The sequence below is a fragment of the Heteronotia binoei genome, chromosome 1, assembly GCF_032191835.1.
Source record: "Heteronotia binoei isolate CCM8104 ecotype False Entrance Well chromosome 1, APGP_CSIRO_Hbin_v1, whole genome shotgun sequence".
NCBI lineage: Eukaryota > Metazoa > Chordata > Lepidosauria > Squamata > Gekkonidae > Heteronotia > Heteronotia binoei.
The window spans coordinates 80371064-80443152 of record NC_083223.1 but is presented as its reverse complement, the minus strand read 5'-3'; positions in this window follow the sequence as shown (position 1 = coordinate 80443152).

The window sequence follows — 72089 nt, the reverse complement described above, 5'->3', positions numbered from 1 at the left end:
TCCTTACCACCATAATTTCATGAAAACATGTCAGCATTTAACAAAATGGGACGATACAGCAGATTACAAAGCACTACAAATAAAAGAATCCCTAAATCCCAAAGTAGTAAGATTTTGCTGTCATTTTTTAAAGCGATGTGACAAATATAGAACATGCTAGATCTGAGTTGGAAGCCCTAAGTAGATCCCTCAATCCAAGTATAAAAGATTACATTAAAAAAAATTAAAGCATCAAGATCTACGCAGATGCATCTAGCATTGCACCAAGATTTTAAAAAGATGGATCATCTTGAGTCAGTTCCTGAAAAGATCCTTGCAAGCACAGCAGAATTTTAGCTGGATTATATTACAGTCTCAGAGACAAAAATATCTAAAAACAAAATACTGATTAACTGTGTTATGATTAACAAAATGAGAGCAGGGATCTGACCAGCTGAGAGTTATTGAAAGGCTGCATTCCATAACCTATTCACCAACCAAATGATTCACACAGAAGATTTACGTTAAACAAAGTCTGAAGCCTCTTCTACTGAAGTCAGTTCACAAGGGAACAGCATTGGGGTTACAGCTATACAGCAGCTATTGAAAATGTTTTTGCAAGCAGATTTCAGCTTCCAACAATAACTACCACAATCACCACTGTCACCACCACCACTCCTATTACAGTGACAGACATTTGATTAAGGAAATCTTAGCCAATTAAAGTTATCAGTTTTAATCCTGAAGTCTTTATATTGGGTTGAAGAGTCTTGGTTAAGGCTGCTGCATTTTCAGAAGTGGAGAGTTGTACATTGCCTTTCTTTTCCAAGCATTGCCAGTTGGAAGGATGCCTGTTTGGATACATCCATATGAAGGTGTTAATTGCAATGGATTGAAGCCCACATAGAACATAGGAGTTGTGCCCAGTGGGGGGGGGGAGAAATTGCTTTCAGAAACAGAACTTTGTGTCCCATGTGAAAATGTATCTTTCTATTGTGCAACCTTTCCTCAATAGTGCAAATTCTGCATAGGTTAGGGAACAAATGACCCAGATCACAGTGCCCCCAAAATACTGTTCCTGTAAGACTCACAGTCATCTGGGAGCTGTGGTGGGGTGGTTAAAACAGAGCCACCTGAAGCTGAACACAGTGAAGACAGAGGTCCTGTGGCAGGGCAGTGGGTGGCAGGGCCAGAATTTCAGCTTCCCACTCTTGATAGGTTACAGCTGACACCAGCTCCCTCCATCAAGAGTTTGGGGATGATCCTCTTACTTTGGAGGTACAGTTGCTAATATGGCCCAAACAGCATTTTTCCATCTTTGCCAAGTCAAGCAACTGGTCCCCTATCAGTCCTGCTCTGATCTAGCCACAGTTATCTACCAGTCACTTCTAAACTGGATTACTGCTACTCGGTCTGCTCAGGGCTGCCCTTGAACTAGCTCTGGAACACATCTGCACAGGTCCATAGGAGTATACACTTGAGTGCACTTATACAACCTGTACTTTGTCAGTTGCACTGGCTCCAGATTAATACCAAATCAAGTTCAAGGTTTTGGTACTTACTTTCAAAGCCCTAAATGGGCTGGGATCATCATATCTGCAGGATCACCTCTCCCATACTTCCGGTTTGAGCGATGTGCGTTTAGAAGCGGCTCGGAACAGCGCGTCCAGAGCCGCTTCTAAATTGGATCATTAGAGGTGTCACCCACATAGGACGACTCGACTCCGGGGCCCAGGAAAGGTCCCAAAAGGCAGGGTGCTTGAGCGGTAGAACAAAAGTGTCAGCGAGGGTGGCTCCCCCCGATCCTGCTTGTTCCTAGCCTCATCACTCCAATTGCCATTTTTAAATGGCAAGAGGGTCAGTCACTGGCTTCTTTTTTCTTCTTGCACTCTACATTTTGGACCTTAAACCTCTGCAATACTAAGACAAATGGCATCGATCTTCCTACTACTGTAAGTGTTCTTTCTTCATACTATTGATGTGACAACCAGGGAAATGGAGAACTAGGACTAAAGCAAATTTCAAGTGAGGCAAAAGACTGAGAAGGGGGGGGGACTCTCCCTCCTTCTTTTTCAAGGCTTGTAAATGTTTCTGCCTATCCTGGTAATATTTATAACACCTGCATGAGGAGATCACACCAATTTTTAGTTATACAAGAGACTTGATGGCTGAATTTAACTGATTTGCTTTAAACCCCCTTTAGGGGAGAAAAAGTTTTGGATTTTGGGAAAGTTGCTTGCTTGCAAGTTTATACGGATGTGAAGGACAGTTGACTTAAAAATACTCTGAAGCTTAAATTGAAGTGCTCTGAATGAATTTATAAGAGTCCAAACTGACTTTTAAAGGTTGGTAGGTATTTTATACTGACTTATAAGACATAACAGGATCTCTGGTTGCAAGAAGAACACTTTTGCAAATTTCCAAAGTGGATTTTTACCTATTCTTGTTGGATGATATGGATATGACCCTTTAACCTTGTTTTTATGTTTTTATTTTTCTTCCTTTTATCTGTGGCTGGAATATTTTTGGCTTTGGATTCTTTTTTTTATTCACCCTTCCTTTTTTTGTATTACCAAATATGGGAACTTTTTCCTACTTTCTATTATTTTTTGCTTTTCTTTTTGGGAGTGCCTGGTTTCCTTTTCTTTTTTTGGGGGGGGGGATTATTGGCTTAATTTTTAATTCTTGATTTCATTCTTGGATTACAAATAGGGCATTCAGCCCTGGATTACAAATTTATACTTTGAAGTTCCTGAAATTTGAAGTTATTGAAAGACGTTGTAGTGACTTGGATTTCAACTGAATCAGCATTGCTAGAGGACTTGTCATAGTGAATCGTTGTTGTTGCTGTGAACTGAGTGTGGTTGGCTAAAACGTTTTGTTTACTATTATTCTTACCATTGTTTTGGCTACCACAAATTGTTGAAAGAAGCTAGAAGGCTGTTTTCTTTTAAAAACTATATCATAATAAGGGCATTGCTTGGTGGAGATTAGCTTATCTGTTATAAACAGGAACATAGTGTTTTAAAACAAACTCTGAAGAGGCATTATTGGACTTGTTGCTGTGAGTGTGCTTATTCTAATAAGAATGGAAAATAAAGCTGGGACTGGTTTCAAAGAAACAGTAAAAAAAAAAGGAAAACAGAAGGAAAGCCACCAATGCCTTCATCTTTTTTTAAAAGATTTTATTTGACAAACAATACAATCAATGCATACCTTATCTAAGGCTTACTCGTATACAACACAAACAATACATACCTCACCAACATCCAAAGGAGTATTCAGATAAAAATCTAATACATATATCTTCTTCTATCTAATCAGTTTTCCAATGTTTCACCCATTCATACATAGGCTTCCATGTATTCTTACATTCTACAATATTCCCATCTCTTAATCTAGTAGTTAATAAATCCATTTCTGCTGTCACCATAAATTTTACAATAAATTCCTTTCTATTCGGTATTTCACAGGTTTTCCAATATTTGGCATACAGAATTCTGGCCACAGTTAACATATGGATTAAAAGTTTTTCTCTACTTTAGTTGTCTCGATTTTACAAACATTTAATAGGAATAACTCTGGAATATGAGGAATTCGCCTTTTTAGGATCTTCTGAATCCATATAGATACCAAAATTCAATACTTCTTGACCCTATCACGTTGCCACACATATGGAACAATGAACCTTTTGTTTTTTTTACACTTCCAACATTTATTTGATACCTCAGGATAGGCTCTGGATAATTTTTCTGGAGTGAAGTACCAGCGATAAATTAATTTGTATAAGTTTAAAGAGTGCAGATTTCGTCAATTTCATGTTTTCCTTCCAAATTTTTTCCCACTCTACTACTTCAATATTATATCCAAAATCTTGCATCCATCTCACCCAGGCTTCTTTTACCATTTTATCTTGCATTTAATATTCTAATAACCAATTATAAATTCTGGAAACTAGCTTGTGATCTGAGTAAAAAATTATAGAATCAAAATCATTTAACTTATTTGAGAAACCCCAATTCCTTCATCTAATGCTCCACCTGGGCCAGGGTAATTTTCAACTATGCAAGGAGATATGAAAAAGATGCAAAACACTTTAATGACCGCTATAACACAGCTGACTAGTAAAGTAGACAATATTGGTGAACAGATGGCAGAGATTAAACAAGAGCTTTTGGAGAACAGCAGACAGAGAGCTGAGACTAACAAAGCCATTAGATGGTCAGGTGACAGAGAATATCCAAAATGTGGAACATCTGGAAAAAGAACAGAATATACATTATTCTAGACTTTTGCAGTTGCAAGTAGACAAGCTGCCTATATGTTGAGGTTTCAAAATATACCAGAAGAGAAAACTGAAGATTTACAGAAAATTTTAAGTGAAGCCTTGGCTGAAATTTTACAGGTGGCTCCTCAGAGGATGGAAGAAGAGTTTGATCAAGTCACGTGTGCCATCAAGTTATACAAGACAAAACAAATTACCTAGTGAAGTTCATTTGAAGCTCACAAGAAAGAGGATTAAAGATGACATTTTGAAGCAAGTAAGAGACAGACCCATGATGATAGCCGAAAACATGGTGAAAATTCTAAGAGAGGTACCTTGCCAGTGAGACAAAAGAGGAGAGAATATCAAGCGCTAACAGACTTTTTGAGAGGAAGAGAAAGACCCTATATGTGGCTAATGCCAGAAGGCCTTCTTTTTACCTACCAGGAGAACAGATACAGGATAAATTCCATTTTCAAAGCTCAGAATTTTCTGGATAGAGTGAAGGAAAAAGAAGGCAAGGAAAAGGAGGAGGAGGAGGAAGAAAGTTCTGGTGAAGCAAATCCAAATCAACCACAGAGATACCACACAAGACAGCATTCCAAAAAAGATAAGAAAGATAATGATAAGCAAAACCCATAATGGCCTCAATAGTTTCAATTAATGTGAATGGACTCTCCTGTCAAAAGGAGGAAGACTTTTAGATATTGATAAAAATGGAAATGGACATAATTTGCTTGCAAGAAACTCATATTTTAAATAAAGATCAACATCTTTTGAGAAATAAAAAACTTCGTAATTTATTCACAGCAACAGACATGAATAAAAAGAAAAGGGAAGTGGCAATATATATTAAAGACAAATTTAATCCACAATTGCAATATGCTTCTGAAGATGGAAGAATTCTATTAGTGGAAATTACAGTGGATAATAAAAAAAAAATTACTTGCAAATATCTATGCCCAAATGATCAACAAGAGACATTTTTTCAAGATTTGCATCTTAAATTATCAAATTTGGAGTATGTAGAATATTGTCTAATAGGAGATTTCAATGCAGTCTCTGATAGACAACGGCATAAAAAAAACGCACACACAGACTAAAAGTAAAAGTCTTCAACTGCCAATAAGTTTTTGGAAATTAGCAGAAGAACTGGATTTGGCTGATGTATGGAGAACAAGATATCCTAACTCTAAAGACTTTACTACTGTTCTTCTAGCCACCAGACTTGGTCAAGAATCGATATGTGTTGACTTTCTGCAAGCATGATCAAAGATCTAGATGAGACAGGAATTCAAACAAGAGTTATTTCAGACCATAGCCCTGTAATGATAAAGCTCAAAGGTTCACGAATGAGAAGATCATGGAGGCTAAATATTTCAATTTTGAAAGATAAAAATTTTCTTAAAGAATCTAAGGTGGAAATGGAATCTTTTTTCAAACAGAACATAACACAAGAGGTAAAGATGCAAGTAGTTTGGGACACTGCTAAAGCTTTTTATAGGGGCCTTGCAATTAGATATAGTATCAAGAAAAAGAAAGAAAGAACTGAAAATTTTCAGAACAAGCTGGAGAAGCTGAAAAGAATCTTTAAAAACAACCAACAAAAGGTGAAAGAAATGCAACATCAATTGAACTTGATTCTTATGGAGGAGACAGAGATTAAATTGAGGTATGCTAGACAAAAATTTTTTGAACATGCCAACAAGCCTGGAAGGTGGTTGGCTTATAGGATGAGAAAAGAAAAGGTCAAAAGAATAACTACAACACTGAAAGATGAGAATAATAAAGAGAAAAAGCAAAAGCAAAAGCAAAAAATATGTCAAATCATGGAACAATTCTATAAAAAAGTATACAAAGATAAGCAAGCTCATAAAATAGATTTAGAAGAATATATCAAACAAAATAATCTCAATAAATTTACAGAACAACAAAAAAATTTAAATGAACCAATAACAATAAGGGAACTTGGAGACACAATGGCATCTCAAAAGAATGGCAAAACTCTGGGTCCAGATGGATTACCTGCAGAATTCTTCAAAGCTTATGAAGAGTCTTTACTATTACCAAATAATAATAATAATAATAATAATAATAATTTTTAATTTATATCCTGCCCTCCCCGCCGAAGCAGGCTCAGGGCAGCTTACATGACATAAATACATCATTACAGTAATACAACAATAAAATTCATAGCATTTAAAAGTACAATTACATTTAAAACAGCATTTAAACTAATAATTTAAAACTACAGTATGATATGGTGCTACAGTCGTGGTATATGCATATAAACATAGTTTTCATGGCGATGATACAATGGTTCCACCTTAAAAGGCCAGCATTTAAGCGTCTTATTGAAAAGGTTCAAGAGGAAGGCCAAATACCAGTTTCATGGCAAAAAGCTACAATATCTTTGATTCCAAAAGAAAATAATGATTTGAAAGATATTAAAAACTATTGTCCAATCTGTCAAGAACTAGATCTCAAAATAACCAGTCGTTGATTTTGAAACAAAGTATTAGTTTATTGATAATCCATTGTGCTCGGATAGATACCAAATTGGAAGTGATACAGTGCAACTCAAGAATACTAACTTTAAGGGGACACATCAAAGGTATCTTAGGAATTCTAACACAGGTGTGTGAAACTAACACTCTCACTACTTTATCTATTCCTGCGGTTTAGCAACATCTGGGGTCCAGGTTTATCCCTGGGAAAGTATACCAGGAGACCTTATCTTCAAAGCGGACATTCCTGCATTTGCTACTAGTGAGAACTACAGAACAGGTTACATGGCTTTGATGTGCAATACAATAGAATGACAGTGGAAAAATACAATTCTAGTAAGAAAGAGATCCCATGCTTGACATACTGCCCCCCCTAAGCCTTCACTCGGGGTTTGTCTGTGTGCAGTAGGTAAAACTTCTTCACTAATCTCGAGGCTCGGACATTGGATGCTTCCACCCACTCATCACAACTCGGAGGAAAGTACTTCCACCATATCAGAAAATAGAGTACTCCCCTTTTCACTTTAGCATCCAATATCTCCTGCACCTCATGGTGACTCTGACCGTCCACTTGAATCGGAGTGGGCGCCGGCGGGCAGGGATGCCAGCTTGTAGCCCCTGGATCTTGCCGGAGAAGGCTGCAATGGAAAACAGGGTGTATTTTACTAAACCGTTTGGGTAGTTCCAGTTCTACAGTCACTTTGTTTATTACTCTCTTTATTTTAAATGGTCCCAAATATTTGTACGCCAGTTTCCTCGAAGTTTGTGGTAACGGTAAATTCTTGGTTGACAAGAATACAGTCTCTCCAACTTTAAAATCCCATTCCGCGCATGCTTTTTATCATATTGTTTCTTATACATGTCTTTGGCAGCTTCTAAATTCTCTTGGATTGTTTTTCAACTCTTGCCCAAAGCACCCCACCATTGCTCAAATGAAGAAGGGATTGTGTTGTTAACGCCACCCGGTAGGAGAGGGAAGGGCTTCCCCTCATACCCATTCACTACTTTGAAGGAAGAAGTCTTAGTTGAGCTATGAATGCTATTATTGTATCCATATTCGGCAAAGGGCAGCAGTTCTACCTAGTTCGACTGCTGGTGATTTATGTAGCACTGTAAATACTGTTCTAGGAGCGCATTAATTATCTCCGTCTGGCCGTCAGTTTGGGGATGGTATGCGGAGCTCAGACCCTGCTCCATTCCAGTTAGTTAACAGAACTCCTTCCAGAAGTTGGCAACGAATTGTGGGCCCCTGTCAGTAATGACCTTATCAGGGAATGAGTGTACTTTGACCACGTGTTGGAAAAACAAGTAATTTTGTGCAAGGGATAAAATGAGCCTGTTTTGAAAAGGTGTCTACAATCACCAGGATCACTGTTTTCCCTTGGAATGGTGGCAACTCTACAATAAAGTCCATAGAGACAATAGACCAAGGTCTCCCCGCGGTCTCAGTAGGTTGTAGTAGCCCGGGAGGCTTCACCCCCCCCCCCCCTGCTTCTTGGCCATGATGCATCCCGGGCACGTAGAAACATACTCAGAAATGTCCTTTTTCATGTTGGAAATGCTCTAAACAGGTTGGTTCTTTTTACCATATGTGATGGATATGTGAGACGGTGAAGGGTTATTGGAAAATGGTACATGAAATACTAAAGAAGATTATGAAGACACAGATCCAATTCAAACCAGAACTATTTTTATTGAATATATTTCCTGAGGAATATTCCAAAGAAATGAGACATTTGTTGGCACATTTCAACACAGCAGCCAGGATTCTCTTGGCGCAGAGATGGAAATCTCAGGAAATTCCTATGAAAATGAATTTGGTGAGAAAAATTCTGGAAACAGCAGAGCTGGACTTTCTATCCCAGCTGTTGGCTGGGAGATCTAAGGAAGAAGCAAGAAAATACTGGATGAAATTTTATGCCTGGTTAGACACGCAATACTCTTAAGATTCTCTGGTGTGAACTTACTTCTCCCTTTTTTCCTGTATTTTATATTACAAAATTGCCTTTACTGGAATTGTCAAAACTAATAGATAACTTAGCCAAAAGATTTATAGTATAAAATTTTAAAATGTTGATGATGTTTAGTATAGAGATAATAATATGGGACAATTTATGTAAAGAAAGTATTGTAGATGTAAGCTTGTATTTTTTGAAAGTATCTTTATGTAGAATAAAGTTAAACTTTATTGTGCTCTCTATTCCCCCTATCCCCTACCCTTACTCTTATAAACTCATAAAACTTTTAAAAATAGGATCACCTCTCCCTATATACCTGTCAGAGAGCTTTATGCTCAACTGGTACCAACCTGTTGGTAGTCACTTGGTCCCAAAATAGTCTGTTCTCAGCCAGGACCACAACCTTTCAGCCTGGCCCCAGCCTGATGGAACTCTCTTCCTAGTGAGATACCAGCCCCTCAAGGGGGCCCCCAATGATGTCACCAGAATTGGGAATTGGGCAGGATAGAAATTAAATTCTTCACGACCACCACCACCACGGCTTTTTTGTAGCAGGAACGCCTTTGCATATTAGGCCACACACCCCTAATGTAGCCAGTCCTCCAAGAGCTTATAGTAGGCTCTGTACTAAGAGCCGTGTAAACTCCAGGAGGATTGGCTACATCAGGGATGTGTGGCCTAATATGCAAAGGAGTTCCAGCTACAAAAAGAGCCCATCATCATCTTGAGTGGCAACTCCAAAGAGTGGATTGCTCTTTGGTAGACTATACCCTGATTTATATCGCAGTCTAACGCAATGGTGATTTTGCCTGTGCTTTTAGGAACAAATGACAGGTTACATGCACATTTATGTCATGAAATAGATTTTAATTTTTTTTTAAATACAGATCTTTTAAAAATTAAAAGCAATCTTGGAAATCTCTGATCTCTGAAAGAGAGGCAAGAAAGTGCTTTACTGTTTCCCCACTGGCCAGTTTTTTGTTCAAAGTAATTTCCCCAGCTGATTTCGCTCCCTGCTGCTAAGGTCCAGATACATATTTAGTTTTGTTTGATACACCTCCTACTGTGAGCTAAAAAGGGGGTTAGGAAGAAACCAAGAGAGTGGCTTTAAGCAGAAAACCAGGGAAAGGATTTCAGATTTCTTCTCTACACAGCTCCTTCATACTTCTATGCATACATTTGTATATAATGCATAGATTCTCTTTTACAGTCAACAGTGTCCTTACAATCACCTTAGGGTTACCTATCCCCAGGTGGGGGCAGGGGATCCCCCAGTTTGGAGGCCCTCCCCCCACTTCAGGGTCAACAGAAAGTGGGAGGGGGAGAAAAATGTCTGCTGGGTGCTCCATTATTCCCAATGGAGAATGATTCCCATAGGTATCTGGGACTCTGGGGGGTTGTTTTTTTAGATAGAGGCCCCAATTTTTCAGCATAGCATCCAGTGCCTCTCCCTAAAATACTCTCCAAGTTTCAAATAGATTGGACCAGGGGGTCCAATTCTATGAGCCCCAAAAGAAGGTGCCCTTATCCATTATTGCCAATGGAGGGAAGGTATTTAAAAGGTGTGTGGACTCTTTAAATGTAATGGCCAGAACTCCCTTTGGAGTTCTGTTATGTTTGTCACACCCTTGCTCCTGGCTCCACCCCAAAGTCCCCAGATATTTCTTGAATTGAACTAGGCAACCCTAAATCACCTTCCCTTCCTCTCTCCACAACAGACACCCTGTGAGGCTGGTGGAGCTGAGAGAGCTCTGAGAGAACTGCTCTTGAGACACCAGCTCTGAGAGACCTGTGACTGGCCCAAGGTCACCCAGCTGGCTGCATATGGAAGAGTGGGGAATCAAACCTAGTTCTCCAGATCAGAGTCCACTACTCTTAACCATCACACCACGCTGGCTGAGCAGACAGGTTAAAACGGATAAAAGGAAGTACTTCTTCACCCAAAGGGTGATTAACATGTGGAATTCACTGCCACAGGAGGTGGTGGCGTCCGCAAGCATAGCCACCTTCAAGAAGGGGTTAGATAAAAATATGGAGCAGAGGTCCATCAGTGGCTATTAGCCACAGTGTGTGTGTGTGTGTGTGTATGTATATATATATATATATATATATTTGGCCGCTGTGTGACACAGAGTGTTGGACTGGATGGGCCATTGGCCTGATCTAACATGGCTTCTCTTATGTTCTTATGGCTGCTGCTTAGATGCTGCTGCCTCGGGCTGCCTCAGTAGCACCAGGGCTAGGTTGGATTCCACAGCCAAGACAAGGATGGATGAGCAAGCTCCTTTTACTGGTACTTAGAATCATAGAGTTGGAAGGGACCTCCAGTGTCATCTAGTCCAACCCCCTGCACAATGCAGGAAACTCACAAACACCTCCCCCTAAATTCACAGGATCTTCATTGCTGTACTTGAAGTTTTCCTACCCAGGCCTGTAGCCTGCTGTGCCAACATAATGATGAACAGGCCTGCATTTCTAGAGAACAGCACAGAACAGAAATAAGAATAGCTTGGCCCTCTTCCATAGTTTACAACAAAATGGAATGACAACATACCATTGTGTGTGACAGAAGTAAGAAGAAAGCAGAGTTGTTGAAATGACAGACATGATTGCTGAAGTCTGTTAAAGAGGTAACAACTTCCACCAGAGGAGGATGGCTGAGAAAAGAAAGGGGGGAGAGCAGCTGCTAGACACAAGATCTTTGGCAGAGATAAAGACTTTCTCAGCAGGCAGATAATTAGAATCCAAGCACCTCCTACAAGCAATGCCACATTGTATGCCTAGCAAAGTAATGAGCACCTAGGCCCAGTCTGTTTGGAAATGGAAATACTTGTTTCATTGAATTTGTAAGGACATAAGAAGAGTTCTGCTAGCTCAGACCAGCTAGTCCCAAGCATCCTCTTCTATTTCAGTGGCCAAGCAGTTACCCTAGAAGGACAAGACAGGCACAAAAGCCAAAGCCCTGGTTCTGCCTCCTAACCAGGGCTTTTTTTTGTAGCAGGAACTCCTTTGCATTTTAGGCCATTCCCCCCCTCCCATGTAGCCAATCCTCCTGGAGCTTACAGTAGGCCCTGTACTAAGAGCCTGTACATTCTTGGACGACTGGCTACATCAGGGGTGTGTGGCCTAATATGCAAAGGAGTTCTTGCTACAAAAAAAGCCCTGGTCCTTACACTCATTCTTCAGAGTTTTTCTGCCTCTCACTGTAAAGGTTTCCTTTTCTCCCTATGTTTGCTGGACTTCTTAGAGTTGCCAGCTCTGAGTTGGAAAATATCTGGTGATTTTGGGGGTGGATCCTTGGGAGGGTGGGTTTTGGGTGGGGGAGGGACCTCAGTGGGATATAATGCCACAGAGTCCACCTTCTAAAGCAGCCATTTTCTCCAGGTAACTGATCTCTGAAATCCGGAGACTAGTAATTCTAGGAGATCTCCAGCCACCAGCTGGAGAGGAGACTGGCAACACTAACCTCCATGAATCTGTCTTATCCGCCCCCCCCCTCCACCCCCATTTAAAGCCATCTCTGCACACTGCCTTCACTACATCCATCGGCAGCACATCCCACAATTTAATTACACACCAAGTAAAGAAATATTTCTTTTTATCTGCCTTGTACCTATTGCCCATTAAGTTCATTAGGTGCCCATGAATAGTATTATGAGAGAAGAATAGTAACTCCCATCATCCACTGCCTCTACACCATGCATAATTTCTAAACCCCTATTATGTTCCTCTAAGCCATCTTTTTTCTAAAAGCCCTAGATTCTCCAATCTTTCCTCATAGGAAGTGCTCCAGTGCCCTAATTATCTTGGTTGCCCCCTTCAATACTTTCTCCAGCTCTGCAATACCTTTCTTGAGATTCCATGACCCAGACTATACACATTCACAGCATGGAGTCTACCTTTTTTCACTGCTGCCACACACTGACTTGACTGACTTCTGCTCCCCAGCATAGGAGAAAGTGTGTGCTGGTAATTGGGGATTTCCTACTAGAGGGATAAAGTGTGCTGACTGGACTTGTGATCTCAAGAGGTATGCTGTCGACCTGGTGCACGCATTCAGGACATGACTGAAAGGTTAGGAAGACTCATCAAGCCCATGGATTATTATCCTTTCCTGCTGTTCCTTGTGGGAACAAATGATACTGCCCAACACAGCCCAGATCATATTAAAAGATTATGGGGCTCTGGGTCAGAAGGTGAAGGACATAGGAGCACAGGCTGTGTTTTTGTCAGTTCTTCCTGTTGAAGGCTGTGGTATAGGAAGGAAAAGAAGAATGCTGCAAATAAATTACTGGAAAGGATAGGATTTTTGGATCATGAAATATGCTTTTGAGATGAAGCTCTTCTATCGGGAGATGGTTTGCATCTCACAAAGGCAAAAAAAAATGTGTTTGGTAAGAGCCTTGCAAACCTAATGTGGAGGAGTAAATGGTATGGGGGAGCAATACAAAAATTCAAAGCCTATTATGATGCCAATAACCGGGGATAAGAAGGCTAAAGTTTTGCAGTGAATGGCACATATGCTAGGTAACATTAACTTGCAGATAAGTACAGAGACGAAAACCTCAGGGAGCATAAAACATGAATTCTGATATCTTTACAGTAATGCATAGAGTATGGGAAGTAAGCAGGAGGAACTGGAAGTCCTAATACAGGAAGGGAACTATAACCTAATAGGCACTACTGAAACTTGGTGGAATGACACAATTGAAATAATAGGACTGAGGGATACAACTTATTTAAAAGGGACAGACAAATAAGGAAGGGCAGAAGGGTCACATTATATGTAAAGGAAGTACATACTTATGAAGAAAAATGTGAATCTGAGCACAGAAGTTCAGTTGAGAGTCTCTGAGTAAAAATAAAAGAAGAAATAATAGTGATATTATGGTGGTGGTCTGCTATAGAGGACTTGGATGAGGTGCTCCTAGAACAGATTGCAAAGTTCTTAAAGCGAGAGGACATGGTGCTCATGGGAGATTTCAGTTACCCAGATATCTGTTCTGTTGGAAGTCCAACTCCGCTAAAAACGAAAGGTCAAATAAATTCCTGACATGCCCTGCTGACAGTTTTGTTTTCCAGAAAGTGGAGAGGGAAACAAGGCAACCTGTTATTTTGGACTTGATTGTCACCAACACGGAAGAACTGGTTGATGAGGTGAAAGTAGTGGACACTCTCGGTAGTAATGACCATGTAATTTTGGAATTTATAATATTGGGGAAGCGGAAAGCTGTAGGTATGTAGTCAGACATATAGGTTGGACTTCAGGAAAGCAAATTTTGACAAACTTAAAGTTATGCTAGGTAGAATCCCATGGTCAGATATACTTAAGGAGAAGGGGGGGGGGGTTCTTAAAAGTGAAATATTGAAGGCACAATCACAAACAATTCCTATGAGAAGGAAAAATGGGAGGAGCCTAAAGAAGCCAAGGTAGCTCCATAAACAGCTTTCTAGGGACTTGAATAAAAAAAGACTCCTTTAGGAAATGGAAGGGGGGTATTATAACCAAGGATAAATATAAGCAAATAGCCAGTACTTGTAGAGAGAAGGTTAGGAAAGCTAAAGCTCAGTATGTGCTGAGGTTATCAAGAGATGCTGAAAACAAAAACAAAAAAGGGTTCTTTTCTTATGTTCAAAATAAGAAAAAAAACAAAAATGTGGTAGGTGTCTTGCAGGGACAGGAAAGTGAAATTATAACAGGTGATTAAGAGAGGGCAGAACTGCTCAACTCCTACTTTTCTTCAGTCTTCTCTTGTAAGGAAAAATGTGCTCAACATGGAAAAAACAGAAGACATGATGAGGCAAGAGCTGCATCCTAGGATTGGCATAAGGGTAGTACATAAACACCTAGTTTCTTTAAATGAAACTAAATGAAAATAAGTCCTTGTGGCCATATGAACTACATCCAAGGGTACTAAAAGAATTCACGGATGTAATTTGTAAGCCTCTGTCCATTATTTTTAAGAATTATAGAACAGATGAGGTGCCAGAAGATTGGAGGCGGGCAAATGTTGTCCCTATCTACAAGAAGGGGGGAAAGGAGGATCCAGGTAACTACCAACCTAACAGCTTGACCTCTATACCTGGAAAAGTTTTAGAACAAATTATCAGTCAGTCCAGGAGCATTTAGAAAAGGTGGCTGTAATTACTAAGAGCCAGCATGGGTTTCTCAATAATAAGTCATGTCAAACTAACTTTTTCTCTCTTTTTTTAGAAAGTTACTGCCTTGTTGGATCAGGAGAATACTGTAGTAGCCTGTAGACATAATTTATCTTGATTTCAGTAAGGCTTTTGATAAAGTCCCACATGATATTCTTGTTGACAAATTAGTAAAATGTGGTTTAGAGCCTATTACTATTAGGTGGATCTGCAACTTGTTGACAGATCATACCCAAAGAGTGCATGTGAATGGTTTCTCATCCTCTTGGAGAGGACTGACAAGTGGAGTGCCTCAAGGATCTGTCCTGGGACCTGTTTTGTTCAACATCTTTATAAATGCTTTGGATGAAGGAATAGAGGGAATGCTTATTGGATGAAGAATGAATGGATGAAGGAATAGAGGGAATTATACTAAATTGGGAGGAGTAGCAAATACACTAGAGGACAGAGTCAGGATACAGAACGATCTTGACAGGCTGGAAAACTGGGCTAAACAAATAAAATGAATTTTAACAGGGATAAATATAAAGTTCTGCATTTAGGTAGAAAAAAATTCAAATGCATAATTATAGGATGGGGGAGACTTGTCTTGGCAGTAGTATGTATGAAAAGGATCTAGGGATCTTAGTGGACCATACACTAAGCACGCATCAGCAGTGTGATGTGGTGGCTAAAAAGGCAAATTCAGTTTTGGACTATATCAACAGAAGTATAGTGTCCAGATCATGTGAAGTCATGGTATTGTTTTACTCTGCTCTGGTTAGACCTCACCTAGAGTATTGTGTTCAGTTTTGGGTACCAGTTCACCACAATTTAAGGATATAGACAAGCTGGAATGTGTCCAGAGGAAGGCAACAAAGATGGTGAGGGATCTGGAGACCAAGTCCCATGAGGAATGGTTGAAGGAGCAGGGTATGTTTAGCCTGGAGATAAGATGATTGAGAGATGATATAATCACCATCTTCAAGTACTTTAAGGGCTTTCATATAGAGGATGATCCAGATTTAATTTCAACCAGAGTTGTTTTCTATGGCCCCAGACAGTTGGACCAGAACCAACAGGTTGAAATCAAGAGTGTTTTCTACTAAACATTAGAAAGAACTTTCTAACAGTTAGAGCAGTTCCTCAGTGGAACAGGCTTCCTCAGGAGGTGGTGGGCTCTCCTTCTTTGGAGGTTTTTAAACAGGCTATATGGCCATCTGACAGCAATGCTGATCCTGTAAACTTAGGGTGAGGTATTTGTGAACTTCTTGCATTGTGCAGGGGTTGGACTAGATGATCCTGGAGATCCCTTCCAACTCTATGATTTTCATAATTGTTTACTATAACTTCAAAATCTCTTTTAATCTTGACCTCAGCTAGTTCAGAACCCATCAGCATGTATTTAAAGGTAGATTTTTTGTTCCAATGTGTATCACCTTGTACTTGTGCAGGTAAAGTGCCATCATGTCACAGCTGACTTATGGCAACCTCAGCAAGGGGCTTTCAAGGCAAGTGAGAAGCAGAGGTGGGTTCCCAAATCACCGCTTTCCTCTGCAGAGTCATCCTTGGGGCCATATCATGCCACCTTCCCTCCTCACCTTATCCTTATCAACAATGAAATTCATTTGCCGCATTGTTGTCCACTCACCCAACTACTCATTTAGCTTGTCACAGTTTACTTGGTTTTGCTAGTTCAGACCATCTAGTCCAGCATGCTGGACTAGCATACTTTGGTATCATCTACAAACTTGGTCACTGCACTGCTCATCTCCAATTCCAAATAATTTATTAACACATTAAATAGCACTTGTGGTGTACAAAGCATGTGGTACACAGTGGTTGTGTATTCGTGTACTGAAATCAGTTTTTCATTGTACAAACCATATGCAAGATTATTGCTGTGCTTTTGCTTGCTGCATAATGTGCTTTTGTGCTGTATGCGCTTTTGCTTGCTGCATAATTACTCTTAGTTCCATGGCACTAATGTGGCTTCCAGAATCCAAAGATCTTGTGTGTGTTCCCTCCACCTTGTGGTACTCGTTTATTACGGGAAGAGCAATTTCTCAAAAGCTATGCATTTCAAAAAACTGCCAAACTTTTAAAACATGGGTAGGGGGAGAGACTGGAACATTGGAAGCATATTTTCTTGCCATCTTAAGATCTTGTCCAGGAGCCCTGTGGTGCAGAGTGGTAAAGCTGCAGTACTGCAGTCCAAGCCCTCTGCTAAAGTTTGATCCCAGCAGAAGATGGGTTCAGGTAGCTGGCTCAAGGTTGACTCAGCCTTCCATCCTTCCAAAGTCAGTCAAATGAGTACCCAGCTTGCCGGGGGGGGGGGGGGAGTGTAGATGACTGGGGAAGGCAATGGCAAACCACCCCATAAAAAAAATTCTGCCGTGAAAACATCGTGATGCGATGTCACCCCAGAGTCGGAAACAACTAGTGCTTGCACAGGGGACTACCTTTTTAAAAAGATCTTGTCCACTTACGATGGAATCTCTCTGAAATCAGTGGCAAGTGGCTTCCATGTATGATTGAGAGGGTCATCTCATTTGGTAATTGAAATTATTTTATTTTATTGTTCCTAGAAATCTAAAGTCCCCTTCTTCTCTAACACGTGTCAGCTGAGCAGCAAATGTACTTGCTAGCGACATCTCATCAAGATAGAAGAGAGATCGTGTTCATATTGAGATTAGGATGCACTGTGCCTGCCTGGAATGTCACTTGATAGGTCACAGCAATGCTATTCCTTGCCATACTTCAAGCACTTTGACATTTGCTGATGACTCTGTGGATAACTGGCGTGATTTGTGATGTGCTTTTTAGCAAGCTGAGCTGCAGAGTTCACTAGCTTGGAGGAATTTGTCGCCAGAATTAGAAACCTCAGCAGACAGTGCAGTTTTTCCCCCGCAGGTCTCTTCTCTTTGCTTCCAGTATAAGTCTGTGTGGAATGAACGCACATAGATGTTTTTGATTGGAGTAAAAAAACTCAATTTTAACACTGTCAGCAGTCTGTTTTAGAGCCAACATCCAGCATTTCTTATTAGAAGCATGTTTGTAAAGAAACATATTTTAAGAGGTGGGTATGTTTTGTTGTTCACATTGCCATGATATTTTCTCCACTAAGGCATCTGAACACTGAAATCTTTTGCCGGCTCTACACCAACATACATCTAAAGATCCATAATGTATGGCTTTAGGCATTCCATAAGAGTGGCTGCAGAAAAGCATGGGTGGTTCTCCCTTTCTCTGATGCTACTCCCAGGTTTTTGCAAAATGTGTGCAATGTGTGCGAAGATGCACATGTCGCACATGACAAGATGTATATTTTCTTAGTGTGTGAACAGAATGTTGCCCCAGAGCTGTGTGGGAGATCTGGCTAGAGGCAGAAAATCACTCACTGCTACTCTGGTGGAATGTCCAAAGCCATATGTAAGAAGCATGAAGTAAAAGGAGCTCTGAGTTTGGATCCAGTCAATTCCATTTCGAGATAAGAAATAGCAAGTGAGTTACAAAAAAGTTTAAATTCCTGTGAGGTAACTGTGTTAGTCTGTTACAGTGCAAACTGTAAATAGTAATCTTACTTTCACCTTAAAGAGTAACATTTACTGAAGCATAAGCTTTCAGCAACTCATAATTCCTGAAGTGGATTCTCAGCCAGCAAAAAGGCCCAGGGAACAAAAATTGTGAAATGTGGATAATGACATTTCTATGCAGAACTGCAAAGTATGTAAGTACCTTGAATGTTTACACTGGCTATGCACATGAAAGCTCATACACATTTGTTTCCTTTCGCTCTGCATTTACATACTCTGTTGACCAAGAATCCATTTTGTACATCTGACAAAGTGTGCTCCACCTCCTGAAAGTTTATCCCCCAGTAAACTACTAGTGGTTCTCCTTATGGTTCTTAAAAAGTTAAAAAAATTACTTGAGATTTACACACTTCAGTTTACAGGATAAAAAAGACTAATACAAAGTGACAGAGCATGAGCCACTTGCACTTAGGAACTGGGGTCCTTTGAAGTGTTACAGGAGAGCTGAATCAGGTACAGAGAGCTGCCCACAAAGGTGCGAAAAGTCTTAAGCAGACTGGCACAGAGACTTGCTGATTCCGCACTCACCTTTCTCCGGGGCAGGCTTCCGTTTCTGGGCGGAACAAACTGGCGATTTCACACCAGTTGCTCCACACCGGCAAATTGTGGGTTTGCCCCACTGCAGTGTAAACCTGTCAGTGTGGAGGAACTGGTGCAAAATTGCCAGTTTGCTCCACCCAGAAACGGACGCCTGCCCTGGAAAAAGGTGAGTGCGGAATCAGTCACTGTTTCTCCAGTCAGTGTCCAGCACTGGCAGACATTTATTTTAAGACCTTCTCTTCCTGTTGGGCCTCATGGGCAGAAAGTGGGCTTAAAATGTGGATACCGTACATCTGCAGAGTTGCTTCACATCTCTGTATAGTGGTAAAGGTTAAAGCTTGATTGGACACATAAAATCAGAGCATGAAAGGTACAGAAATCCTTCACAGTTCGGGCACTTGCACAGAGAGACAACTAATTTTAGCCTTGGGATAATGTGAAGAGTGATTAAGACCGGCATTTGTCCAAAGCACAGCAAGGGTCTAGCAGTCTTACAGCCAACAACTGCACAAATATGAGGCAGGCCAAGGCTGGGAGAAGAATTGCCATAGATTATTTGAAGTGTGAGGCTACCTCGTCTCTATATTTATTATGGCAGTGCTTTGGTCTAACACCCTTGAAATGTACTGTTTACCTTAAGTCATTTCCACTCCAGAAGCACTTTTTTACAAGTAGGGCTGACTTTTTGTTTTCTTTATTCAATGTCAAAAATAAAATGGACACCGCAGTAACTTTTCACATTATTGTTTTATTACAACATGCTCAAAGCAGCTCTTTCCTTAAGCAAAACAGAGGTGTCACAAAGTCTTCAACAGCTGCCTTGGTCAGAGGATTTATTATTTGCTTATTTAGAAAATGTATATGCCAATGTACAGTATATGAGGCAATTCATGCACTTTCTTAGGGTTGGTTCCTACCATCTTTTCTGCTGACTGAAAGAATGGGGGGAAAGGTCCCTCTGACCTCTGCAGATCATGGAGGGAAAGCCCCATCAGATGGGGTCTGTAACAAAGAAAGAGACTGGAGAAGACAGAGTGCAAAAATTATTAAGATCCAATCCTTAATTTTCAGCACTCAGGGAATGCCACAGCTGTCACTGAAAGGTCATGGCAAGTTGTCTCCATGAAGTGGAGTATCCACATGCCCCAGTGTGACCCACAGACAGGTCATTCAGACTATTGCAACCCACTTCTATTGCTGGAACATTGCCTGTACTCCAATGTAGATAGAATAACTGCTGATCCATACACAATATACTTTGGATAAGATTTAACCTGGATAATATTTTATCCCCTTGCTCAAAATGCTGGATAGAAAGCCGAAAACATATGAAATCCAAAAATTATTTAGAGCTCTCGGTAGGTTTTTTTCTTGTCATATTTGGCACACATGAAGTTTGGGAAAGAAGCCTAAAAGCAGCACAATGGACAGTTTTGTCTGACAATCCCTTTGTGAAAGATTACAGGTTTAAGTGCTTACTTTCATTTCATGCTGTACTGGCAACAGATGGAGATATACAAAGAAACCAATTTAGGCTTACTTGCTCCGATTATTTGGATCTCTTCCCAGCTCCCTGTGAGGATCTGCAAGACAGTGGAAAGGAAGTACAAAAGTATTTCTGGTTTGTCATCCCTAAGCACTGCCTTGGTTCTTAGCAACCCATATCTGATGGTCAAGATAAGCCCTGAACAGCTAAACAACATTTGGAGCCACACTTTTAATTTAAAAACTAACAGCTGAATGATTATATTACATCATCTATTAGTATCAGTTCAAAGTTGCGGGGGGGCGGGGGAGGGAAGCACATTTAATATCTTGCACCAAGGTCACCTGACATATAAATCTAAATAGTTCATCTATTTGGCCCCAAAAACCTCTGTCCCAGAATTCTAATGAAAAAGAGTGCAATAAAATATTGTCTTTTTATAAAGGAGGTAAATATATAGGACTATATTTTGTATTGACTGAGAGAGCCATTCCAATGCAGCCTTGTGTGTGCGCTAGAAATAGTGTGTATCAGTTTCATGCACAGCAGGAAATCTGGGTTCAGGCTGTTACTGGGAAAGGAAAAGCTCTTGAGTGTAATTATAGCTAGGCTGAAGAAAAATATATTATAGTTTTCAACAGGAAGCCCTCTGGAGATAAAGAGTGTGGAGAGTTCCCATCAAATAATTCAGAGTAGAGCTTATGGCGCACTTGTACACACCCACACAAGCACACTCACACATCTCTACACAGCACAAACATGTCCAGAACAACAACAACAACGTAAACGTTAGATTTTTTTTATAAATTTTAGCTTTCACGTCAACTGTGTTTCTGGCATTCATGATTACAGAATCATAGTTGGAAGTGGTTTTATAGGTCAGCAGTTCTCAGCATTTTGTATCTTTTATCCCACCAATCATTCCATTAAAGAACCTGGGTCCTACCATGAGAGAAACAAAAGGCCCACATTTTCTGAGAAGGACAATTGTATGTTTACCGGCATCCTGTTGTTATATTTGTCATTTATGGTAAGTTTTAAGGGCTTACAAAATTGAAGTATTATTGGGAATAAATTTTATTGCTATGACTAACAGAAAGGGACTGAGGGAGAGTGAATTCTTAGTAATTTGGTATGAAAACCTTGCATCTCACCTAGGCTACTTCTGTGTTCACCCACTTCCAGGCAATTAGGGGGGCATTCACAAACTGCAGAAAGCTGATGTGCAGTAGGTAAAGGATGGACAAAGGGAAATACTATGTTACATAGAGAGTGATTAAAATGCGGAGCTCACTGCCAGAGGATGTAGTGATGGCCACAGGAACAAACAACTTTAAAGGGAGATTAGATAGATTCATGGAGGATAAGTCTATCCGTGACTACCAGTCATGGTGGCTGAGGGGAGCCTCCACATTCAGAAGCACTTAGCCTCTGAATCTCAGATCCAGGAGACAACATCAGGGGAAGGGCTCAGCCTCTATGCCCTGCTGTTGGCCATGGTGTGAGTGGCCATGGTGTGAGACAGAGTTGTCAGGTGAGGCTGACAATCTGATGGGGGACTATCCAGGAGGCTCCAGGGAAGGGGTGGGGGAAAGTACAATTGTATTCTGAAGTGAATCTTGGCCAACACATTTAAAAGAACCACATTCCTTTTAAATGCCTTCCCTCCATTGGAAATAATGGAGGATGGGGGCACCTTCTTTTGAGGATCATAGAACTCGATGAATGGATGTGGAACAGTCTCCGTAGGATATAATAGTATGAGAGGAGTATAGTATAATAATATTAGTATAATAGTATGACAGGATATAATGGAGTGACCAGTGACAATTTTCCCCCAACTTCCTCTCTGCTTTCTGATAGCCCTGAAGCAGGGGGAGGGACTGCAAACCAGGGGATTCCCATTCCCAACTGGTAATTGGCAACCCTAGACTGTGAGACAGGATACTGAACTAGATGGACTATTAGCCTAATCCAGCAGGGCTGTTCTTAAAGCTCAGTTGGAGCCGAGTTGGGGCTTGCACAGCACTTAACGAAATCATGTGCAACCATTAATGATTTTCCTTAGTATAGTATAGAAATGAATTAGAGGATCTCGCTACTTACCACTTGCCTTGTCTTGTTATTCTAATTGTCAGAAAAGTAAGTGGAAGACAGAGAGAAAAATTAAAAATCGTGGAGATAACCTGAAGATATAATGAGGGATGAATTAATGGGAAGTGACATTGATGAGTTGGCTTATTTTTTTAATTATTATTATTATTTCTCATGATATCAGTAAGGATGCTTCACCAAGCAAGCAGGATGGAACACTGATTAAATGTTCACGGAAGAACATAAGGCTGCTATAAAACTATGATGCAGTTATAAATATATATTATTTATTTCTAAACAAGGATTTGCAAAAGCTCTTATCCTATCTACAGTCTGCTTTCTGTCCCTGACCGTTCCTGGATATTTCATATGTCCACTGTCCAAACTAAGGTTGTCACCCAAACATGGCAACCAGAAGCACTTCTATTGGCATGGGGGCTCACCAGCAACAGTATCACATAACTTCTGTTTTCTGCCCTGTAAGTTACATCATTATGTAGGGGGTGATGCCCTAGCAGTTACACAAAACCCTTAAGTTTAAAAGCAGATTTGTGGGGAGATATGATGATGTCATTCAGGTCATGCAAAAAGTGACATCACTGCATTACCAGTAATTTCCCCCCATTTCTCCCTTGCCAGCCCACCAAACAGAAGCAGAAGGAAAGGGCTCCTGATGACCTAGTACATTTTCCCAGCTTTACTCCAAGAAGTCCAGGTTCACAGTTCTTTATTATATATTACCCCATAATAATCCCATAAATTAGGCTGACAGACATTCTGACCTATGGTCACCCAGTCAGCTTCATGGCAGGGTGGGAAGAATCTGAGCCCAGTCTTCCCACTTCTAGACCAACATTCTAACTGATATAGTCATTTCCAGTGTCTGGCTTGAGTCAGGGCTCAACTAGATGCAATGGTATCCCCAAATCCACCTGGGGGATGCCTCTGCCACTTGAAAGATGAGATTCCCTCAGTTTACAAATGTTATGGAGGCCCAGTCCTGATTAGGACTGTGGCATGGAGGGAAGGGCTCCCATCCCCCCTGTGCACCATTTTAAGAGCCTAAACCGTTGGGCTCTTGGAAATGGTGTACAGATGAGGGGACTAGTGCCTCTACCCTCATGCCATGGTCCCCATCATGATTGGCTCCTCTACAGAATTTGTAAACAGGGAATTACATCCCTAAAATTCCATGGGCATCTCCATGTTGGACTTGGGGACACCATCATGTCTAGCTGAGCCCTCAGAGAAGGAGGTTTTGTGGACAGACTGCTCTTCCTTAAGTTTTACTTGGTATATCCTTGATCTTAAATATGTGGCATGGCACAATTGTGTGTTTCAGCAAATAAAAATAACTTCTTCCCATGCAAGTTACTCTCTTGCACCTTATTATACCTGTGATTTTTGATAAATATATAGACCTGTATTACCAGTATCAAAAGCCACCAAGATAAAATAGAGCAAATGGGTTTTTTAATCTTTCAGCACAATATATAGTGAATGCCTGGGATAGATTTCTTGGTCTGTATGCAAGCAAACCTAATGTAGAACATTATATCCATAAGCGGTGAATGTACTCAAAACTGCTTTTACATATATCTTAAATAAGTTTGACAGTCACAGTTTCTATGATATTTTGCATGCTGTGCAACCATGAAGCTGTTACCAATGTGAAAATGGAGTATTACTTCCAGTGAACATGCTGACAGGCCAAGGATTGAGCACTTAGCAAATTCCAAAGAGCCTTTTTAGCCTGCATTAAAATTGGTTTCAGAACGTTCCAAAGATGAGAAAAATCTGCACAGAATCAAATCCCCAGCTTGAGAAGGTTATGTATGTATGTGTGTGTGTGTGTGTGTAGTCATGCCTCCCTGCTTTGGAAAGGAGTTTAATTCTCATTCTGAGAAGTGGAGCATTCTGCTCGATGGGGGATGCTTTCCCTTGGATCTGGAGGCAGAGATAATTTCCCACTTCCTGTCTCCACTGGTAGGAGGGCACCTTTGATCAATTTGTTTCCTGCTGTAGAATGAAGAGCAGAGATTATTTTGTGATCTGTGCTGGCAGCACTCTTGGTTTACATCCTTCTATCTAACTTCCATAATCTAAGTTTTTTCCGTATTTCCCTGCTGGGATTTAAAAAAAAATCCACATGCCTGCTTCATTTACACTCAGCCAAGGCTATGTGGCCATAAACATTTAGGAATAAGACTTCTTAGCTGGGTATAGACCGGCAGCTTCAGGTGCACCAGAGGTGCCCCAAACTATGCTGTCCCAAACTGGAGTGGACAAAGAGTGATCAGATGCTCATGCGCAAGGTGCCTGTATCTTGCATGAGAGGTGCTTCAGCGCCATTAGATGGTTGTTGCACACCATCCCCTTAGCGTGGTATGAGTTTATTTTGTTCCTTACATTTTTAGTGGCCATGTGCTCTTGTGCCCATGCGTCCTTGACAGTTTTTTAAAAAAAGAATACTGGTGAGTGCCTAGAGTTCAAACCGCCAATCCACCTCACTTGAGCTATCGAGTTGAGACACTAGGAAAGGTGGATGATGTGCAGCAGAAGTATTTGCTTCCACTTCGTCAGCGGTAGCTTTTTGAGATGCCAGAGGATGGGGATGAGTGTGGGAGTGGGATGGGCAGCAGATGTGCACATTTGGACTTGATTTTTAAATCTGCCTGCCAACCGTCCCTGTGTCAGCTTAAACTGCCAGTATGGACCCAGCCCTAATGGGCCTGACTGCTCCCTTGAGAGTCCTTCCTCAGCCAAAGAGCATGCTGATCAGCACTGTGTAGTAGAGGCAGGGGGACCACAAACAGTGTCTTTCTCAGAGTCAAATCAGCCCTTCTCTGTGATTGAAGGCATTTTTACCACCCAATTCAACTAATACAGGAGAAACTCAATCTGGGAGAATCTGAGGCTTGCAGCCTGCAGCAACGCTGCTAGGCTGCTTCAGCCTGGTTTACCGCCCTGGGAGGATCGAGTCGACGTGGGCCCATTTGGGCACGCAATGCTGGGGGCAGGGCCAGGTCATCTTAACGTCCAGACTTCCGCTCCCTCTCATCAGTCCTGTGGACGATCGGCCCTCTCACCCGCCCTGTCTCTTATGTAAGCAGTTGCTGGTTGCCTCATTTGGGGGGCCGGGTAGGAATTTTTTACGCCCCAGCTGATTGGCAGTTGCTGGGGTGTGTTTTTTGCCTACCCTACATAGCAGTGCAGTGGATTGTGGATTTGGCTATCAGGAGGTGCTGATAAATAGGCGGTCACTTTAGTTGGCAGGTTTTTGGGGTTTAGGGCACTATACGGCTAGGGGAGGACTGTGAAGCATCCCCCTTTTGGGGAATTAGGGGTCTGGCATGATCAACCTTGGGGTTTGGTGACCCGGGGTGGGAAGAATGCAGACCATCCTGGAGGCTCAACTAGACGGTGTGTAAATCAAAATGCCCTCAAAACGAGGTTGGGGAATAGTGAGGTGGGCACCTGGCTCACTAGGGATCTTTTACCTATGTATACAAGATTAACCATCCAGAAAGGTAATGCGTAAGAATATAGGGACTCTAATTAAGTAAAATCAATTAAAATTTATTAAGAAAAATATAGGCTTCCATATGTCACGAGCTGGGGCCAGGCCAGGCGAAGTCCAGGGGCAGTCCAAGGTCTGTAACCGGTGAGCAAGAGTGTCCAAGGTGCCAAAGCCAAATCGTCATCCAGGTATCATAGGTCAGAGGTTCAGAAGCCGTAGTCAGGGGGTCCAGAAGTCAAGCCAAGGTCAGGAGGTCCAAAGTCAAAAGCCAAAGTGGATGCTAGGACGTCAGGTAGATGACTAGTTGCTTCCACAAAGCCTTCTCTCAAAGCCTACAGCTATATAGCCCTCTGCTGTCTGTTGCCCATTTGGGCTAATTGCTGACTCAGAGGGCAGCCAGGATCCTGCTGGGACTCAAGCACCCTCACTCCTAGAAGGGCCAGAATCCTTTCAAAACTCAGGGCTCAGGGAGAGTCTTGCTTGTGAGCGTGCCACCCTCCTCCGATCCCTGAGGTCCTGACGAAGGCGGTAACGCACACGAGCCACCCGAGAGGGCGAGGCAGGGGGGCTTGGATCTTCTCCAGCAGGAGGCAGGGGCACTGGTGCAGGTGGCAGGGCCACAGTTTCTTCTGCAGGCTCGGCTTCTTCTGCAGGGCCCCCAGCACCCATGACACCATACAAGATAAAATAGTCATAAAAACACACATTCAGTCCTAGGAAACATAGATAGATAGGGGAACACATGGGTAGACAAACGGCGATATTTACCTATCGTAGTCTTCAAGGAAGGCTCCAATGGCGACAAGTGAGGAAGTGGGAGAAGGGACCCAAAACTGATCAGGAATCGGGGATGGATCTATGCAGCGGAAGTTGGGATACTGATAAAAGCACACATGTGGGGAGCTGGGTCAGAGGTTAAATAGACTACCTTGGACCCTCAGGGGATGGGAGGTACAGGGGTGGATGACAGGTGGTCAGCTGGTACATGACATCAGAAAAGGGGAGGCTCTGCAGTGACCATAAGGGCTGGACTTCTGCAGTAGCCAATAGCAAGTTAATTGGTGGCACCTAATTGTATGCCCATGACTGACCAATGAACAAGCATGGTCCATGGATACCTGGTTAAACTTTCAGGTTGCAATGGACTAGGGTGAGGCTCCAAAATGACAGTTGGGGAGAAGAATGGGAGAGATTACTGGGTGGGGAGATGCTTAAGACTATTAAACTTATCTAAAAGGGTGACAATAGAGAGCCAAATCATGGCCTAGGTAACACCCAGTTTGTACAAAGGAACTTGGCTCTGGCTGAAGATGGTCTTCCTCTTCTTCTGTCTTCTTCCTGGCACCAGTCTTTGTCCTGAGTTCTGTTGGACAAAGGCTTAGGTGGTCTGGCAGGATCCACGCCTAAGATAAGCTTGATTGCCTTATGCAGAAGTTGAAGCAGCTGTTGGATATGGAGTCAGGAAAACAAGATGGATTCTGGTGGTGTTAGCCTTTGGTTCATAGAAACAGGCTGGAAACTGTTTGCCTGTACAGTTCATGGTGGCATGGCTTCTTCCACTGCAGCGGCCAAGACTGGGCACACAAGGAGCAGCTGAAAGCTCGTCTGTAGTTCTGGCTAACACCCATCCAGAGATGTAGAATGCTGCTGCAAAGCTGAGGCTTATAGTATCCACATAAGCCTTAGAAACTGTGGGCAAAGTCCACTTCTTAGAGCAGATGTGTGCGAGTCAAAACTCCAGGCACCCTGGCAACCATACTGGTGATCACAATGTTCATGTGTATGAAAAGTAGGGGGCTTTTCCTTACAGGTGCCTTCCATCGAGATGTGTGTCTGGTGTTTGGACCCTCTGGTGCGGGCCTCCCTGCTGGGCCTGCCTGGTGGGAGCTGAGTCACTCAGCTCCGGCTGGGGGGCTGGGTCTCTCGCCCCTAGCCCTGGCCAGGCCGCTGGTTGGGTGCCCTTGCCATTTATTATGATGTTTAATAAAGTGGCCCAATTATTATACCAATGTTTTTGTGTCTGACTCTTTATTACGACTTTGGGGGGCAATACCCTGGCTTCCTGAAAAGCAGAAGTAGCATGGATTCCTATAGTACCCCTGTCCAAAATGTTGGTAGAGTCTTCAGTTCCACTAGTGGTCAAAGAGCAGAATAGACAATGGCACAGAAGACTGACAAAGGGACTTGGAAGGTTCACCCATTTGCTCAGCACTATGAGGGAATGTTGCAAGAAGGGAGAAAGACCTTCCAATTTCCCTGCCACCCCGCTTTTGCCAGCAGATAGGATAGCAGTGGGGTACCTCTTTACTCTGGGGCCACATGTCCTTTCTAGGGGTAAAAAGCTCTGCCACCTTTTTCTGCTGCAATGAATCCTTAATGATGATAAACCATATAAGCATTGTTCCAAATAGCAGTGATCTCCATATGCAGAGACTCAGAACTAGGGTATCACATTGATCCCTTCCTGTTGTAAGCTGGGTCTGGCATACAATGAGTACTCAGAACAGAGACCAAACAACACCAACAAGCCGCACTAGCAACTGTCTGGTATAATGCCTGCAAATCTGGAGATTAACCCTTAGGATACCACATTCCTACCCCCCTCAAAGACTATAATTAAGTCAAACCACTTCAACAAATAGAATGAAGAACTAACTAGAGAAACAGGATAGACAGCCTGATCTCAGAGGTCAACAGGAGATGGGATTATTCTGCCCAAACTTCCCAGGCAGCTGCTTTACAGATCCATTCTCACAGGCCAGTTTCTGAATCTTGTAGATCTGAGAGGAGACAGCAGCCCTATTGTGGCTGGCATTGGCTCAGATAGTTCTGGAACAGTTACAGGGTCAGGATACTTGGGATCATCACATGGAGAATTCACAGCTCCATCATGGGATTCTGCTACAACTGAGGTTATGATGGCTGTGGGAAAATCAGGCTGTCCTGGTGGAGCTACAGAAGTAGGGCTTCTTGACACGGCATCTCATAACCGTCCTGTCTACCTACATTGTGTAAGAGAGTAGTCCCGTGAAAAGTTCTTGACCCACACAGGGTGATCTGGACATAAGGCCTGGGTTTGGCAGCTGCTATCATGATTCTTTTTCATGGATTGCTGTTTCTGATGTTGAATTGTATATATAGGGTTTTAGCAAGTCCTATCAGGTATGAATAGGTCTACCAAACATTATTTCATCTGGGGATCTTCCAGTAGTAGTATGTGCTGTCATTCAATATATAACAAGAAAACAGGAGAGTTTTGTCTGTAAGATTTGGCCTGCAACCTTCTTCAGTGCAGTCTTCACAGTCTTTACTACCTTTTCTGCCAACACACTTGTGGATGGATGGTACAGTGCTGTGTTTGATCCCATTGAGGCACTGTCTGTTAAAAGAGTATATGAAGTCCATTGATACTAAATAATTTACAGTAATCTTCAATGGGGGCAGCTGAAATCACCACTAGAGGTATGCAATCTCCCCCCCATCCACCCACACACACTCTTTGGGTCTATTGAACCCAAAAACATTCTAGGATTTACAAAAAAATTCTAGATCCCAATACCAGCAAAGTATTTGAATCTAGAATTTTTCAGAAATCCCAGATTTTTTCAGGTCCAATAGACCCAAGATTGGGGGGGGGGGGGAGTTGGGAAGCAGAAGAGGAAAAAAACAGGAACAGCAAAGTTGCAAAACATGGCTGAGTGGTGAGGAGGAAACAGCTCCCTCCCCTCAGCTGTTTTCCTTAATTTGTTCTGTAGTCCCTTTAAATCAGCGGGAGCAGTCTTCAGCCATCTTCAGGAGTCCCTTTAAACCAGTCTGGTTTGCAGAAAAAATCAGGGGGAAAGGCAGGGGAAAATCTAGGAAAACAGCTGAGAGATGGTCATGGAGCAGAGGCCATTGGGTATGAGTATGTGGGGGGAAGTACTCATGAATTTTCTGCACTGTGCAGGGGGTTGGATTAGATGACCCTGGAGGTCCCTTCCAACTCTATGATTCTATGATCTTTTCTTTTGCAGTAGTTAACTCAAGATGGGTAGCTGTGTTGGTCTGTTTGTAGCAGTAGGAAAGAGGAAGAGTCCAGTAGCACTTTAAAGACTAACAAAATTTGTGATAGAGTATGAGCTTTTGTGAGTCACTGCTCACTTCTTTAGATATAGCTGGAAGGTGAATCCATCTGTCTTACATATGGAAAGTGAAGTGATTTCAAATGCCAAATAACATTAGCAGGCAAATGACAATAGAAGGTATGATTGGATTAGGTGTGATATGCAGAGAGGTAGTAGGCATGGAGAAATCAGCATTGGAAATGGGACAGGAAACCTTGGTCTTGATTCAATCCAGGTGGATGGATTCTCTTTTGCAGTAGTGACATTCAGCATGAATAAGCCCACCAATCTATGAGTGAATGTTGTTTCCACAGTAGTGACAAGTAGGGATGTACAAAAAAAATCAGGAAAATTCAGATTTGGGGTGTTTAGGGGCAAAAATATTCAGGGACCCGAATATCAGATTCAGTGCCCGAATCTGATTCAGGTCATATTAATCTATTTCCAAATATATGACTTGATTTTACCCTATGGGCCACTGAAGTCGATGGCAAAACATAGGATATAATGTCTGGGGGCTGAGTGGAGGGGGCTTGAGAGAGAGGCACCAAATTTGTGGTGCAGCTGCAGAATCTCCTCCTCCAGAGAACCCCCAAGTTTCAAAAATATTGTTTCCTATGATGATAGAAAACCAAGCCTTCACAAATCACAACACCATTGAACCTCAACAAAAAGAGCACTAGCAAGGACAACAAACCCACAAATCAGCCCACACTAGCAACTGCCCATCCACCCCAAGCTACCAGTAGGACTTCTAAACACCAAAGAAAACAACAGTAAATTCTTAGGAAATATCAAAAGCAAAGAAATCACAATAATGAAAGTGCAACCACTAACACAAGCTGTGAACAAAAATTGAACTATGCAATTAACAAAAGTGAACAAAACGTCACAGTCCCCAGCCCGCAACTAAAGGATAAACAATCCAACAATAATAAATGCAAGAGATAAAACCAAGCATTTAAAACTTTAAGAACAGTTTAAAAGACTAAGTCAACCCCACCAAAAAAAATCTACCGCAAGCAGCCACCCACCCTAAACAGAATAAGTAAAAGGACACTTTTTAAAAAGTCCTTTTAAAACCTCTTTTTCTAAAGAAAAGAAAAAAAGATGAAGAAAGAAATATTTTCCCCAAACATTACCTAATTACATCTTCAGTTCAGGAGTCCACCTGGTCCATACAGGCAGGTGGCCAAGGCACAAAGCAGCAGCAACTAAAGTCAGAGGCCAGCAGCTACACAGTCTCTCAGCCAAGCAGCCAGCCAGCAATGGAGTCTAGCTACTAGGCAGCAGGACTCCTTAAATGGTCTCTGCCCAGGCCTTGAATTCAGCAGGAGTTCACAGGAGCACAGCTCCTGAACCTTTCTTGCAGTCCCCCTCCTCCTCCCCACCTACCTTGTTCATTGAATAGTAGGTGCAGCTGCATAACAATCCCTGGATTAGGAGAGTGGGCAGCCAGCCAGTCTCCAGCAGCCCTCATTAACCCCTGGAGAAGCCCATGCCACCCTTTCTCCACTTCTTATGTGATTTTGGTGGCAGGTGACTTGCTAGCCTTTTGACTGTGTGTGGGGGTGGCCACAGAGAGCCCCAGGCGTGCGAGGCCTGTTTCGGCTGGCTGGATCTGTCGCCTGCCTAAGCAGGCCTTGCTCACCCGGAGCTCTTCTTTCTTGTGTAGGGGTGCTTTTGGCTGGTGGCTAGATGGCATATGCTAATGAGTTATGCTAATGAGCTCCACCAGCTATTTTTCTGCAAAACGACCCCTGTCTCTGCCCATGCACCAAGCAGTTTCAAAAAATAACACTGCCTTGTGATTGGACAGAGAGCATTGCAAGTTTCAATTCTATTGGCAGAATTGCAAGTTTTCCCTTTCCCCTCACAAACAAGGAAGGTGGTGCTGAGCTGGCTGGCAAAGCCCAGCAGCAGCAGCCTTGCAAAAGTGCATGAGTGTGATTGGCTGTTGGGGACCCTCGCCATCTCCACCTCACACCCTGATCCTAGAGAAGTGAAGGAAAAAAACAGGAAAAGCCAAGAAACAGTAGGGAAGGTGCTAAATTCAGTGCCTTTACCCTTTAAGCCCCCTTTCTCGCCATTATTCAGCAGCTCCAAATATTGCTGAATACCTTCAGTGGTATTCAGGGTCAGCTGTATTTGGCAGCCAAATCACATTAGAGAATCTGATTCAGTGGTATTTGGCGCCGAACACAGCTGAATCAGCTGTTATTTGGGGCTGTATTTGGTTTGGCTGAACCAAGTACACACTGTGACAAGGCTTTTGCACAGTACTATAGGGGCTGATTGCATGGACCCTTGTCTTTTTGGGTTTGAACTGGTCAGTGACACTTGCATTCTGAGGACTGGCATGTTTTGGGTTCCAATTTGGATGTCTTTTACTAAAAGGCAGCATAGAAAAACTAAGTCTCTTATGCCCCAGACAAGCTGTCATCCAACATAGTACCGAATGAACAATTGGATGCAAGGGGCTTAAGTGTTGCCAAAAAAACAGCTATGGTTTAACGTTGGGCTCCGGCACATGACTTAAATGTAAAGCATTGCACTATTACAGGAGGCATAGGGTTATAATGATTGGGCATCGTCTCTAAAAATTTCAGCATAGAATGCTTTATCAAGGTCCTTTGGAGCCAGCAGGTCCCTGATAAGCCCATAAGTGGAAGAGCCACAGACACTCAGCAAGATAGAGCTTTTCTTTTCATGCTCATGGCCATGAAGAAAGAATTCAGGCATTCAACATAATCAAGATTCTTGGCTCAGGTCAAAGGCACCCATCTTCCCAAAATGTGTCGTGGTCTGGTAATACTAGTAATACTCCTAAGAGAATTTTTGCATTGCACTTTACAACTGCACTTCGTAACCTACTGGTTTAAATTGGATTAGTTATTAATTGACACATAGACTAATTTACTATATATTTGGATCAGACTGTATGAATTTTTAGCTGATTGATTTAAAGTAATCAAGAGGGATTAAATTAATTTGAGTGATTTAAAGCAATCAAGAGGGACTAAATTAATTTGCTATAGGAGTTAATTTACCAAATATATATAAGAAATTGGGGGAGGTAGATCTTTGAATTTTTGGGTCAATTGGAATATTAGGACCTAGTGGGACGAAGAAACAGAAACATCTTTGACTCCAGCCTGATAGTGGTGACCATAGCAGCTGCCACCAAACGAGAGATGGCAGGCTCAGGGATTCCAGTGCTCCTGGGGAGGGGGAGATATAGCGGTGGGAGCAGATATTATAAGGGAAGAGGACAGAGACAAGACAGTGCTCGGCCTTCTTCCAATCTGCGTCCCATCCCAAGGGTGACAGGTAGTAGGGCTAGATGGAATAACCCACCTCCGTCATTGGTGTTGTGCAACGCCAGGTCCATCAACAATAAGACCTCAACTCTTCGAGAGTTTCTTCTCGAACAAAACATGGATCTGGCTTGCGTGACTGAGACCTGGACCCGAGAGGATGATACTGTAGCCCTCTCGCAAACAACTCCCCCGGGTTACTCAGTCCTACATCAATCACGGACTAGTGGGCGGGGGGGAGGGGTGGCATTATTTATACGGGAGGCTTACTCCTTCAGGGCACTCCCGGCCCCAAAGATTGAGGGTATCGAATGTGCCGGCCTGGCGTGGGAGGCTGGAGAGGGGTTGGCGGTCTGGCTGGTGTACCGTACGCCTAACGCACCGGCCAGCGCCTTACCGTCCCTACTGGAGGCGGCGACGGGCTGGGCGCTGGAGCACCCAAGGTTGATAATCCTGGGTGACTTCAACGTCCATGCTGATGACCCGTCCTCCAGTCAGGCGACGGACCTAGTGTCCTCCATGGCGACACTGGGACTCTCTCAACTTGTTATGACCCCCACTCACCAGGCTGGTCACATGTTGGACTTGGTCTTTGCGGCCGGGGTTGTAGTGAGCGATATAACCGCCACGGCGGTGCCATGGTCGGATCACTTTGCCCTCAAGGCCCATGTAGATATGCCTCCCCAAACCTGTTTAGGCGAGGAGCCTATTATGGCTCGCCCGCGGAGCCAGATGGACCCGGAACGGTTCCAAATGGCTCTGCGGGATCCCTGGCCCTCTGGCATTCCTCTCGATGACCTGGTTGAGTCCTGGAATAACCGGCTCGCTAGGGCCATCGAGGGGATTGCACCTCGACGCCCTCTGCGACCTCGGATTAGGCCGGCTCCGTGGTATACCCCGGAATTGCGCCGGCTGAAACAAGGCCTTAGACGGCTAGAGAGGCAATGGCGACGTACTCGCGACGAAGCGACTAGAACATCTTATAGGAAGTTTATGAAATCCTATGAGATGGCAATCAAGGCCGCAAAGAAAACATACTTCGCGACCAAGATTGCATCTGCAAATTCGCGCCCAGCCCAATTATTTAGAATAATTCGGAATCTTACTTCATTGCCACAGGGCAATCCAAAAGCTAAGGAATTGGAGATAGGCTGTGAGGCTTTTGCGAAATTTTTTGCAGAGAAGGTCCAATCGCTCCGCCACGACTGCCCCGCCAACTTAGATGCAGTAAGTGAACTTGAGGCCCAATGCGTGTCTTCAGATTTAACCTTGGACTGCTTCGACCCACTCAGCTTGGAGGAAGTCGACAGAATTCTTGGCACTGCACGACCCACAACTTGTGACCTGGACCCTTGCCCCTCCTGGTTAATTAAGGCCTGCCAGGAGGAATTGAAATGTCCTATACGGGACATCATAAATCGATCCCTTTCGGAGGGTGTTTTCCCAACATCCCTGAAAGAGGCAGTGGTCCGCCCTCTTTTGAAAAAAGTTACATCAGACCCGTCCGTATTGGCACATTATCGGCCGGTCTCAAATTTGCCCTTTCTGGGCAAAATTATTGAGAGGGCTGTGGCGTTGCAGCTGCAGAGCTTTCTGGAGGACGCTTCCACCTTGGACCCATGCCAGTCCGGCTTTCGCCCGGGCCATGGGACGGAAACAGTCTTGGTCGCCCTCATAGATGACCTCCGGCGGCAACTGGATCGGGGTGGCTCGGCAGTATTGCTGCTGCTCGACCTGTCGGCGGCGTTCGACATCGTCGACCACCGGCTGCTGGCCTGCCGCCTCGCCGACGCAGGAATTCGGGGGCTAGCCTTACAGTGGCTCTCCTCCTTCCTCGAAAATCGGGGACAAAGGGTGGCAGTTGGAGGGAAGCTGTCTCAGAGACACCCTCTGCACTGTGGGGTGCCTCAGGGAGCAGTTCTCTCCCCGATATTGTTTAACATCTTTATGCGCCCCCTTGCCCAGATTGCGCGGAGGTATGGGCTCGGTTGTCATCAGTACGCTGATGACACCCAGCTCTATCTATTGATGGAAGGCCGGACTGGCGATGTCCCTATAAATTTGGACCGGGCGTTACAGGCCGTGGCTGACTGGCTCAGGCTGAGTGGGCTGAAGCTGAATCCAACGAAGACTGAGGTCCTTTGCGTGGGCCGGGACGGACCGGAAGGGGAGATCATTCTGCCGGCTTTTGACGGTGCGCCACTGATACCAGTGCGCAGGGTCAAGAGCTTGGGGGTGCTACTGGAATCCTCGCTATCAATGGAGGCCCAGATAGCCGCCACCGCAAGATCCGCCTTCTTTCATCTTAAAAGGGCGAGGCAGTTGGCTCCCTTCTTGGAACGCGACGACCTAGCAACTGTGATCCACGCAACGGTCACCTCAAGATTAGACTACTGCAATGCCCTCTACATGGGGCTGCCCTTGTGTCGAACGCGGAGACTCCAGGTAGTGCAGAATGCGGCGGCCAGGCTGCTAGCGGGACTACCTAGATGGGAACACGTGCAGCCTGTGCTGCGGGATCTGCATTGGCTGCCGGTTGTCTACCGTGTTCGCTATAAGGTGCTGGTTATCACCTTTAAAGCCCTATATGGCCGAGGACCTGCCTACCTACGGGACCGCCTCTCCCCATATATTCCCCAGAGAGCACTAAGATCCAGCTCCCAAAACCTTCTACAAATCCCTGGGCCAAAAGAGGCCAGACTTAAGATAACCCGGGAGCAAGCCTTTTCACTAATGGCCCCTCGTTGGTGGAACCAACTCCCAGAGATGGTGCGAGCCCTGCGGGATCTGAATCAGTTCCGCAGGGCTTGCAAAACCCATCTTTTTCAGCTCTCATTTGGAACAGGACCTGACCAAACTGACTAACTATCGTAATTTTAGCCACTTTATGTTGAAATTGGAACTGATGTATGACAATATGTAAACTATGACCGACAGAAATATAGCACCTATTTCTACCTACTTTATATTTTTATATCTTTTAATCTCCTATTCTCTTATTTTTATATTTTTAAACTTTATTAATTCATGTAATTGTATTATTTAAACCATTGCTGTCTATTTTAACCGAATCATGCTTGTCATGTCTGTGAGCCGCCCTGAGCCCGCCTTCTGGTGGGGGAGGGCGGGATATAAAAATAAAATTTGCTTTGCTTTGCTTTGCTTTGCTTTGTAATACTCCCCCCTCCCACTTTTGCTATATATAAAATGATCTGTAATTTTGTTTCTGGCTCTGTAGAGGGAGCTCTCACTCCCTAGCCAATTGATTGGCAGATTTCAGGCAAATTGCTGCTTTACAGAATATTTAAAGCAGAAAACCACAATCTTATACTCTTTTTGTTTTACATAGATTTATCTCCCACACATCCTCTTCCCTCCAGACCTCATTCACAAGAACAGGATAGTTTAGAAAGTGCCAGCGGAGTACTGCAAGATTTCCTTGGTGGATTGAGGCCTACAGCATAATCTGTTTGATGATGTCTGTTGCTGTAACTTTTGCTTCTCCCCACAACAGTATCTTCCCTATGATACATTGACATATGTTGTAAACTGGCCCTACTTTACAACTAGAACAGAGAACAGACACAGCCTTCTTATAGGAACCAAGTTTAATAATGTTTTAACCCTGTAGTTGATGTTAGTTACACCACACCTTCAATAAAAAACTACAAAACCTTTAATAGTCTCCTTAGCTTCATCAGTAGAAAGAAAAAATTATATTTTTTTAACCTTACAGAAACCATCTGGATTTAATGTGCTCAATCACATGGGCACATCTGCCTTCCAAGTCTCGCCTGTACCTACCTCATCTGAGGATGGGCTGAGACCTAATTAAATAGCTACCAGGAATTTCCTGGTAGCAAACCTCTAAACCATATGTAGGGCGCATTTCCTGGTTGTCTGATTGGCCAGGCACACACTGCACCTGCTTGGCATGCACATGAGCAGTCTGAATGCTCCTCTTGAGCATATGTGTCCGGTACCTCTCCCAGCAGCAAGACTTGTGTGAATGTTGGGCCATGGTTAAAAAAGAACTGGTTTTTTCAGAGCTGGGATACTGCCAGGGCCGGCTTGCCCACTAGGCAAACTATGCTGTTGCCTAGGGTGCCAGGAGGTGGGGGCCCCCAAATTGTGCTCTCCCCTCCAGGGTCCATGGCAAACACCTAGTTTGCCTGCCTCCCTCTTCCCCCATCGCCACCCTCCTCCCTCCCTCCGCAGCGCTGCAAGTCAACGCCACACTCTGTCTCCGTCGCCCTGCCCCCACCCCCGCCCAGTCAAGCTGAGCCTGCTCCTTACCAGCTTCAACATGGCTGGCGCAGCTTTTAATGCTTTGAAGGGCCCGTGAGAAGATACTTTGCTTCCCCTCACTTCCGGGAAGGAGGGGGAGCGAACTTTCCTCCTGCAGGCCCTTCAAAGCATTAAAAGCCACGCCAGCCGTGTTGAAGCTGGTATGGAGCAGCCTCGACTTGGCTCGACTCCAGGGGTGGGGTTAGGTGGGGACAGACCGCTGCACTGCACTGCCACAAAGGAGAGGGGTGGGGGTAAAGATCAGCCTGGGGGGGGGACTGAGCGTGGCGCTGCTTTGCAGCACTGCGAATGGAAGGAGGGCGGCCAGGGGGGATGGCCGCAGCAGTGGGGTGGTGGCCATGGAGCCTGCCTGGGGCACCACGCACTCATGGGCTGGTGCTGCCTAGGGCACCAGACAGTCTAGAGCCGGCCCTGGATACTGTGCACTAAATCTTTCATGTAATCACACCCTTAGTCTTTCACTTTTCTCAGGAAATCTCTCTACCATTAATCTGTTTGAAGATGGAGCATTCATGGAAGGAATCATAGCAGACCTGTGCAGAACCTGGTAAATCTATCAATGTATATCTCTCTTGTCAGAAAACTGTGCTCTCTTTTCCACACTGACATTAAGCACAGGGCTCTGGTAATGCATAGCTCAGGCCTATAAGGCAACAAAAACAGGTTTCATAGTATATTCAATCTACAGTACAGCATCTTTCATTATAGACACATCTGTTGCAGAGATACATAAAAATGCAACTTGTGCATCATTTCCAACCTTCATCAACATTACCAGACAGGTTACCTCACTTGGTTGATGAGACTTGCAGATCTTAGGTTCTACAACAGTTGTATACTCTGTACATGCATCATCTAATCCTACCCTGTCTGGGATACATTGCTTTTAAACATTCTTACTTTAATTAACTATGAATGTTCCTTTTACTTGGAGGTAAGGAAGGCATCCTGCTTCTTTTTGAATTAAGGTGTTGATATGTTGACTGTTGTCACTGGAAGAGATTTTTTTTCTGTCCATTCACACACTTACTTTTTTCCTTACTTCTTTTCTTATTGCATAGCATAGAATTAAATGGGAGAATTATTGACTTGAATCCAAGCATGTAGTTGCCTTTAAATTTCTAAAGACAGGGTAATGATCACAGATCCACCTCCCACTGCAGCCTGCTGAGGCTCCCCTGAAGGCCCTCTAAATTTTATACTGTTGCCAGATTTTGGTGTGGAAATAACTGGAGATTTTGAGGGAGAGGCCTAGGGAGGGATTGGGGATGGGAGGGGCCTCAGCAGGGTACAATGACAATGAGTCTACCCTCCAAAGGAGCCATTTTCTCCAGGGGAACCAACCTCTGTCATCTAGAGATCAACTATAATAGCAAGAGATCTTCAGGCTTTGGCCACCCTACCTGAGAAACAACATAGTGGGGGAGGGATCTGCCCCGGAGGATGGAATTAGTGAAAATTGCTATTGAGCCTATTATATCCTCTCAGAAGTTTCCAGAACTGAGAATTATACTCAATCTGTGCAGCCATTTTGATTTATATTCTCCTGCCAACATTTGATGAGATGACTGAGTGTGCCTAATGTGAATGAGAGGTCAGCAGTCATCTCTAACTCACCATTTTGCTACATACAAGGCCCTTCGAGATGTTTATGATTTCACCTTTGACCCAGGTAATAAATTCACAGTATGGAGATTACCAGACAGGGTGCATTCATTTGGTGTTTCAGTGCTGAGTTCTTTTAAAAATATTTCAAACAATATAAATTGGCTATTTCTGTTGTGAATCCACTCTTAGATTTACTCTAGAGATGCTTGAAAACGCATTACTTTTCAGGAAACACACCAAGATAGGGTAGAATATCAGGCATAGAATCAGTCTATTTATTTCTATTTATAAATTAATGTATCGTGTTCAAATTTACCTGGGAATATGACCTTAATATAACTCAGTGAAGCTTACTTCTGTATAAATGTGTCTGATTGGACTACAGATTTATTCTCTTAGGGTAGGAATGGGATATTAATCACTGCACAAGAAGTAAAATAAATTAAAAAGCATTTGCTGAATACTGCTTGAGTCCAGCCTTCACAGGCATCAAGTGATTGAGTCTCTTGATTTTTTTACCTAAAGTCCCTCCCCCCAGATGTTACAGGAGAAAGGGGGAGTATGAATCATATGGGAGATGTTTTCAGTGGAGGATTTTACAGACACCCATTAAGAAAAACTGAAATTGATATGATGGAAGAAGTAGATTTATGGTTGTCTGCAATATTAATTTATGCTGCACTTGAGGACCCATCATTCTCCCATCCTCCAGAATAACCCTGATACATAAGTTAGGCTGAGAGTATCTGACTGGCCTAAGGTCACCCAGCAAGCTTACATGTATGGGTCTCAACTTCTGGATGGAACCTAGAGATCTTCCGAAATTACAGTTCATCTTTAGATTGTGGGATCAGCTCTTCTGGAGAAAAAGGCAGCTTCAGAGGGTGAGCTAGATGGTGTTATATCTCACTGAAGTCCCTCCCTTCCCCAGACTCTGCCCTTCTCAGGCTGTACCCCCAAATCTCAAGAAATTTCACAACATGGAGTTGGCTACTCTGCTTCCACAACAAAGTGGTGATTCAGACCTGAGGATTCTGGATCTTAGTCTGAAATGCTAACTGCTACACCACACTCTTTTTTGGTTATGTCTACTCTTGAACGGTAGAAAGCAGCCAGACCTGGGTGAGTCATGTAAGTCATCTGGTGATTGCTTTCAGGCCTGTCTCCAAGGAGTCCTCCCTCAAAGGACAAAATAACCTTGGAAAGTGTCCTTCCCCCTCCTGTCTTTTACTGACAGAAACCAAGATTGAAGCCAGGCAATATTGTTGTCGTTGCCTAGCAATGCCAACAGAGGGCATTTGTTTCTTAAAGTCACAAGCACTGTTTCTATTATTTGGGGGAGTTTTAATCCCTCTCCTTTATAAGATTTCAGATTTTTCTTCAAATCTGGGGCTTTTCTTTGGTTTGTAGAAAGATCTGTCCTGTCTGTTCACAGCTCCATTCTCTGGATTGATGTATTCACAGATGGGGCCATGCTGAGAATTCGATATAGTGGTACAATAAATAGTTAAAATGCTGACCTGAGCAACCCAATTTTCCACATTCAACAGTGGTATGGAGGCCTTCCTGATCTTCTTAGACAAGCCATTCCTCAAGGTGGGAGCCAAGCCACACCAGAGAATGGGTATGGGTAGGGAGAAAGATATGCTTCTCTTCCCATTCATGTGTACAGAAAGAAGAATGTGGGGAAGCAAATCTTAGCAAATCTGGTGTATGATTTGAAGTGATAAATTCTGGCCTTTCCTGTGACTTATACTTGTGCTTATGGGTGTCTGCATTATTAATTTATACTCAAGGACCCAGGCTGTAGCAAGGTTAGGAGAAAAATGTGGAAAGAATCAAATGCAGTGGGTGGGAGAAGAATTCAGTCTCTTCACCTGTGAGCTCCAGATTTGTAATGAAAAAAATCATCACCAGCTTGCTGAAGATCCCAGGAGAGGAGGGGAAAAGTTACATATCTGTTCATAACACTTCGTTCCCACTGTGCATGTGAGACTGTTACAGTGCAATCCTAAACATATTTATAATAATATGTTTTATTTATATCCCACCCTCCCCGCCGAAGCAGGCTCAGGGCAGCTCACAACATATTAATCAATTATATTATACAATAAAATCATACAATTCAATAGTTATACATTATAAAACCAACATTTAAAACATTTCTATTTAAAATTAACATTTCTGGTGCTATGTTGTAAATTTAATTATGATTGTAATGGCGGGAAAACACCGTGAGTCCATCAATGCCTCAATAATCAAGCAAAGGCCATCTTAAAAAGAATGGCCTTGCAGGCCCTGCGGAATTGCTCAAGACTCCTCAGGGCCCGCACCTTGTCTGGAAGTTGATTCCACAGGTGTGAAGCTGCAATGGAGAAGGCCCATTCCCGTGTGTTCTTCAATTTTGCCTTCTTCGGCCCAGGGATGTTCAGTTGGTTCTTTCCTGCTGACCTCAGTGCTCTCTGGGGTTCTTATAGGGAGAGACGGTCCCTCAGGTAGGCAGGCCCTCGACCATATAGGGCTTTAAAGGTAATAACCAGCACTTTGTAACGAACCCGGTATGCAACCGGCAGCCAGTGCAGTCCGCGCAGCCCCGGCCGTATGTGCTCCCACTTCGAGAGCCCTAACAACAGCCTAGCTGCCGCATTCTGCACCAGCTGCAGCTTCCGGGTTCAGCGCAAAGGCAGCCCCATGTAGAGGGCATTACAGTAATCCAGTCTCGAGGTGACTGTTGCATGGATCACTATTGCTAGGTCCTGATGCTCTAGGAAGGGGGCCAACTGCCTCGCCCCCTTAAGATGAAAAAACGCGGACTTGGCAGTGGCCGCTATAATAATAATAACAATAATAATACTTTTTATTTATATCGCGCCCTTGCCGCCGAAGCAGGCTCAGGGCAGCTCACAACATATTAATTCAATATAATACAATAAAATCATATAATTCAATAAATACTACATTATAAGACCATCGTTTAAATCAACATTCAGGGCCTCCATTGACAGTGAAGGCTCCAGTAGGATCCCCAAGCTCCTGATCTGGTGCGCCACTTTCAGTGACACACCGTCAAAAACTGGAATTTCTCCTCCCAGAGCGCCACGACCCATGCAAAAGACCTCTGTCTTCGTTGCATTCAACTTCAACCCACTCAGCCTGAGCCAGCTTGCCACGACCTGCAATGCCAGGTCCAGATTTCCTGGGACGCAGCCACGCTGGCCGTTCATTGGTAGATAGAGCTGGGTGTCATCTGCATAGTGATGGCACCCAAGCCCATACCTCCGGGCAATCTGGGCAAGGGGGCGCATGTATACCTCCGGGCAATCTGGGCAAGGGGGCGCATGTAGATGTTAAATAACATCGGGGAGAGAACTGCTCCCTGCGGCACCCCACAATCTAGTGTGTGCCTCTGGGACAGCTCTCCCCCAATTGGCACCCTTTGTTTCCGTCCCTCAAGGAAGGAGGAAAGCCATTGTAGAGCCAACCCCCTAACCCCTGCGTTGGTGAACCGGCAGGTCAGTAACTGATGGTCGACCGTGTCGAATGCAGCCGACAGATCTAACAGCAGCACCACCACACTGCCTCAATACAGATGCCGTTGGAGGTCATCCACCAAGGCGACCAGCACTGTCTCTGTCCCATGGCCTGGATGAAAGTCGGACTGGCAAGGGTCTAAGATGGAAGCATCATCCAGAAAACCCTGCAACTGTAACGCCACTGCCTTCTCAATATTTTTTTCTAAAAATGGTAAATTTGAGACCGATCAATAATTTGCCAATTTGGCCGGATCTGATACTCTTTTTCAAGAGAGGACGGACCATAGCCTCTTTCAGAGGTGTTTGAAAGCACCCCTCTGAGAGAGATCTATTTACGATGTCCTGTAAAGGACATCTGAGCTCCCTCTGGCAAGATTTAATCAGCCAAGAGGGGCATGGGTCCAGATCACAAGCTGTTGGGTGTACAGTAGAGAGAATTTCATCAACTTCCTCCAGGCTAAGTGTGTCGAAGTGATCCAGAACTAAACTAGAAGACAGGCACAGAGCTTCGAGTTCTTGAACTGTATCCAATGTGGCGGGCAAGTCCTGGCGGAGCGATGTGATTTTATCTGCAAAAATTTTTGCAAAAGCCTCACAGCCTATCTCTAATTCTCTCACATTTGGTCTGGCTTGAGGCAGTGTAGTAAGGTTTCCAATTATCCTAAATAATTGTGCCAGGCACAAATTTGCATACGCAATCATAGCCACAAAGTAATCTTTCTTTGCGGCCTTGACTGCCATCTCATAAGACCTCATAAACGTTCTGTAGGATGTTCTCGTCGCTTCATCACAAGTATGCCGCCACTGCCTCTCTAGTCATCTGAGCCCTTGTTTCAGCTGTCGTAGCTCCAAGGTGTACCACGGAGCTAGCCTCACACGAGGGTGCAGAGGACATCGGGGTGTGATCTCGTTGATAGCCCTGGATAGTCAGCTTTGCCAAGCCTCAACCAGGTCATCAAGGGAATCGCCAGGGAGCCAGGGATCCCGCAGAGCCATTTGGAACCATTCAGAATCAATCAGACTCCATGGGCGAGCCAAAATAGGCTCTCCGCCCATACAGGGTTGAGGCGGCATCTCCATACAGGCCTGAGGGCAAAGTGATCCGACCATGGCACCACTTCTGCAGCAATATCACTCACCAGAATCCCAGATGCAAAGATCAAATCTAACATGTGCCCTGCCTGGTGTGTGGGAGTTGTAACAAATTGAGAGAGTCCCAGTGTCGCCTGACTGGAGGCCATGTCATCGGCGTGGACATTGAAATCACCCAGGACCATAAGCCCTGGATATTCCAACGCCCAGCCCGCCACCGCCTCCATCAGGGATGGTAAGGCACTGGCCGGTGCGTTAGGCAGATGGTACACCAGCCAGATCATCGACCCCTCTGCAACATCCCACGCCAGACCGGCACATTCTATACCATCGATCGTTGGGGCCGGGAGAGCCCGGAAGGAGTAATCCTCCCGTATGAATAGCACCTCCCCACCTGCTAGTCCGTGATTGGTGAAAGACCAAGTAACCCGGGGGAGTCATCTGGGAGAGAGCCACCTTCTCCCCATCTTGCACCCAGGTCTCGGTCAGCCAGGTCCATATCCTGCTGAAGCAGGAACTCCCTAAGGATCGAGGTCTTATTATTTATGAACGTGGCATTACATAACACCAATGACAGAGACAGGCTATTCCTCTTAGCCCCACTGCCTGTCACCGTCGAGATGGGACACAGACTGGAAGGAGGTCGAGCACTGTTTTGTCTCTGCCTCCTCCCCTTATAATTCTGTCTGCTCCCACCGTCATACCTTCCCCTCCCCAGGAGCACTGGAATCTCCAGGTCAGGCATCCACATCTGTGTCCGCTTTGGCCTTCACTAATACTAAGACGACCTCACCCCCCAACCTATATTATCTTAAAACTTAACCCCCTGCCCCCACCATCCACTTCAAACCCCAATTGTCTGGCTCACTATTAATTTAATCAATAGTTAATTTAATATAAAAAGCCCACCCTAAAACTCCCCTCTAATTGATTAGTCAAAAAATATTTAATTTCATCACTAGCATATTAATAAATAACCCCCCCCTAATTTCAATCCCCAATTAATCTGCTAAAATATATATATAATAAATAGATCCGTGGTACTAATCAATTAAATAGTATGTCTAATTAAATAACTAATAACAATTTCTAGTCCATTTAGTGGTCAGCAACATAAAATCTTTTATCTCAGTGGAGAATGGAGTGGAAGTCCAGTTACCAGATTAGGGAGGTAGATAGTAAAGTGCTGTTTTAAAGTGCCAGTGCTCATAGATGTTCAGAGAATGTGGATATAGTTCGTATAGGTGCGACTTTTGTTGTCTAGGGACCTGATAGCTCTCACAGCTCAGGCAACCCGGGGGGGCGGAATGAGACCTCCCCCATATCTTCCCCAACTGTTTGGCTAAGTCCCTGCAACTTCGGTCAGGAGAAGATCACAGTCCTGCCGCCGCCACCTCTGGTCACACTGCAACTCAGCACGCTAGGCCTCCCCATGTCACTCGAGCCCTGTACAGGGCTTCCCAGTCGTGGGGATCCCAGCTGTTGGTTCAGCTGTGCCCTGGTAGCGTCCGCAGAATGGAAAGATGTAAAGAAACAAGAGCTGGAGGGTGCCCACAAAGGCGAACGCCCCAAAAAACGATCCACCACTCCCGCTCTGTGGGTGACCAAGGCCAGTTGCTCTCCCTCAGTCTAACCTATCCACCCAGGGTTATTTTTGTGAGGATACAGTGTGGGACAGGACACTGGACTAGGACCAGCAAAGTTACTCTGGACTCCGTCCACAGCAATCTCTGGCTATACCATGCTGCACTCTCGCTGCCACTGCCCGCGTTCTCACAACGCTGCACCACACTCCTCTCCTCGGCTTCACTTGGTCTCTCCCTGCACTCCAGCCCGCAGCTGCGCCCTGCCTCCGCATCAGCGTCGGCCCGGCCAGCAGTGGTGCTCCCAATCAAGTTTCCACGAGAACCGAAAGCTGCCGCCGTCGTATTGTAAGTTAGATTCTCCGTTCGTTTCCTGATAGTCTCGCTGTTATTTGTATCCTTTTTGTTTGTTAGCAGCATGTTGTTGTACAGCTGCTAACTCAGCAGGAGCCCTAGAACCCAGGCTCTCGCCCCGCCGCCATCTTAATCGACAAAAATTTACATCCTGCTAAATTCAGTTGACTACCATGACACTGCTCAAGGTTGTATTGATGATTATTTATATTTCTTTAGGAAACTTCTAAGCTGGATTTCCATCTACAAGACTCTCAGAAGCAGAAGGGCTTTCTTCTTTCTACAGAAAATTTGGGAATAAGGTTCCCTTTGAGGTGGGTGATATTTTTGAGTATTGAATCCACTCCTTCACATGCACCTGCTGAATGACTTTGGGTCAGTCACAGTTCTTGAAAGAGCTGTTCTCTCAAGAGCAGTTTCTGTCAGAGCTCTCTCAGCCCCATGTACCACACAGGGTGTTTCTGGTGGGGAGAGGAAGGGGAGGAGATTGTAAGCTGCTCTGAAACTCTGGAAGGCAAGATATGAAAGGGTATAAATCCAATTGTACCCAGTAATGTTTCTCCATTAAAGCAAATTAATATTACTATCATATTGTTTCCTTGTATGACTAACTTTGACTCCTGTGATAAAACAAGCAAGCAAATCAATCAAACAAACAAACAACATGAGTTAAATTAAAGAATGTATGATAACCCTCTAAATCCAATTTTGCTTTGGCACATGCCTAGCACATAATCTCCCCCAGTTCCTTGTCTTAATACCATCTTCTTGAGCAAAAGTCGTATACTGGTTTTTGAAATACTCATTTCTTTGTATCATCTTTCTGTATCATTGTACTTTAATGTTTTTTAAATGTGTGTATGAAAAATATAAATGCCATGACTGCCACAACAACCCTTACAGAAGTTTCTGACACTGTTTGCTTATGTTCATATTAACATAGGCAATAGTGGATGAATGCATAACTTGAAAGAGAGGGATATAGAAAGAAGGGATTCAAGGATTCCTCCCCCTTACATTTATGAAGCCACTTCTAGTAGTGGGAGTTAGTAGCATATTGGACCCATTCCCAAATACTAATCCTTTCAAGTCTATGTTGCAGTAATCTAATTAGGACATAACTCTTTCTTATCAATGGACTGATTTCAACCAGACACTAAGATAACTGCGTGACAGTAGTCAAAATTCATCATTACTGGAAGTCTGTTTTTGACATGAAAAACAATTATGCTAACCGTGAAACTCATTTATCTAGGGATGTGACATATAACTATTTGGGAGTTATCATGTCAGGGCAAGAAAGAGAACTATAGTGAGGTGTAACAAATGCCATAATAGTGCCGGTAAAGTGCAAAAGATAGCATGTTGGTTGGGGGCCTAGAAATCCTGGATTCCAACCTCCAGTCAGCCATAGATTCGCTGGAATATCAACAATGCTAACCTGTGAATCTAGGGAAAGTATACATTCTCATGGAGAATCTAGAGTTCAGGTCTCTGCTTAGATATGCTTAGTCAGAACTGACTGACTAAAACAATATCGAGTCTGGAGGTCATACAGAACTCCTTTCTAAAGCGTATTTTGGCTTGGAGTATCTTTAGGCCAGTTACCATCTCTCAAAGCTCTCACAAAGTAGGGAGAGAAAGAGATACAAATACAATTAATAAAAAAGCAAGAAACTTGCTGAGAGCTAACAGAAGATGAGTTTTTCTTTCCTGCAAAAAGAGACAAGTGAGGCTCAACCCTGTTATTCTGGCAGGGCTTTGTATCAGGGGCTGGCAGTGTTGGGCATCTAACAAGGTCCACTTGGTAGACATGTGGCCCTTCTGCTTCCATAAGAAATTGAAAGATTACATACACACCAAAATCAACAGAACCTCACCACTGGAATTCCTTCTTTCTTAAGGCTTGCCTGAAACCTCAGCTCACCTTGCTCTCCTTCAGGTGCCAGGTCAAAACCTTTCTTTTTTTTGCTTAGGCCTTCAGTGGATGGGTTCCATCTTTTTAGCTGCTTTTATGGGTTGTTTCTTGCCGGAGAACCATTGTAGTCCTCTAAGTTAACAAGAACTGAAGGTCTTGTTTAAGTCCATAGCAATATTTCAATTTGCTAGTGCTCCAGATGTGGTAATTTGTTACTGATTCAGAAAGCAACATTGAGCAGAATCCAGAGATATTGCTTTTTTTGACCAAGTGTATAAACCTTTGCCATTAAGAAGTCCATGTGACCTACATACGGTTGTTTCCAATATAAGAAATAAAAATGAGCAATTCATTTAACAGTTTATTTTTAAAAAAATGTTCTTGTGCTCATGAATCTAATTAATTTTACCTTTCTAAAATTTCTGTGAATCTGCAACAATTGGACATGTTATGGCAGGTAACCTGATAAATGAAGCAAAGGCAAGCCCAATGAAGAGCAATATTCCAAAATCAAATCTGTGAAAACAGTTCTTGGATTTTATGGGGATGGGAGTAACTGCTCTAGAAAAAGAGGCTCCAGGTCAAGTAATCACACAGGTTACAAATAGTAGAAAATATATAGCTATAACAAGAATGCAGTTGGAGCTTGTGGGTCATTTACCCCCTGACTGGCAAGATTCAAGTCCAGTTGCACCTTAGAGTGCAACAAGATTTTTGGGGTGTGATCTTTCAAGAGTCAAAGATCCTTTTGTCATAACTGATTGACTAAATAGCTCCCTTTGCCAGAACTGACTGACTAAAACAATATTGAGTCTGGAGGTCATACAAAACTCCTTTCTAAAGCGTATTTTGGCTCTTCCAAAAGGAGTTCCATCTGCCCTAAGGACAGGCCTTCCATCAATCAGGGCACGCATACATCTAGCTGTATTGAAATCTCAGAAGAAATATCAACTGGCACAAATGGAATCATTTGGCAAACTTAGTTGCCTAGTATTAAGTAAGGATAAAATCCACTCTGATTTCGTTAACTACATCACTTCTGGCTATACAATTCCAGATGATCTATTGCAAGCTTCAGAAAATAATAAAGATTTGCATCAATGGGTGTTTAACGGGGACGCCATAATAGACTATTTGTTAATTGTTCAAACAAGATCTGCCCATGGTATAAAAATATAAAGAAGAACCATCTAAAAGCCGCATATCTGGCAAATATTACTGTGTATAAACTTAGATCAGCATTTACAGCTCTGTGGTTTCACACCATGCCAAAAGAATACCTTCTGCGGTGATACTCTAAAAGACCTCAGGAACAGCGTATCTGTATTTGCAAAACTTCTGTGGAGAACCTCTTCCATTATGTTATGGTTTGCCCACTGTATTCAGAACCAAGATGCAAGTTTCTGACTGAAATAACAAACCAATTGTATATGGCTTCTGATATGCAATAGCCAATGGTTTTATGCAATAAATTTTTACTGTACTGGACTGTCTGAATCATTTTTCAGATGTAGCTAGGTAACTCGGAACCGTGGTAGTCCCTTGCCTATTCAGCTATTTTAGTAATGCACAGAGTAAGAATTCATGTTTGAGAACCACTAGGGGCTTTGTGATGGAATGCCCAAGAATTAGGAAGTTTCTCCAGACATGAATCCCTTATTCTTCCTAATCACTTAAAAGCAACAGATTTTGAGCTTTTCCTTTCCCCTCAGTTTAATACTTCTTTAAAATTGATCAAAATGAATTTTGAATGCCATTGTATTATGTTGTACTATATCATTTGTGTCCAAAATAAATCAAAAGCTCTGTAAGTGGACATAGTGAGTGAGATTCAAAGGTATCTTTCCATTTACAAAAATAATCCACTTACCAATAAATTCCTGTGACCCAAAGGACAACTTCCTGAGCAGTAGACTCTTTCCAGGAATGGAAAGCTATCTTTGGATCCAAGTTCAAATCTAACCCTATGTAAATAAAATTACTATCTTCAACATCTTTATTTAAGGTCCTGTATTAATATCTGGTTCTAAAGGAGGCATGTGTTCTATATGAAGACAGTGAAATATATCTCCATTTCCCATTTTGCTGGTTTACCATAGGCTCCTATGTCTGGCCTGAAACTCCTCATAGTTTCTATTCAAATCCTATTGTTTGGAATCTCTCAATCCCAAGAGTGTTTCTCCCAAATCGCTGGTGATGTTAGTAGTTCACATGCACTGGAAGAATTCATGCATATCAACTCATATCAAAATCCCAGAATAGCAAAGTTGTACAAATGTAGTTCCTGAATCAGCATGATTTTTTTCTGATCAATGTATTTACTAGTTTCATTCCATAGTGTTTGACACCTAGGAATCATCATGGATTTGTTCCTTTGAAAAAAGGTCCTCTTCAAATAAAAACCTCATAGAACTAGCAAAACATCAGGGATCCATAATGGTTTCTCAGTTCTCAGTTCACTAAGAAACTTTGGTTCATGGGTAAATTGCCATAAGCAGAGGCACCGCAGAGCCTCAGTTGTCCAAGGCTTCAGTGAACCATCTTATCCTTTATTTAAAAAGCACTGTATACAGCATAAACATACTTCTCACTTGTATGGGCAATATTACCACTATATTAGGCACAACAACTACCAAGGAGGTGCCAGATCAAGGTACCTTTTCTTACATCTTGAGGCATCTTCTTTACCTCCTAGTAGAAGCTGCAAACACTACCCTTACTTGTGAAGTGTAGGTTCAATAGATCTCAAGAAGTGAAGAGAAGAAGACATTTTACAAGAGCCAAACAATGTATTTTGGGTGAGTGTATTCTGAGCCAAAATATTCTTCCTTGGGAACAACTGCATTTTTTTCCAACGGTGGAGCACCTTAAACAACTTTACATTCTGTCATTTGGTCTGACAGTTCAAGCGCTCAGCTAACTTTCTGTTATTTCTACCTTGCCCAAGTGGACACTTGAAACTTCTAGTGCTGACCCAAATTCAGCACACTGAATATTACATTGTGCAGGCTTTCTTCATCGTTATGGAGCTATGATGTAATACTTAACTGTGTTTTTAGATAAATATGACAAGAATATCAAGGAGTTTGACAAAATCAGAAATACTGCAAGGGAATGGGTATATTCATTAACAGCCAAATTACTGAGGCTTATTATTATTATTACTATTATTTATTTTGGAGGAATAAGACTTAGTTGTAGTCTCCCATATCTGCTCCATGAATACTTTATTATGGCTGGCAATTGGAGCACTTCCTTCCTTGTGCCATAATTGCTGAGCTCCTGGGAGTTTCTCATTAAGAGACCAGTGTCAGATACTGACAGACTGCAGAACATAGTCTAAGCTTTCAACATCTGTCCACTAATTATTCGAGCAGTTATGACTTTGGAGAGGCATGTCAAGTAAGTGTTCAGATATGGGTAGAATTTAAAAGCTAAAGGGAAAGAATGCCTTCCATCTTTTAAAAAATTATTTTTTACACGTGTATCTTTTCCTTGAGTTAGATTGTTTTTCTCTTTTGGTATAGTCTGCTTTTCCCGCCACCTCACATATCATGCCTTATGCTGTAAAATGCTTCCCTTCTTGTCTATTGGGACTTAGCTTTTAAAGGACTGATTAATGGTAAGACCGGCTTAGCACAGACACCCACCTCCTTCCTGATGTCCTGCACCAACCAGCTCTCTGTGTTTAATGATGTGAAAGAGAAGGAATGAACTGGGCTGTAGGTCAATGCTTAATCTCTCTGATTACATGCTTCAGTCACTCTCCACTTTAAGGTCCCATAGAAACCCATTATCAGACATGTCTGCCGAACTCATGGTCGGCCTAGAATAGTGGGAAAGTGTTTAAACAAGACTGTCGTCACTGGTTTCTCCTTGGCTGCTTTGTACAGCATACTAGATATTTGTTGCCACATCACAATTGAAAACAAGTTTTATTTAGTCTTTTCACAGCATCCATATTCTTACTCATTAATCTTTAAGCCTGGAAGTATTCTACAACCATTATCAGGCTCACCTGTGGACCTGGTATTCTGACAGTCTAATAGGTACACCTTGAAGTTTGGTACAAAGTTGGTTGATACCAGTTGCTGGTCAAAGAAAATAAGTCCTGTGTTATTTTAAACTAGGGATTAGGCCTGTTGTGAAGAAAAATACAACGGGCTCCTAGGAAGAGGCTCTGGGTAAGTGCCCCCCTAGCCTTGCTGTCTTCCCACCCACCCAAGTCACTGGGTGTTTCCTTTCCAGAGGAGGATAGGGAGGAGTCCTCAGCCAATTGAGAGAAAGCCTTCCCTCGTCCTCCCTCCCTCAGCCAATAGTGGGAAGGCTTTCTCTGTGGCTCTTTCCACCCTCCTTTGTCCCTCAGCCAGTCAAAGGAAGACTTACTTTCTCTCCTCTGCAAAGCAGTGCAACAGGCAGCTTAGCCAATAGGAGAGCAGGGAGAGGCAACAACTGCCAGAACCAAGGTTGGTTGTCTTTTACTGACAGAATCAGATTGGCTGGCTATCAACAGCCATCAGTGGCTATAGATGAAACTCTCTGTCTGGGGCAAATGTGCTCTGTATTCTTGGTGCCTGGGGGGGGGGCAACAGTGGGAGGGCTTCTAGTGGTGAACCGTCTGATGGCACCTGTTTTTTGGCCACTGTGTGACAAGAGTGTTGGACTTGATGGACCATTGGCCTGATTCAACATAGCTTCTCTTATGTTTTTATGGGTGGGAGAGAGGAGTGGAATCAACCAATCAGTTCTCCATCAAAGGCCAAAAAAGGAATTGAAAGGACCTCCTCCACCAGCTTCTACTGAAAGAACTTGGTTGCTTGTAACAGAAGCAATGTTAGTTGCCTAGCAGCAGCCACTGCCTAACAGTTTCCCAAGAGGGCCAACCCTCATGTGTCCAGGGCCAGCAGTGGGTGGGGGACAGCAGAGTCAGTGAGGGCAATGCAAAAGCAGTTGATTGATGGTTTGATGGGCAAAGGCTGATGCACCACAGTCCCACTTAGTCCCAACCAATCAGGTTGCTCCATTTTGCCAAAACAAAAGGGGAATTATATATAAAAGATGCATGCATTTGGTTATTGAGAAATTCTAAAACCAGCAAAATAGTGTGGTGTTTTAATATATAAATACTGTATGGGTTTTATGTTTGTGTTTCAGTGTGGGTTTTAAATAAATGTTGTTGTGGTTTAAAAGGGCAGGCCTCTAGAGTGAGAAAAGATGGCTGGATGGGTGAATGAAGTGTATTTTGACTGGATGGAAGCTGTATCCTAGGGGACAGAGTTGACTAGTTTGTTCAGAGGGGCTGCATGTGGGAGAGAGGGTTCAGTTGTGGGGGGGGGGAGAGGAAGGAGAATTGAGCAGGGGAAGAGCGTGGAGTGTGTAGGCCTCAGATTCAACAGGAGCTCACAGGACCACAGCTCCTGAACCTTTCTGAGGGTTTCCCCTCTTCCTCCCCACCTACCTTGTTCGTTGAATAGTAGGTGCAGCTGCATAACAATCCCTGGATTAGGAGAGCGGGCAGCCAGCCAGCCACCATGGGCTTTGGCACACCCCCAGCAACCCTCATAAACCCCTGGAGAAGCCCATACCACCCTTTCTCCACTTCTTATGTGATTTTGGGTAGTGGGTGGCTTGCTGGCCTTTTGACTGGGGGGGGGGCAGCCAAGGATAACTGCAGGTGAGCAAAGTCTACTTGGGCTGACTGGATCTCTAGCCAGCCCAAGAAGGCCTTGCTCGCCCAGGGCTCTCCTCTCTTGTGTCGTGTTGCTTTTGGCTGGTGGGGTGTGTGTGTGGCATATGCTAATGAGTTATGCTAATGAGTTCCACCACCTATTTTTCTATAAAACGACCCCTGGGAGTGTGAGAGAAATCTGTGTTCTTTGTGGAAGTTATTAGCCTAAGTAAAAAAATAAGCCTTTAGAGAAAGAAGAACTGTACCTATCTGAAATCATCATATTTACCACCTTTACTGAAACCATTACGCTATTAAACTTCTAAATAAACCCTATTTGAATTTAAGAGAAAATAACTGTTTTATTAAAGTAAAGGATCCCTCAGAGACATTCCCAAGTGCTAATGATTCTGTCATCCTACCATCATGGGTTTTTTGGGGGGGAAGGGTCCAACTAGGAATTCTAAGAGCCTTTGGTGGCAGCAAAAATAGTAGGAAACACTAAGAAAGGCGAGGAGGCAGCACAATGTATGTCATCTCAGAAAACTACAAAGAGGTGCCTTGACAGGTGTTAAATATAGAGGCTGGGTCCAGAAGGCCAATTTGAGGTGGCACAGGAGCAGCCCCCAGATGGATTAAAAAAAATGTTCAGATGCATACAGTTGGCAACTGTCCCGCTCCCATACTCACCCTGTCCTCCAGCATCCTTGAAGCAGCTTAAAAAGCTACCACAAATCTCCATAGCGCTTCTCTGCTGCCTTTCCCAGCCATCAGAACAGCCTGGGAAGTGCCACTCAATCACTTGAGCATTCCTCCAGAGCATGCACAGCCCATCCCTGACCCAGCAACAGGCTACACACTGTCTGACAACCCTGGGGGCACTTTCTCCTCTTCCAGATTTCCTCCAGGACAGGTGGCTGCTGCCCCAAGTCACTGGTGTGTATCCATCCAAAGGGTCTCAAAAAAGAGCAAATATATTCAAACATTGTGAGGGTTTCTTTGTTCCTACTGGCAGGCATTTAGCTTGGTTCTGAAGAAAATTCATTGGAGGATGCCCCAGTGCTTTCAGACCAGCTCCTTTAACTGGTCTTCTCTTCTCCTCAAATACACTCTTAGGTAGAAAACACAGCTAGGTTCTTCTAGGATAATTTTGGTATGTTATATCATTACCCACAAGCTTTTGTCATTGCCTGTTTAAAGAATGAATAATTCTCCAAAACTTTATGAAATGTAAGTTCTTGCTTTTTTGTGGTGTTATTAGATGGAGGAGAAAAACATAGTCTTTCATGACATTTTATTGACAGCTTCATAATTCAGACTCTTGATAATTAACTCCATAATGGTATAAAGTAACCAAGTTGGAGATTCATCTGAAAATTAAGGAAGTGACTCAAACTCCTATCCTCAACAGCTAACATGTAAATCAAGGGGAGCGGAATGACCCCACTTTGCAGTTTCAACAGACATGGGCATCACTAAGCAACTAAGGTTGGTGATTTGCATTGGGAGTGCAGGAGGATTGTACAACTCTATAAAATGGCATAATAAGCTGGTGGGAAGAACACAATTCATGCATGGGTTATACAAACTAGAGCTGCCAACTCCAGGTTGAGAAATTCCTTTATATTTGGGTGTGGAGTTTGGGGATGGGAGGGTTTATGATACATTCGTTCTTTATGATACGTTAGTTATTGCTTTTGGAGAGTTCTTAGAAAAATCGTAATTAAGGAAAAGGTTCCAAATCTTGAGTGGAGGGTCCTCAGTTGACAACCCTAATACAAACTGGCGCAATCTTTCCTACAGGGCAATATGGTCCTTCATAAACTATGTTCCCTTATCCTTAAGTAGTAAGCTTAGCTGCATTTATAAAGGCAGGATTGGCTCCAAACAAAGCTAAATCCATTTTAGAGGCTGCTTATTTCCTTGTTTCTGTTTCTTCAGTATTCAGTTTTCAGACACAGAAACACCACAGCTTGATTTCTTGTTATAGGTATGAAAGAGGTATCACATAAAATAAAATTTTAAAAAAGTTTTGCTGAGATGATCAAAAATAATTTTTTGGGGGAGGGGAGGTGGAAACCAGGAAAAAAAATCATAATTAAGAAATGGGTCCCAAAACTTGCAAAAACTGACAGGTTAGCTGAAAGGCTCAGTTTCTGATTAAGAATAAGGGAACAGAATTTTGAACCTGGGAAGGCCACATCTCCTGTGTTTAGTCTGGTTTTTTTTGGGTCATGAGCCTGACCCTTTGGAATGGCCTTCCAGAGCAGAAGGCATCTTTGCTGCCTCTTTTTTAGGAAAACATACAAGAACACATCCTTTTTCATGGAGCATTACCTTGAGGTTTTCTTTGTAGCTGATGTGGACAACTGTAGTAAGGTGGTATATGACTTTAGTATGGGCTACCTTTACTTGTGCTAACATTGGTGACATGTCTTATGGTTTTATAGTATTACTTTCGTTATGCCAGGATTGATAAGCACCTTGAATCTTTTGAGAAATGTGGGGTATAGATATTTTAATAAGTAAATAAAATTAAATAAAGCTGAATGGGTTGCAGCAGAGTGTTGGGACACTCACCATCCTCCAGGTGGGCGATGGGGATCTCCTGGACTTTCAATAGATCACCAGACTCCAGAGATCAGTTCCCCTGGATAAGATGGAAGCTGCTGAGGTCCCTTCCCTCCCAAAACCCCACCCTCCCTAGGGAAGAGAAAATTTAACGTTTAGCACAGTTTAACAGAGAGTTTCTTTCCTTTCTGCTGCAAGTATTTGCACTTTTGCATGGTTTTTGGTTCTTAGCCTGTGGCCTTGGCCTAGATGGACTTAACCTGATGGGCATCAGGATGTTTTCTATATTGGGGTATGTGTTTGTTTTTATACAGTGTTTTAGTTAAACTTGTTTAAACTGTATTTTTGCAAGCTGTTTTAGGTCCTCACTGGGAAGAAAAGCAGGATAAGCCTCTGAAGAAAAGCATCTGAAATCACTCCACTTTCCACTATATAGGACAGATGGACTCACACTCTAGCTGTATCTGAAGTGAGCAGTGACTCATGAAAGCTCCTACCCTGCCACAAATTTGGTTAGTCTTTAAGATGCTACTGGACTTGTTCTTTTCTGCTGCTACAGATGGACTAACACAGCTACCCATCTTGATCTCAAAATCAGTCCTGGTCAGCGAACTCCAGTCTGCTCTCAGATCTCATAGGCTCCAGCCAGACTACTGATCCTAACTTTTTTTTATTATGGTATATCCTGCCTCCTTTTGCTAACAGACAACTGTGGTTTGCGTAACTGCACCAGTACACCTGTTAGCAAGTCACATGCAAAATACTTGTGCCTGGAAAATAATGTAGAGGTTGCTCTACAGATTGTCCTTTAGGATGTCAATTTGATATATTTCTTCTTGAAAGACTGACATCTCTCTTAAGGGAGAGATTGCCACTCACACATTGCACTGTTTCTCTCTATCGCTCACTATATTCAAGCTGTTTGTTTTTGTGGAATGTCTTTTCTAACTTGGCACCACCAGAAAGATTGCTCTTATCAGCACTCAAATACCAGTCACCCCCTTACGAAGCAAAAAAAAAAAAGATACACCGCGTGGTCCCAGGGAATAAGGAAACTTTGGCTTTTCATCAGTTGGGGGGCTAGAATATCACTGTCAAGCTTTCTATCTGTTGGGCTTTCATAGATAAACAGTAGATAGACGCTTGCAACACATTCCTTTCATGTTCACTTATTTCAAAAGAGGACTCTGCAGTCTAACACCAGCACATCCCTTGAAGTTATATCTCAGGGCTTGTCTCTTTGGCAGCCATGTAGTAATTAGTAAACAGAGCAAAGATATTTTGCACCACTCTGTCTATTCACTCAGCTGTGCAGTTGCGAACAAATGCTGTACAGTTGTTGTTTTTTAATCTTGAAAAGGCATCTCATACTGTCTGCTTGGATTACAAATCCCTATTTACAGCTGAAATTCTTTTAAATTAGCAGAAACATAAACTAGAGCTTCAAATGGTAAGAGTTCTCATGAAGGTAATTTATAGCCTTAGGAGCTAAGCTTGTCCATCTCCTAGGGATTTGGTGTAACTTAAAAACAACATATTAAAATGAAGTTAAGATAATGAGAAGCATGCTATCATTTCCTCCTTTGTGGAAATCAAGTAAGTATTCCATGAAAATTGTGTTTAACAAGGAGGAGGCAGAACAGTTTGGATTTTATATTTTAATGTTTAAAAAAACTGATTTTTTTTTCAAGAGCCAAGGTTGTTATTCTAGGCTGGTATTTGAATTTAAATCAAGAAGCAAAAGTAATTTAGTCTCATTTTGAAAATTCTGTTTTTCACTGCAGGTGCATCAAATTTTACATATTGCTACTACTTTGGAGCCCTGACTAGGATAGCCCAGGATAGCCCAATCTCATCATATCTTGGAAGCTAAGCAAGGTCAACCTTGATAGTATTCGGATGGGAAACCACCAAGGAATACCAGGGTCTTAACACAGAGCCAAGCAATGGCAAACCACCTCTGAATGTCTCTTGCCTTGAAAACCACACCAGGGGGAGTCATAAATCAGCTGTGACTTGACGGCAAAACAAACAATAATTTGGAAGTCTTTCACTCTGAGCACCATGTTCTGTTACCAGCCAGCATACCTGGGTACCCACAGATTTTTGTAAAATGACACCACGATATTTCATAAGGAAAAAAAAATCATATACTAGATTGGAACCATTACAAACTTCTGAAAGAAAACCAGGAAACCAAAGAAAGTGAGTGGTATGTTCAAACCTCAAAGCATGCAAGGGGAAGCCTTGCATGATTTTAACTAAAGTTGTTCTCACCTCTTAGAAATGCATGAGGGAGGATGGCTGCAGGGTTGCCAGGTCTCTCACTGAAAACTCTGTCTTCCCACAACTGTATCTTCAGGCAGCAGGAGAACTTAAAAAAAAATGCAGGCATTGCATGCAAAGTAATATCACATCTGAGGAATAGCATAGACTTTCCAGGGATTCCTAGAATGACATGACAATGTTTCCATTTTTCTCAGAAGTGACATCACATTGTGCATGACACTACCACTCCTTATGCTCCCTCATCTCCAGCCATCGGCTGGCAACCCTGGATGATTGCTATGCAAATAATATTTGATTATTTCACTTTGGCTTCCTGCATTTTGTCAACTTTAGTTTCAAAATAATTTTACAGCAGTTTGAACCTGAGCAAGAGTTTGCCAACTACGATAAGTGCGACTGGACACATCAAACTTATTTTATTTTTCCTCTCAAGAGGCCCAGCACATCTTCTAAATCAGGGGTCCTCAACCTTTTTAAATAGGGGGCCAGTTCACTGTCCCTCAGACTGTTGGAGGGCCGGACTGCCGTTACTGTACAAGGCCGCGGGCCGTCAGTTCTCCGTCTTCTGCATCTCTCTCCCTTCCCCACACCACACACCCTGGCCTGGAAACTCACCTCACCTCGGTATCACCTCACACTCTGTCTCCGCCGCCTCAGCCCAGTGCCAGAAGTGTGCGTTGCTAACGCAAGTTTAGGTCGAACGTCACTTCCGGTCTGATTTTGCCATAACCCGGCGGGCCGCATAAACGTCCTCAGCGGGCCGCATCTGGCCCGCGGGCCGTAGGTTGAGGACCCCTGTTCTAAATGCTCGGGTTAGGTACAAGAAGAAACACATGGTGGCCCTTGGAATGGTTTGATGGTCCAAGGTCAGATTTTTCCCCTGAAGCTGAGCATCTGTGTCCTGGTGTGTTGCCTGGTTTAGAGATCATGTGGAAATCACATGTGAGCTGCTTTAAGTGGCTCTGAGAGAAAAAGGAGCTGAGATTCAAAATATTGTATTGTAGCTCTCTAACCTCCCTTTCTCCTTGACCAGGGAAGGCCTGGGAGTTAAAATGACCTCAAACAAGCCAGGCCAAGGACCAAACTACATGGTATGCCCATAGGGCTCCCAAGCTCCCGCTGGGGGTGGGGGATCCCCCCAGTTTGGCAGGCCCAACCCACCAGCAGGGAGGAGGCCACAGGGGGATCCCCACCCCCAAAGACCTTGTTGCTGCATGCTGCAATGACATCATGCTGCAGTGACATATCGTACCAAGCACATCTTGTGGGATGCTCTAGGAATTTGCTTTAAACTCTATGGTTCCACATGGGGATGCTCTAGCAATTTTGGGGAAAACTCTATGATACCTAGGCAGGACACATGGAGTCAGAGAAGAGAGGCAAAATTCTCTCCCCCTCTGTCCTTTCTGCTGGCAAAAGCAGGATGAGAGGGGAACCAGAAGCTCCTTCTCTCCCCTTGTATTGAGCAAATGTGCTTTTATATGAGGAGAGGTCCTGTGATGTGCATCTGACTGCGAGTCCAATTTCACAAGCATGACTTGACATGTGTCAGGTATATTCATTAGTTATGCTCAGAGTAGCCCCTGCATTGCTGGCAGTGCCACTGAGGCTTGGGTTGGCTTGGTTCTTACTGCCCATGGCCTTCCAAGGCAGTGGTTCATCAGGAAGTTTCCTGCCTCTGCCCCAACCACATTCCATATGAAGGTCACAATCTTTAGGGATTCAATTACACACGTTTTTCCCATCTTGAAAAATCTCCCACCACCACCTGGGGCATCAGTTTCCCAGCCTGAAACAACAACAGGGAGGTACTATTTGATCTGGAACAATGCATTCATATGTGTATCAGTACCTCAGCCGAGTGCCTATTTGAATCAATATAACAATTTTAAATTATCACAAAGAGCCCATGAAGCTTCCTAGCCCCAAAGTACTTCTCAATTTTGAAGAAAGCTTCACATACATCCTCTGAGTGTTCTCATTCCCTGAGAAGAACATGGCTACCAGCACATTCAGAAACTCTATGGGCACATTAGAGCAATCAGACCCCTAAGCATGCTGAAGATTATTCCATTATTCCTTCAACAATCCTCACCAAAAGCAGTGTATAAGCCGAGTAGGGAAGTTCATTACACTGGAAGTGGAAATGAAATCAAACACAGATGTGTGTGTGTTGGTATTTGCACATGTGTAAAATTTGATTCCTTTGGCCAGACTGTATTAGTTTTAAAGGAGCTCGTGTCTACTTGTGTTTTAAGACACATACCGAAAATGTACAATAAACTCCCAAACTAATACTGGGTAATAACCTAAGCAAGATTAGGGTGAACTTTTTAACAGAAAAACAAATCATACAAGATTTCAGTCAAGTTTATTACTAGACTGTCCCCCCAACATAGAATGAAAAAGAATAATTGTAGGCTATTTGTGAAAATTTCATAATGTTTTCATTTCAGTTCTGAGTTTTAAGCTTTGTAACAGCCATTAAACTCTGCTAATTAGAGTGGCATGAGGCAAGTGCCTTTCTGAGTCACTTAATCAAAGCTAAAGTCATGTTGAGAAAAATATTATTTTGAAATGTTCTCAACTTAGAATAACTTGTCCATTGAGGACAATGGGGTTAGACTGGAGTAACTCTGCATAGGATTGCACTGTTAGTCGCTATGAAAAAACACAGTTGCTATAACTCCTTTATCTTTCAGACCTGTCCTGTAACAATACATGCTCAGCATATGAAGTCAAACATGAGATATTTTCTCCAGTTTATTCAACATAATAAGGTTAATAGACTGATCTTTCATTAAGCCATTACTTTTTAAGAATTTAACTCTACAGACATTGTCCTTGACAGATGCATGGGAAGTTGCTGCGGGTTTCCATGGAACTAATTTGACTATAATTTTGATTAAATCGCCACCTATATTTTTTGGAAAGCACCCAGTGGCTGATTGCAGCCAAGTTTGCCACATAAATATGTGCAAAATCGTGTGGTTCAACAAATGTAATAATTAAATTCCAGTTGATTCTGGATTTATTGAATTTATTGAAGAGGGAATTCCCTTATGATAATGGCTTCTCTGAAGTGATAGAATATGGCATTATTGATTTATTTTATTTATTTAATTCAATTTATATCCCACCCTCCCCACCGAGGCAGGCTCAGGGCGGCTCACATGGTCATGCATATGCATGAATATAGACATATAATACAACATAAAAGCAATTTAAAACATAAAAATTGACATTTCAGGTGCTATGATCTTAAGTGTGTTGCCTTGCAATTTCAGCTAGGTGTCCTCTGTAAAGCAGATCTTTATGGGTTAGATGTCCTATATAGAGCAGATTGCAAGAGATGGTCCAGATATTTTTCGGAAACTGTAGTAGCCAATGATCTAACTTGCAAATGCCTGGTGGAAGAGTGTAGTCTTACAGGCCCTGCGGAACTGTACAAGCTCTCGCAGGGCCCTGACCTCCTCAAGGAGCTCATTCCACCAGTGTGGATCTACTACAGAAAAGGTTGTCATGAGCCTGGTCTCTTTAGGGCCAGAAATAAACAAGGTTTTTGACCCAGACCGTAGTGCTCTCTGGGGAACATGTGGGGAAAGGCGGTCTCTAAGATATGCAGGTCCCTGGCCATATAGGGTTTTCAAGGTAAGAACCAGCACCTAGAGAAAGTGGTCATCAGAATATCTGGTTATACTGTCTTTGGCTTCCATTTTGAAGAATGGTGGCTTGCTAGCTGAACGTGTCTGTAGATGAACTCAAATAGCAAGTCATAGAATGCAGTGTAAGAGTCCTTGCACCTACAGACTCCTCACCTGTGTTGATCAAGATTTCTGGGCAGTGAATACTTACATCAATCCCTGGAGATGCCACACTTGAATACATAGAAACTTCCTCTTTGGCTCTGAGTTTCATGGGGATGTGTGGGAAAGAAGGGAAGAAAGTAAGAATGTCTTTATGTTCACAGAACAAGCATCTGAAAATCTAACCTATCTTGTCCACATTGCTTGTTTTCTGTCAAGTCTTGCACCTCATATGATCACATCAATAATCTACTTTCAAAACAAACAGCATTTCACATACTTTCATGTCATGGTGGGTGACCAGGTAGCTGCTGCGGGCAAATGCTCACAATTTAGTAGTTTGCTTATATTATATATACCCCAGGGTTACCATGGGCAGGTCAAGCATTATTGAAAATCAACTATGCTGGAATGTGTGTGCTGCCTGCGTGGTTGGTGACATTTGTCAGTTGAAGGCGTTTGCACCGGCTCATGCTCAGAACTTAAATGAGAAACAACTGAGGAAGACATCTCTTTAGTAAAATAATGTGTCTTCTCCTCTTGGGGGAGGGATGGGTAGAGGAAAGCTAAGTCATGAAAGCACATGCATGTGATCCAGATTCACCCATCTGAGTCAGACAGCAAAACTAAAATAGAGAGACAAGATACACAACAACTCTTGTCCAAACTCCATCAGATTTGAATCATTATTATTTATTATTTATTTAATTTATATATATACCCCACATTTCTGCACAATGAGGACCCAAAGTAGCTTACAACATTGTCACCATCTCCAATTTATTCTCACAAAAACCCTGTGAACGAGGTCAGGCTGAGTGTGTGCAAATGGCCTAAGATCACCCAGAAAGCTGCCATGATAGAGTGGGGAGTCGAACATGATGGTTAGTCCACCACACTGCCTCTCTATGATTTTTTCAGTATATAATAAAGGTGATGGATGAGGGAAAGCAGGGCTTTTTTGGAGGGGAGAAAGCCCATCAGGAACTCATTTGCATATTAGGCCACACACCCTGACATCACCATTGTTTCACACAGAGTTTTTTTTGTGGAAAAACCCAGCAGGAACTAATTTACATATGACACCAAGTCAGCCAGAACTGCATTCCTGTGTGTTCCTGCTCAAAAAAAGCCTTGAGGGAAAGTGAAGTTATAACCAGTGTTGTAATGTCAGGCTATCCTCAGGATCATAGCTTGGGGTGCTGCTGGATCCCGGCCTGCAGTTAGGTCTCTTCTGTGGCACATAGTGCCTTTTAACACCTTTAGCTGATAGGCCAGCTATAGCTCTTCCTCAAAAGTGTGATTTTGCTACCATGATTGTGCTACATATAGGTTAGATTGCTGTAATGTGCTCTCTGTGGGGCTGCTTGGAAAATGGTCTGGAAACATCTGTTGATCCAAACTGTGGTAGCCAGAATGTTGGAAGGGGCAGGATATATCACTCCTGTGCTGAAAGATCTGCACTGGCTGCCCTTTTGCTTCTAGAAGCAATTCAAAGGAAGAAGAAGATGATATTGGATTTATATCCCGCCCTCCACTCCAAATCTCAGAGTGGCTCACAATCTCCTTCCTGTGAGGTGGGTGGGGCTGAAAGAGCTCTCACAGAAGCTGATCTTTCGAGGACAACTCTGTGAGAGCTATGGCTTACCCAAGGCCATTCCAGAGATGCAAGTGGAGGAGTGGGGAATCAAACCCGGTTCATCCCAGATAAGAGTCCACATACTTAACCACTATACTGAACTGGCTCTCATTCTTACCTTTAAAGTCCAAAGTGGCTTTGTAGGAAAATTCTAGAAGGACCACCTCCTAATATTTTGTTTAAAAAAACTATAACAAGAACCATCTTAAAAATACATTGAAAGTTACCAGTATAACCTGCAGTGCATCCAAGAGCCATGGAACAATTTAAATTAAAAAAATGGATGTTTTTTACTGAAATGAACATTTGCTCTGCAGTGGAAATTCTCTGCTGTGAGAATGACTATTCACAGTTTGAAACTGCTATGTCTCTGTTTAGCTATGCAGGATTGGGCTGCTTGTGCCCTTGGAAAGAACATTACTTTCACTGGATCAGCTTTTATTAGCTAGTGAGAACATGCCCACTCTTGAAGACATTTGTGTGCTACATCGTCAGTGGAAACGAAGGCATTTCATTTCTGCCATGCTTCTGAGTGCTTTCCTGTGAATGTCTGGATTTCAGCAACCTGAAAGTTATCAGCGGGGATTTTTTTTTTTTGGTTTTGTTCGAGTTTTTTCCCCCCTGCATTGTTGTAAGCCTGAGGAGCCAGGACATGAAAAGTGTCCACTTTGCCACCAATCACAGGTGGTGACAATGCCGGGTACACTTCTCAGCCAGCTGTCATCACTCTCAACTTGACATTCCAAGGGAGTTGAGTGCTGATCTAGGATTTCAAGGCTTAAATAAAACTCCTCTGGATCAAGTATTTTGAGGTTATTTTAAAATTTCTTCAAAGAAGTCTTTTCTTTATATGGTATATTTCAAATACATTTTGTTTCATCAAACCATTTTGTTTCATCAATGCTTTAAGGATATGTTGAGAAACCCAAACTGCACATTTTATCCATGAAGATGCAGTTCCAAAGATATGATTTGTTAAAAGAAGGTTTATGCTCTATAATGAGGTGACACTCTATGACAGGGTTGGCCAAACTGTGGCTCTTTCACACATATTGTGCAGCTCCCAGATGTTGAGGAGGAACTTAATGCAGACTTACTCTCAAGTATGAGGCCTCGTGGCGCAGAGTGGCAAAGCAGCAGTACTGCAGTACTGTGGTCTCAACTCTCTGCTCACGACCTGAGTTTGATTCCAGCAGAAGCTGGATTCAGGTAGCCGGCCCAAGGTTGACTCAGCCTTCCATCCTTCCGAGGTCAGTAAAATGAGTACCCAGCTTGCTGGGGGGAAAGTGTAACGGACTGGGGAAGGCAATGGCAAACCACCCCGTAAAAAGTCTGCCATGAAAACATTGTGAAAGCAACGTCACCCCAGAGTTGGAAATTACTGGTGCTTGCACAGGGGACCTTTCCTTTCCATTACTCTCAAGAAAGCATGCTTAGCATCCTGACCTCAGTCAGCCTCTGAGTGCTGACCCATAGGTAGGCAATTATTTCCACTGTGTGTGAAGCAGGGAAGGAAGGGAAAATAGGCAGGCTTGCAAGCTCTTCACCACCGCAGAGGTCGCCAGAGACCTACAGCAGAGGAAAAGAGTGCAAGAGCCAAGGAAGCCGCTGGAAAGAGGGATGGAATTAAAGAGGGCAGCACAGAGTTCCCCCTTAGTTTCATAGCTCTTGTAGGAGCTGTGTTTACTAACTTTGGTGTCAAGGCAAAGACAGATACATAATGATACAAATGGTGTCAATGATTTATATGGTACATGTGTGTTTCCTTCTCCCATTGGTGCCAAAAATAAATTTCCTAACCTTTCCCTATTTTGGTCTTATGGGGACTGTTATTCTCAGCTTTTATATATTTTTTAAAAAATTCCTTCTAGAATGGTCATGTTGTAAAGTGCATACATATGTATTTTATCTTTCTTTTCAAAGCAAGTATTAAAGAGTTTTAATAAAGAAGCGGGGAAAGAGTTTTAATAAAGATGTGTGTGTAATATTTGTTCATGTCTTGCAGCTCTCAAACATCTGATGTTTATTCTATGTGGTTCTTATGTCAAATGAGTTTGACCACCTCTGCTTTATGACTTCTTGAAAGTTGCACTGTGAGTAAGTGAACCTCCATTTCATTCATTTTTTTCTACTAAAAGTCATACCTTAACTAAAGGAAGGAAAGAAGACCTGAATACCATTGTGAAGATTTCTTCTCAAAAACACTATACAAAAAATATCTCAGCAAATACTCAACTGTCATTTTCATGGTTCACACATAACTGCAAATTCAGTGTAAACAGAGCAAACGCTGAGGATTCATATTGCAGTTGGAAGGAAGCTTACCTACCATTGCTGGTCTTGTTGTTGAACTAAGCCTGCTAAATTTCTAAGGTACATCAAAATTAAGGATTTTTCAAGGACTTCATTGCATAACAACCTTCTTGCCTTTATTATTTCCACAAAGTCAGAAATGGCTAGGAAATGAAAAATAACAATAAGCCTTTGTGTGGAATCCTGAAAAGACAGTGTGGGATGAAGCACTGATCGAGAAATAGAATTCATTTACAGACATGAAAGGCTGTTCAGCCTCAAAAATTTGTCAACAAATGGTCAACATTCATTTGTTATGTTAATGAAAGTCTTGATGCTGTTAGACCTGTTTCAAAAATGAATTCTTTGGGACACATGCTGTCATTGGTTAACTGAAAAAGTCAAGCACTTTAAAGCTTTTTTCTCATTTTAAATTTCAGTTATGGCTTAGTGTGGTATTTCGTATGCTTTTCTCAGCAATACTTCAATACTTGGTTTCTATGTATAATTTTTTTGTGTTTGTTTGTTTGTTTTTGCCTTTGTCTTATGTGGAAAACTCCTAATAAAAATATTTGTTTAAAAAATCCCTAGAACTCAGCTGAAAACCACTGGGAATGGGTGTAGTCTTTACACAGAATATTTGAAAGAGCATTCAAAGCACTATGTACTGAAAGAAATGTCTCAGAAGGTAGCAACGATGAAGTTCAGAAATCTGTGGAGATCCATCCACAGATGGATGATGTCTGAATTGCTGCAAAATGTGTACAGGCAATATTCTTTCTAAACTGTGGAGTCTTGTGAGAATATATATTTTACTTCATGAGCTACTGGCAGTAAGGTTGTGAGCTACTGCATAAATTAGTTTGCTCTGGGGCCATCTTTCCAGAGCGTAGACAAAAATGTGTGACCCGGAGGCCAAAAAACTGTGAGCTTGCTCACACTAACTCATCTTAGGGGGAACACTGTGTATAGGTTGTCATCTGATGAATATTACCAGAGCTGTTTGTTACATTCTTAAACAAAAGTACTAGGATTTAAGTGAATTTAATCCCATGGCTTTAAAGGAGATTTTTCAGTTTTAGTTTTACTGTTCTGTTGTCATGGGGGGAGAAGGAATGAGTTCCTCACCCTTCCACACCATGATGGTCCTGAACAGAACTGGGTCGTTGCAGCTGTCTTAAAAAAAATTCTGGGACTCTACAGAATTGAGTCACATCCCCAGGACAGACCCAAAGATGATACCTTGTCTACTTTGGTCCTAAATTTTCAGCTTAGTTGAACTCATAATTCCAAGCTCAAAGTTCATGCTCTCAGTCACTGTGTTCCATTAGCTGTCACATGGTACAAGAAACTGTAGAAAATCGTGGGCTGATTCCCCACTAGCCTTGCTGTGGTCTCACACTCCCTTTTCCATCTGTGCTTCTGCCCGATTTTGCACACGTTGTGACTTGCCCCACCTCTTTCCCAAGTTCTCTCTGTAGCTATAGGATTCTCTGAAAACCAAATTTTGAAGCTGTGGAGAGAACTTGGGAAAGAGGCAGGGCAAGTCACAGCTTTGCAGCAGCACGTGCAAAATCGGGCAGAAGCACTACGGGAAAAAGGAGCGTGAGACCACAGCAAGGCTAGTGGGGAATCTGCCATGTATTTATTTAGTACCAGAATGATAATTAAGCCCGGGGGGTGGGTGTAGAAAAAGCCCAGCAGGAACTCATTTGCATATTAGGTCACAGCCACTGACATCACCATTGTTCCACACAGAGCTTTTTTGTGGAAAAAACCCAGTAGAAACTAATTTGGATATTAGGCCACACCCCCTTATGCCAAGCCAGCTGGAACTGTGTTCCTGTGCATTCCTGCTCAAAAAAAGCCCTGATTAAGCCTATACACACAGTGAAATGGCCCACTTAACCTCTATGGTATGGTGTAATAAGATTAGAGATTACCCCAGCTCCTTATACCCCTCTCCTTTAATCAGTAAACACTGTGGGTGACTTTGAACCATTGCTTCACTTACATCTTTAATGGTATCCTTTTGGCTCTTCATCTTGTTCCTTCAACTTTCTTGTTTCTTTTTTTGTTTCTTTCCTCTTAGGGGGAAAAAAATCTATTTTCAGTAGTGGCCTTTGATACTTTGAGGGAAACTGACTTCTTTTGTAGGATTATAGGAAGGATGAAAAACTAGATCTCTTAATGAAAATAGTATGTGTCCCTTTAAAATAACATGTCATCATGCCGTTCTGATTCAAAGTGGCAGAAACGTGCAGGCACAGCTTCGATTGAAGGAAAATAGCTAGTCAAAATCCTCTCTACACAAAACGACCACTGCAGATGCTCATGAAGTTCTACATCTGCTTCTTTGAAAGTCGTTTCCTCCATGTCCTCTGCTACAGTGCCAATGTGCACTCTTGGGAGAGAGATAAAAGCATGATGTTGCATCTTACAAGCCAAAATAAGAATAATGATTCATATATTAATCCCTCTGTGTAAAACAAAACAAAAGAAAAATAATGAGGAGAAAGAAGAGGAAAGAGATCTTTGAAACATTCAGTTTAGTGAGAACTGTAAATTAGCCATTCCTTCTTGAAAGAATTGTTGGAGTAAGCAACTCAGTATGCCTGGCCATTGGGGGGCACTACATTACTAATGTTTGGCTGCCATCAATTATTGATATGACATTATTTTTAATATATAGGTGTTCTCTCCTTGAATGGGATACCTCTCTTTTGTCTTAACCTAGGAGCTGCCCTCTGACTCTCCTCTCTCACTTTGTCTCACATTCTTCCATAGCCTTCCATGGAGAAACATGCCTCTGCTGGTCTCTCCTGTAGACATAATGTCCTCATATTTGCATACACATGATGCTGGATTATCTGGCCATTTGTGATAAAGTGCTCTTTAGATTAGGTTTCTTTCTCTTCTTCTGACTGCAACCTGAATGTGAACTGGATTTACTTGAAAAAAATATAAGTTTACCTTTTTCACAATAAAGTTCTTGGGAGATTTATTTACTGCACTCAGTATCACGCTTCTATGACTCAGCAACACTCTGATTTAGAAACCAAATTTCCCAGTAAGAACCTATGTCTTTTAAAACAGGGATTTTTCTTTCTGTGTATATTGTATCTGTATACATTGAATTTTGGTCTTGATTACTGGAGTACCAAAACTGATTTAATTTAATAAATTTGATTTATAACCCACCCTTCCTTGCAAGCAGCCTCAGGATGAGTAACAATAACTACAATAAAACATTTAAAACAATAAATATAAATTAACATTAAGAACAGCGTCTAGTATCAATATTCAATGGCAGTTAAGCTTTAGAACAGATTAATAAACCCAAGAGGAGTTTTTGCATCAAGTGCAACAGTAGATGTTATGATAATACAACAGATGTTAAAATAATACAGAGGAGCAAGACAAACGGACAAGGAAGAAAGAGAGCAAGGGGAGACTGGTCCAGACAGTTCCTGCAGCCTCAACCACAGACCTGGTGGAACAGTTCCATTTTATAGTCCCTGTAGAATTGTGTTTGGTCCTGCAGGGCCCAGATCTCACCTGGGAGAGTATTCCACCAGGCCAGTACCAAAGCTGAAAAGGCTCTGGCTCTAGTTGAGGCAAAGTGTATATCTTTCGGGATGGGGATCGCCAGAAGATTTTGATCTCTTGAGAGTAAAGCTCTGTGGGGGATGTGCCAGGAGAGGCAGTCCCTTAGATATGTTGGTTCCAGACTGCATAGGGTCTTGAAGGTCAAAACCAATACCTTGAACTTGATCCAAAACTCCACCTGGGGCCACTGCAGCTGGCAGAGCACTGGTTTAATGTGAGCTCTCAGTGGTGCTCCAGTAAGGATGCAAACCACTGCATTCTGAACTAGCTGGGGTTTCCAGGTCAGTCTCAAGGGTAGCCCTGTGTAAAGCAAGTTACAGTAGTCTAGCCAGGAGTTGACCATTGCTTGGATCACTGTAGCTAAGTCCAAGAGGGAAAGGATGGGAACCAGTTCCAGACTTGATGTAGGTGGAAGAATGCTAGCCAGGCAAGAGCTGTGACATGGACCTCCATAAAAAGAGAGACATCCAAAATCACACCCAGACTCTTCACTTTTGGCATTGGTATCAACAATGTATTATCAAGAGCTGGGAGTCAGATTCTTGACCCCATATTCCCCTGCCTTAGGTACAGGACCTCTGTCGTCAATAGATTTAGTTTCAGTTGACTCTGCTTCGACCAATCAATCTCAGCCAAAACATGTGGGGCAATATCTGATGGCAATCCAGCCCAAAACTCTGGATCACCTGGGCAAGGGGGTGCAAATAGATATTAAATAACATTGTTGAGAGGTTTGCCCCTTGAGGGACACTACATACCAAAGAGTATCACAGTGAAACCCTCTCCCAATGTGCCACCCTCTGTCCCCAGCCATAGAGAAATAAGACAAATTACTCCAACAATGTCCCACATATCCCCACATCAGCAAGGTCATCAGCTCATAATTGACAGTGTCAAATGCTGCTGTCAAATCAAGAAATCAAAGCAGCGCTGACCTGCCCTGATCCAGGTGTCTGCAGAAATAAGTCATCTGTGAAGGTGAGCAGTGCTGCGTCCATCCCATAGCCAGGGTGGAAGCTGGACTAGAATGAGTCCAGAACAGAGGAATAATCCAGAAAGGCTGCCATGATCCTGGGCCTAGCAAGGCTGCAGGCCCCCAGGGAAGCCTGCTTTGGAGTTACTAGAAAAAGCCTACATCTCCCAGGATCCCCTCTGTCCCTCTGATTGGGTAGCAAGAGGTTTGGAGGAAAACAGGCTCAGAGAGGGGTGGGGCCTGGGAAGAGAATATAAAGACCAAGCCCAAAAAGTGGGTGTTCTTTCCCTGGAAGGCTGAGCTGGAGGTAGGCTATGCTTGAAGAGCTTGAGCTAGGGAAAGTTCCCTCACCCAAGTAGGGTTGCCAAGTCCAATTAAAGAAAAATCTGGGGACTTTGGGGGTGGAGCCAGGAGACATTGGGGGTGGAGCCAAGAACAAGGATGTGACAAGCATAATTGAACTCCAAGGGAGTTCTTGCCATCACATTTAAAGAGACAGCACACCTTTTAAAATGCCTTTCTTCCATAGGAAATAATTAAGGATAGGAGCACCATATTTTGGGGCTCATAGAATTGGACCCTCTGGTCCAATCGTTTTGAAACTTGGGGGGTATTTTGGGGAGAGGCACTAGATGCTATACTAAAAATCTGGTGCCTCTACCTCAAAAAAATAGCCCCCCCAGAGCCCCCAATACCCACGGATCAATTTCCTATTATTCCCTATGGGAATCGTTCTCCATAGGGAATAATAGAGTGCCTAGTAGATATTTCCCTCCCCCCCACGCTTTCTAAAGGGGGAGAGGGCCTCCAAATGAGGAAATCCCCTGCCCCCTCCCTCTCACACACACACACTTACCAGATCTTCCTCCGGACAACTTTACTTCCTGTGAAAACGAAAGCAAAAGAAAGGGAGGGGCCGTTCTCAGAAGTCCTTTCTGCTTCCTGCTTCCTGCCCAGCCTTAAAGGGGCAGACATTTTGCAAACGGCTCAGGAGCTCTACAACATGAAGCCTAAAGGTATGTTCTCCACCCCCCACCCCCGCTTCCAGAGTTTTGAAGAGCGGGAGATGAGGCTGCGAACCCAGAAGTCTCCCGCCACAGCGGGAGGTTTGGGAAGCCTACACCCAAGGGAAGCAGTGAGTGCTGGTTAGTAATTTAGGGACTGTAAATTAAGACGCATTAGGACTTTCATTTATTTTCCCTTCACCCTTTTACTGTTTTATGCACCTTGTTAATTTATCTTGCACTGATTTTGAAATAAACCTTTTTGTTTTGTTCACTCTGCCTGGTCCTCACGCCTATTATTTGGCCTCAGCTACAAGAGGCCTGAAGGGCTTGGGAGGGA